Source organism: Silene latifolia, chromosome X (genome assembly GCF_048544455.1).
Source record: "Silene latifolia isolate original U9 population chromosome X, ASM4854445v1, whole genome shotgun sequence".
In the NCBI taxonomy this organism is placed as follows: Eukaryota; Viridiplantae; Streptophyta; class Magnoliopsida; order Caryophyllales; family Caryophyllaceae; genus Silene; species Silene latifolia.
Window position 1 is genome coordinate 273832452 of NC_133537.1, and position 72089 is coordinate 273904540.

The window sequence follows — 72089 nt, forward strand, 5'->3', positions numbered from 1 at the left end:
GACAAGTGTATATAGGCCCTAGTAGATGCTTTTTCTTCTTAAGACTTTGCTTGTTAGGATACTTGTAAAACACCCTAGGATGTGTCATGCTAGTATCCTTTGACCCATGGATTAAGGCCTAGTCAAGATTACCTTGTGGTGTGATAACTCCTTGGCTACCGTTTATTCCAAGGTGACCCTTGAAACCATGCAACCATCATTCATCCATATTCTACCATACATTTTTGTCATCAAAGGGAATGGGCACAAAAATTGTTCAAAATTTGAGTTCAAGAACTGAAAAGAAAAGTGAAAGAAAGTTTGAAAAATGCATCAAATGAAAAGAGGAGCAAAAATAGACTCCTAAAGCTTCAAATATAAGGAACCCTCACTGCATATGGGGTGACTTTGAAAATGTTCCAAAAGAAATGCAAAACGTTGAAAAGTTGTCAAGTATTGAAATGTCAAAAATCAAAAGAAATGGCAAAAGAAAGTGTTCTCAAATGTTATATGCCACAAGAAATTGGGGGGAAAAACAACAACAAAGCAAACTCCCAAATGAAACTCAAATACTATCAATCCCTTTATCCATCGTATCCATTTTTGTGCATGGTAGAGAGGGGACGACTCTTCTTCTTGTCTAGGCAAGAAGGGGAATTCCGCGATCCTCCAGTGTTTCTAACACCATAGGGAGTCTATTCTTGACAAAAGCATTTAACGATTGAGGACAAAGATAACCTAGCTTGACACAATTTGGAGGTGATTTATTGGTATCCTTCTAGGCTTAGTAGTTTGAAGAAATTGCATCTATGAAGGAGTGTGTACCCTTGAATTGCTTCCCTTGTAGATAATTTCCGCCACTTAGATGAGGAAAGTGGCTATTCTTTTGTAGATGCATCAATTACTTGATTTTGTGTGCTTTAATGTTTGGATGTGTCGCCATTTTGGCAAGACCCATCTTGCCTTGCAAGAAGGCATCCTACCTCATGGTTGTCTTGTTGTGAGTTGAAGGGGCGGAGTGAGACCCGCTAATTGTCTCATATCGGTTATATTATTAGGATAGTTTGAATAAAGGTCTAGTTTTTGGCACCTCTTTACTCGGGACGAGTAAAGGTTCGGTTTGGGGATATTTGATGTGAACATTATTTGCGCACATTTAGTCCCCTAATTGAACCTATTTTGCATACTTTTATAACATTTCATGACCATTTTATCCGTCAAATACTTTCTATTTTGCTTTCATAGTGCATTTTATATGTTTTATAGGAAAGGAGATAATAAGGCGGAAATTCCCGTCTTTTGTGCATATTTGGAAGCTTTTTGATGATATTGGATGGACTAGTATGAAGAGGAGACAAGAATGATGACCAAGGATGTAGGAATAAAGTGTATATAGAAGGATCAAAGGGTTAAGAGTAAGGATGAAGAGAAGGAAGACATTGCAAGAAGAAATTGCTCGAAACCCAAACCAAGAGTTGCTCCTTTGGCTCTAAAAGTATGCTAGATGAAACGGCGTCGAAAAATCAAGTGATCTAGGCTTTTGAATCACTCCAATAGGAGTCCGGATGAGAAAATGGCGTCCCTTTTACAATCCGAGCTCAAGTAAGGCATGATACAGCTCAACCCGCTCAGGACAAATTCAACCCGCTCGGGTTGAATCCCAGGACGCTCATATTACGCTCGGGACGAGCGTATTCCTGGACAGGAAGCCTTCCCTTGCTACGTGAACAATGATTCGCGCATATTTTTCAAAGATCGGCGAAAAGGAGACCGGAGTCTCTCTTGAGACCGGCGATTCCCTACCCAACAATTAGCATTGTTAAATTACTATTTTACCCTTGCTTAACCCAATGATGCTCTATTATATATACCCCATTTGTAATAATCAAACCAAAAAGTTTTCATTAGGTTAAATCAATCCTTCCTTAGATTAGATTAGGAGTAGATTAGGATAGATTATCAGTTAATCTTTCCACAAATTACACATTAATCTTTCCTTAATTATTGTTCATGTTTATTATTGAGGAATTCAAGTTTATTATTGGGTAATTAGAAGATTATTGGGTTTATTGGGAGATTGACAACCTTCCATCAATCATCAAGTTCTTCTATTATTCTTTGCATTATTATTTTGGAATCTCCATAGGTATAATTCTCTTAATCCTTGTTTTAATTATTGTTAATCTTTCTTACTTGTTCATCATGTTTGGCTTTGTTAGTATGATTGAAAACCTTATTAACATGTTAAACTTGATCACGAGTGAGTAGTTACTTAGCTAGGATTAATGGGTAATTAGGGGAAATGAACATGGGGAATGATTCATGCTTAATCTAAAATGCTTCCATAATTAATTTGCTTGCTTGTTGTGATTTCAACTTATGCACATGTTATGTTTGATGAAATGCTAAGCCTATGAATCCTTGCATTTACAACCATCACTTGTCTTTTCAATGAGACTTGTAAGACATAAACCAACTCGAGTCTCATTAGACCATGCATATAGTTGGATAGGGAGGATTAAGTCGACTTGTAGGTGTTGTACAATCTAATCGATTCGGCTCCGGGACCCAAACCTTCCTAGGATTGTAAGATATAAACCAACTCGATCCATCACAACAATAATTGCTTGCATCTAGTAGGAAACATGTTTGTATGATCAACTCCCATGAATCCCTTATGAACCCATGATATCCTAGCATTTTTAATCAATTGTTTACATCTTTCCTTTTGTTGCTTGTTTATTGCTTTTATTAGATTAGAATCATCAACCCATTATAATTGTGACAACCCCAAGCACAACCATAATTAGATTGAATGAATTGAGTAACCACCGTCCCATGGATCGACCTCGACTTACCGCTAACTAGTTATTTGTTGAGTATTATAAATATGTTTGATTGGATCTTACCCGACAACATCACCCATCAATGAGTATCAACATCGCTCGTTTCAACCCAAAAGAGGACATGGGTACAGGTGCGCCAATCTATCTTGATAATTGGCACAGAGTGATGGAGAATATTCTGAATGTGGTTTATTACCCTGAGGACTTTAGAGTGGAACAAGCTGCGTTCTACTTGAGAGATACGGCCGGAGAATGGTGGGATAAGGTTAGGGAGAGTGCTTTAGACCTATATGTAAAACAAGGGATGTCGGCTTTACCTTGGAGTGAGTTCAAGAAAGCTATGCGTCGAGAGTTTGTGCCGGAACATGTCCGTAGTAAGTTGAGAGAGGAGTTTGATGATTTCAAAATGACTCCGGATATGACGGTGGCCGAGTACTATCATAAGTTCAATGAGAAGTCTAGGTACGCAGAGGATATGGGACTGAGTCAGGAGAACTTTGAAGGAAATGTAGATTCATATACATACTAACATACTCATATATGTCGAAATTAATTTGTCATAAAATTAAATGTGGATTTTATGCATGCAAACAATATAAAAATAGAGGAGAAATCATATCCTTACATTGGTGATTTCGGTTTAATGGGCACAAGAGAGATCACCTTTCTCTCTTGTTCTTGAGCTTTCCCTTATGGAAGAACAAAGATCCAAGTGTAGGATCTCTCCCTAAGCTTTATACCCAAGGCTTTCTCTTAATTCAAATTAATATTATAAGTACTAGTATAATATTAATCTAGAAGAAAATTGAACCAAAATATTATAAAACACTTGAATATTTCGGTTTTTGGGGAGGAAGAAGATGGGAGCTTTTAATCTCTCTAAAACTCTTATTTCAGATTAGTTGTTGAATGAATGAATAATGACATTACATTATTGTATATGAGGTAAATTAAGAGGAAAAACAATTAGTCTTTCACTCTTAAAAAACCGGACCAAGGGGAGGTGAGAGGAGCCAATGTATGCATTAGTTTGCCTTCACAAGGTTTATAGGGTTGCATGGCTACTCTTACTTTTAATCATTATGTTTACCACTTAAAATGTAAACACAATTTTAGCCTAATACTCCTCCAAATTTCGGCACTTTTAGTTAATATGGATTCCATATTAATTTTGTCAATTGTCAATATGTCACATGTCACATGTCACATAAACTTGTTGTGTATTTTTATCATATTAAAAAATCAACGTATTAATAAAAATACGTCACATACAAAATCGACTTAGTAATTCATAATTACTTGTACCAAAATATTTTTATCGTTTATAAATCGCATTTATAATAATTCATTCAAATTTAATTGTTTCCTCAAACAATAATTTCATCCGAGTAATGATACAATTCAATTACTCAGACCGTATCTCATTTAATCACATTTCAATTTGATACGTAAATTTTACTTCCAAAATCGTCCGTCAATTTTCAAATAATTTAATTAACTCGTAACATTATACGATTAATTAAATAATCAATTAAGAGTGTTGCCCTATAGGTATGACCTAGGGGTCAATCGATCACCACCGTCGCACGACAAAGTAATGTCAAACTCTAGTCGCCCAATCATTACCGATATATGTTGAGCAGTTGACAGTAACAAAATTACTTCCCAATTGTATTCTTTATAATGAGATTTAAACATGTGATCATCATGATCAACAGTCGTGATCGCATTATTGTCGGAGGACACATATTCCAACAATCTCCCACTTGTCCTCGACAAGTGTGCGTCACCAATTCTCTTGTCCTATTACTATCTCCCACTCAATGCAAGGTGTCTTTCAGGTCGTACTTGCAAGTGATCATATCGAGAGTGGTTTCCTCGATCCGGAGAATAACCGATTGACCAGGACTTATCTATCATAGATACTTTCCGAGCGTGGCCACGCATTTCGATTCATTACTCCTCGAGTGGCCCCGAGATATTGTTATAACCCCGACTAGGGGTGGACAATTCCTATCGCACTCATTCCCTTCGACTAGCCACAGCCATCATAACCCAAAATATGCCCATTTGACCCCATTTACGAAGGTCGTAGTAACACAAATCAAAGTTAATCTGAAACTGTGCCATCTTAGGCGAATAGTCTTTAGTCAAAAGAATCGACTCATTTGAATACTATAGTAGCTCTCGCCACGACCAGGCTATATAAATTTGCCAGAACTCTATAAGCGGTCATTAGGCCCGACAAAATGTTCCTAACAGTCTGCCTATGTGATCGACTAGTCATCTCACATGACTCTATGGCACTTGAACTTGCCATCAATCGCCTCACACTCTAGTCACTTCGAGACGTCACCTCATACAAGTGACTATGGGCAAATACAATGTTAATCCATGTTCACTTTAACGGGGTTCAATTGTCTCTACAACCCGTTTGGATATAACAATGTGCAAGGTGAGTTAATAATAACTCAAACGACAAATGTCGACATCACACTCGGGTAGTCAATATCATATTACAACCTTGTGATGTATATCATAAGTGTAAACACTTATTGACTACAATAGAAGTTCAACATCCCATGTGTCCATGTGTTCAAACTTCTTACACTTGCAATCTCCTTCACGTTCATGTTCTCTCTCATAGCATGAATCTTACCAAGTACACATCAAGGTTCCCGACCTTGGTTTTGGTTCTTTAACTTGAAAGAACTTTCTTATCGACTATCACATAACGAACGAATTTGTGATGAATAATATAACTTGTACTGATCAAGTATTTCTTCCACACACAATGCACTAGGCATATGTTTTGTAGAATCTTGTAACAATTGACAAGATTATTTAGCTTAGCACTTCTCACAAGTCCTAACTTTACTAGGAAAGATTATCTTGAATAACCTCTTATTCAACCAAGCATCTTTCCAAAAACTTCTCATTTCTCTTTCTAGGCTTGAAAGAATTGGGATTCTCATAAATCCTTACATGTGCTCGGACTTTCTATAATATGTGCAACCTCTTATCACATAATAGAGTATTCCGTCAAACACCGAAATCGCTCATCGGATTCTACTTGAGAATTCATGACGTTTCTATTATGGCTTACCAATGATCATCATGCTCTGATGCACATGATTCATAATTGGACATGTGCATGATTATTCTAATGGCGGAAACATTAGTAGCTAATAATCATGAGATCAACCGTTCATAGGTTCAATGAACGACCATGACTGCTAATGGCAATTCCATTTTCATCTACATGAATAACCTATGTGAATGTTGATACGATGTGTATCTCTTAATACTAATCCAACATCCCTTGATGTAATTGGATTCATCATTGTCCATTTTCATCCAGAATTGAAAACTCAAAAGCTTCTTTATGAAAGAAGGTATTAGCTCGTCATTCTTTAATGAGTGATGAGTTGTAAACATTCAAAGGATGATAGCTCCCACTAAATTCCATGTCTTCACATGAGAATTTGCTAACTCCCACTCAATTCTACACATTTCGAAATCGACTTCTCAATCGAAATTTATCAAGAATTGAAATATAAATTGCATTGCCAAGTTATTAGGATAAAACCATATATGTTCACATCATATCCTTTCAAAATACCTATTTTGAAGTGGTCTCATCACAACCTTACGTAAAGAGATTTTAAATCTCCAACACACTCATGTCATAATGATGTGTAGTAATGTCATTTTCAAATATAAACAATATTTAGAATACGTCCTTCGCAAATACCCTTTTGGAAGGAGGTTTAACTATTTCATAGTGAGGTTAAACAATGACATTTGCGTGGTTAAAACTTTGGCCATTGAAGATATCGGTATATCAATCTTTGCAACTCGATCATAACTAGTATGTTACTATGATTCATTTAGGCTCTTAAGTAAATCTCAAGGTTGAAATTATTGGTCAAATGTTTCATAATCTTAGTCAAAAACTTGTTAAGACTTTGCATTAGTCATTTTTCTTCCAAAACTTTCTTTTGGTCTCCTCGTGTAGTTATCTTGAGAATATTTTCTTATGTTTACTACACTTGGTCTCTTTAGTCATATAGAACTAACTTGAGACCATAGATCTCATCTATTCGGCATACTATGTAAATAGATATACCTTCATTAAAATCATTTTCTCTTGCGTAGATCTTCATTTACACAAGTACACAATCTTGCCTTGCGTGTTGTGTCCTCATTTTTCTCCCACTCTATCTTTAGAATAAATACACTAAACATTAAAAGATAGCATATGAGACACGAATTAATGATGTTGAAGTATAAGGAGAACTACCTCATAGGTTGACTAATTGTTATTGATTTCATATGTGTACTTGGTGATTGACATACCTTTAAGAGAGTTCATAGACTCAAAATTGCTTTATAAATGATCATACACAAGCCTTAAGCATGTGGACATATAATGAAACCCGTCATTATATTTGTCTATTAGATCACTTTAAGTGACTTATCTTATGTTTCAAAGTGCAAGCATTTAAAGATGAATTTTTAGAACATAAAAGGATAAATGATAAAACGGGTGACTTGGGTTGCAAACCAAGTCACCATCATCCAAAATACAAACCATTATCCAAAATACTTTTCCATGTCAAACATGGAAACTTAAAGTTCTAAAAATCCAAAACATAATCTTAAAATAAGACAATGAAAAGCAAAGCTCCATAAAAGCTATTCCTAGCTTCGTGATGGTTTCTCATGCTTGCTTTTCCTTTCCCTTGTCTTTGCTTGGTGGAGGCCCTATTTACAATAAAAAGGGAGATACATTATCATAACTTTGCATCATAATGCCATAGTTGAATTAGAAACATAAAAGAAGGATAGACATTTACCTACTGGAGTGATCTTTCCAGCTTTGATATCACCAAGGTATTTGGAACAATTTCTTTTCCAATGTCCCATGCCATTACAATAATGGCATTTATCAAGAGGACCCTTCTTGACTTTTGAGGTGCTAGCTTCACAAGACTTAGCTTTGGTGAATGTGGGAGCTTGCTTCTTGCCCTTTCTCCCATTCTTCTTGAACTTCCCCTTACTCTTAGTGCTTATGTTAAACACATCCTTGGGAGGGTTCACATTTAACCCCATGTCCCTCTCGGCTTGCACAAGTAACTTGTGCAACTCCTCAAGAGACACATCCTTGTCTTGCATGTTGAAATTCACCCGGAATTGCACATATGCCTTGACTTTGGACAAGGAGTGTAGAATCCTATCTACGATGAGTTCTTTGGGGATTTCAACCTTTTGAATTTTCAAGGTCTCGACAAGCTCCATGAGTTTGAGCACATGAGGGCTAACCTTTTGGCCCTCTTTGAAGTCGAGATCAAAGAATGCCGCGCCGCCTCATATTGGACGATCCGCGGAGTTTGTGAAAACATGGTCACAAGTTTGGAGTAAATCTCATTAGCATTGCCCATTTTAAAGGCTCTCCTTTGGAGGTCCGCCTCCATCGCAAATATTAAGACATTTTTCATTGCGGCGGACTCCTTTTGGTAAGCCTCATATGCTTCCCTAGTGGCCGCGGTGGACCTAGTGGAGGGTTCGGGTGGAGAGGCCTCGGTAAGGTAACGAAGCTTGTCGTCACCTTCGGCGGCTAATTTGAGTTGGGCATCCCATTCGGAGAAATTTGACCCATTCTTTTCAAGTTTACATCGATCCATAAAGGATCGGAGCCAAGATGAACTAGCGAGAGGTGTAGCATTAGGAGTTGGTGTTGGTGTTGCCATTTGTTATGAAAAAGAAGTGGTCTACAAAACAAAATATAAGGAGTAAAACAATTGTCGTTTTATTAATACTCGTAAAAATGTATGATTTAAACAAGTTTTATGCATTTTCTAGTGACCTCTACCCAACTAGATAAATGATTCCAAGACCCAAATTCATATCGACTTAGCCACGGTGGGGCCAATACATCCTTTATCAATATAACTCGGTGGATTAACGTTTAATCGATTCTACTTTTAGAACTCTTGGTCGATAATATTACATTAACAATTATCTATAGCCCAAAACACATCGACAAGGGCACGGTGGGGCCGATACATCCCTTATCAAATACTTTTGTTGAGTTCAATCCAAATTTCGAATAAATGTGTCCATGATCCAAACCCACATTAACTTGGGCACGGTGTGGCCGATACATCCCTTATCAACATGAATTCGGTGGATTAACATTCATCACCCACTTCCCCTACGTAACAAGGTTTGTACCCCGGTGGGGCCGAGCGCACTCCCTCGCGAAATAGGTTTTCATGGTTTCTACTATTTGGTAAGGCTATGTCTCAATTAATTGTTTTAGCGAGAGGTCATGTCAATTTATCATCTATCACGTTTTAAGTGAACTAAAGCGGTGAACTACGATAATTTTAATTGACACGGTCGATAAACTCGATAAAATAACAATGCATGTTTAGTTATGGCGATTTAGCGATGCATGTGACATAAAATAAAATGCAAGCATAAAGATAAATAAATCCTAGTATGTGTAGACACCTCGTTTCTGCACCCCTCGCAAACCACCCGGTGATGATTGGGCCGCATGTTTGATTCGCGGAACGATTAGTGACAGTTCGTAAGATTATCGTCAAGTGATTGCTCAAATAAAAATGTCAACCTCTTAGTTGTCATCTACGTGCCGATACGGTCGTTTTGGCAGTAATTAGAGTACATTCGGAGTCCGGGTCAAAAACCGTCTCCATTTTCTGATAGCTGTTAAATCCCGAGTCAGAATGTTCTGGAACGTTCCGGATATTTCTATTCCATATTTTATCAAATTTTATCTTTTGGCAAACAATATCCCGTAATATTCAAAAGATAATCGAATTAAATCCGTCCTACCATAACTTAAACACGGAAATCTTTCTTAAACAGGAGGAAACCCCCTGGGAACAGGCGCGGCACCTGCTGCGCCTCTTCCAAGAGACGCAGTGGCTGCTGCGCCTCTTCCCAGGCCCTTCTTTGCATGATTTACGTATCTTTTTTATATCTTTCCGAGATTCACTTCCAAAGAGTCTCCGAAACCCTATTCCTTCACGTGATTAGTATAAATAGGAGCTTTCGTTCCTCATATTTCTCACGCGAGTGTCCGCCCTTCTCTTCTCCCTTTGCATTCTAGACTTTGTTCTTACTAATTGGCGCCTACGTGCTTGGACTTCCGACCACGTAAGCTCGGATCTTTCCGGGTACCAGCCTCTCCGTTGCATGACCGACCAATTTGACCACTACACTCAATCAATCTAATTAATCAATCTTGTTAAATCGTTTTCCTCTTAAGAGGGCACTCTTTCCTTGCATTCGCGTCGAGCATTCACTAATCGATCTTCTTAGTCCTTCTCGTTTCGTCAACATGTAAGTCTGAGGGTGTATTAATCTCCTTTTATTTATTGTATTTTAATTATTGTATATCAATTGTAAGGTTTATGTCGAAAACACCATTTAAACCGATTTCTAAAACCGTCTTTAAAACCTGTTTTGCGGATTTCCAGTAGACAGACGTCGAGAAAAGACGCAGCAACTGCTGCGCCTCTTCAAAGGAGCGCAGCACCTGCTGCGCCTCTTCGTGAGGCTGCCGCAGTTCCTGCTTCTTTTCTTCTTCCTCCGTCCTCTGTAATTCGTACCAAAAATTGTTCCTTTCGTTTTGTTCTTTAATTCTTCATCACGGTAATTTATAATTCATATGTATAACGTATATAATTCATCATTCATGCTTAATTAATCGTCATAAGTCCGGCTTAAATCCCTTATAATTCATATATGCGGGTTTTCGTCATTAATTCAAGTTTCGGGTTTTAGAAGTTCAATCTGTTCATATTGAGTTTCTGGAATTCGTTATTGATAAATTTGCATCTGTTTATTTATTGTTCATCACTAATTCGTCATCGTTCATCGTGTTTAATCTAATTCGTTTTGTTAGTTTAATTATTCATTTATTAACATCGACCCTTCACATAGTTAATCCGTCTTATTTCCGTCTCATTCATGTTTATTGTTTTCATAACCATCAATCATATGTAAATAATCTGTAAATCACTTTCATCCGGGTACATAATATCAACCAATCCCTTAAATTCGCCAATTAACGTTAACAATTGCAGTTTTGGCTTCACAGCCAGAGTTCGTCCTTGGAACAGACGCAGCGTCTGCTGCGCCTCTTCCAAAGGGCGCGATGTCTCTTCTTTGTTCAGGGCGACTTCGTCCCTGAACTCCTTTTCTGCCTTGACCTAGATTAATTAGTTTACGTATCAATTAACTAATATTCGTAATATCGCTAATTCCTGTTCGTTGATTTGTTATTTTATTCTTTTATTCGTTTTATCAAATCATCCGTTTTATTGGTATTTTCGACATAAATCAATTAAATCCATTGTAATTATTGTAATTTTCATTATTGTAATTTATAATTATTGTATTTATTTATTTGTATGTTTTCACATGTAAATGAACATTAAATCCCACTTCGACCCCAATTGTATGCTAATTATGTGTCAACCGACTTAGTCTTAATTCACATGTTAGGATTAATCTAATGGATGTTGCATTGCATGCATATAGCCGACGATATATCAAGTACGAATAAATTCCCTAATCATTAGTAGAGGCCGCTATCGAGGCGGGCGGGATTAGGTGTTCGATCAAAAGAGCTTCCTAATACGTACCCTCACCCCTTACTCCAGATCTCCGTGAGCACCCGTGTTCATTGGCATCCACGAGAGTCATTCTAGACATAGAATGCTAAGGGTGACGATTGCTTAGTGTTCATGTCACTACTTTGTGTCTTGACATGGCACGAGGTATTCGAACGGTTCCAATTTCCCACAAAAATTGGTGGCGACTCCTTACAAAATGCAAACGCTTGTTTTCGAGCCCCTTCACTCCCAAGCGCCCCCGTGGGCGGCCCGCTGTCCACAGTTTGGCGACTCCGCTGGGGAATATACACTTACGTGTAGCTAGGGTGAAACTTGAACGAGGTTAGGGAATAAGTTTGTACAAGACAATTGTCGGTTTTCATAACTCGGTCTTCCTAGACCGTTTATTCGGCCTTCCTAGGCCCAACCCAACCCATTCGACCAATCGTCCCGTCTAAACGGTCCTAATTCTTATTTGGGCCTAAAGATGGATAGCGATTGACGTCATCCATACCATGGTGCTTACTCTTGTTTGTATCAAGGGCCTTCACTACTTGAGGAAATGGACTAGGAATCGGCCTTACTCTTGTTTGGCACGAGCCTCTCCACAGACTTCGGGTTTGATGGTTCGGTATGGCAACCCACCCTTTAAACCAAAACCCTTCTAAACGCACTCAGCATCCCGTTATAATGCTTGTATAAATGTGCAAACCTTATGTGATCACCATTCTAAACAAAACCATGACGAACTTTCAAAAATCAAAACCCGTTTTCAATCAAGAATTTCGAAAATAGGGCCTTTAATTAGTACAAAATCCGGTCAAAACTCTGTCCGTTTGTCGTGTCAAAATTCGGGCCACAAGCCCATTTCAAAACCTCACCTCGAGTCCACTCCTACAACTACACTACAGTTGGCTAGGACACACATTTTCAAAGACCTTGTCTTTCTTCAAAACTCACTCGACACAAGTGGCACACACCCACTTCATGAGTCAAGTCTTTTCCTCTTTTAGCAAGTGTGATAGAATGGTCGATCGTGTTTTGATTCGTCGCCGATCTCTTGTCCAGTTTCCAAGATGCAGGTCAAGTGATGATACGAACCTCAAAGCAACTTCAAGAGAATAGTGATCGAATCCTAGCCGCGCTGGCCCAAATGCAAGTTACCCAAAACCAAACCTATGACCGCCTCGAGCTCATCGAAGGCCGTATCTTTGACGTAGAGGGAAGGTTGCCTCCCATTAAAGGTGAGGTACTACAATTTTCCGATGACGAGTCTAAGGATGAAAGTCCTCCCATGGGGATGACCGCACTGGTGAGAAAAGACTCCAATACCTAGAGGAGCAATTGATGTACCTTAAAGGAGATGACATTTACAGGGAGAACAATCGTAAGTATGAAGCCGTCAATTCCAAATTGCCCACTAACTTTAGCATGACGGATATCCCTAAGTTCAAAGGACACGAGAACCCTTTAAACCACATCCGAGCTTTCAAAGATTACATGTCTATCAAAGGCATCAAACCCGAGATGTTCTTAAGGATCTTTCCTTCATCTCTCGACACCATCCCGAAGCAATGGTTCTATACCCTAGATCACAAGAAGGTCGCTACTTGGGAGGACGCCGCGATCGAATTCTCAAAACAATACGCGGATAATGCCGAGATCCAAGTCAATATGCGCACTCTAGAGGTTCTTACCCAGAATGACAAAGAAGGATTCACCGACTTTCTAAGTAGGTGGAGGAAGACCAGTACTCAACTAGTAGAACGCCCGGATGAGGCCACTCTTGTGGAAAAATTCGTGGACAATCTCAAGCCCATATATGCCAACCATTTGAGATATCAAAACATCAAGACTTTCAAAGACTTAACCGTGTTAGGGACACGAATTGAAGATGACATCCGCAAAGGACTCTTGTCCAAAACGGTAGGTCGAGGATATCAAGGGTCCGCAAGTCGTTCATACGGCTCTACTAGCAAGACCGACGAGGTTAACCTTCTCGAACCATCCAAGAAAACTAGCCCACCAAGGAAGTTCACAAACCTTGGAGATACGTACTCCAATGCTCTAAAAAGGCTAGTGAAGCAAGGCAAACTCCAACCCATTGGACCTACTCCCGAACCCGAAAGGAAGTCCAAGTTCTGGGACGAAAATTCCTACTGTGAATACCATAGGGGTAAGGGGCACGACACCGAAAAATGCTACAAGTTAAAACACGTGCTTCAAGATATGATCGAAGATGGTCGACTTCCAATTCCACCAGGAGGTAAGCCTAATAACACTCAGAATCCTCTTGGAGTTCTAGTGATTACAAGTGACGAGTCTACCTTAGATTGCTCACACCTCATCTCTCCCACCGAAGACGGAATCTATGCAATTGAGAAAGAAAAGCTTTACTCCACTATCTCTCCTACAATCTCCGACTTCATCGCCTGGGCAAGGAGTGTAGATAGACAAGTGTGGGAACTAGAAAATATGGTAATAGTCTCACGTAATCCCAATGCAACACCTAAAGAACGCGTACCATTGATCTTCGCTCCAAATGCCACTATGCAAGAAGTAGTCACCGTGGTCGATAAACTAGTCGATCAAATCATACAACTAGAAAGTGACATCATGAGGATGAGGGAACTAGCCGCGATCAATGGGGTTTGGGCCGATGACGATGAAGATGAATATCTCATTGAAAACTCCTTAGTCAAGGAAATAGTCCAAAATGGCGAAGACCAAGATGTGGATCACCTAACTCGCTCGGGTCGCCCATACCAAAACACTACTCAAAACGGTCCAACCAATGTCATCACACCAAATGACAACGAAGACGACCCCACTGACCATTTGCTCAAGCAATTACAAAGAACCAAAGCTGATCTTTCAGTCTGGCAACTAGTGGCAAGCTCATTTCCACACCGCCAAGCTTTACTACAAGCTTTGGCCAAATTGAATGTGGCACATAACTCTACTCCCGAAGATGTAGTCAACTTGGTCTTCCAAGAATCACCCAAGCTAAGTAATCCTATTACTTTCTCAGACGAAGACTTGCCACCTTTCGGCGCTAGTCACAACCTTGCTCTATACATCACTGTCATCTGTCTAAAGAAAAATGTGCCAATGACCTTGGTAGATGATGGCTCCGCGGTCAACGTCATACCCCTCAAAACGGCATACAAACTAGGCATGAAGGAGTCGGACTGGACTCCTACAAATCAAGGTGTACGTGCATATGACGGTACGCGACGAAAAGTGGTAGGACTTGCTAACCTAACCATAGCAACGGGACCAATCGAACGAAAGGTTAACTTCCAAATAGTGGACATCGAAGCTTCATTCAACATACTTCTGGGAAGGCCTTGGATTCACGCTTCCAAAGCGGTAACATCCACCCTTCATCAAAAGATCAAGATCCCACTAAATGGCAAAGTTGTGACAATCACTTCGTCACCCATCAAGGCCATAATCGAGAAGCAATCAAACAATCAAGTCCTTGCGGATCCCATATACGAACTTGGGGGCTTCCAAAGTGTAAATGTCATAGAAAGTGAGTTGGCACCCTTATACTATAATCCCTACTCCAACTTGGTGGTCAACCACATTCTCAAAAACCAAGGATACTTCCCTGGAATGCCTTTGAACCCAATTCGGGAGAACACATTCGCGCCACATAAGAAGGGCAACTCATCAAGAATACCACTTGGACTAGGGTACAAACCCACAACAGAAGAAGTTCTCGAAATACTCGCCCAAGTCCAAAACCGCAAGTATGTAGGAGTCCAAATGAGGCCATATCTTCCTACCCTCAATGGATACTTCGTCCAAGAAGGAAGTTCGGAACTCTTTCATGGATTTCCCGAACCTTGGCATTACCTCGAGAAGAAGTTGGCCGGAATCGAGATCTTTCACGATTGCTACTTTATCCCTCCAGAAACGGTTCCTACCGTCAAAAACCGTCAAGCACCTTGTTTAGACGAACAAGCGTTAGCCTCTGTTTGGAGAGGACCGATTTGTTAGGGCGCGCGAGATGAGATCATTACTACGATACTTCAAGACGATCGCTTCAACCCCACCGCATTGATCACAGAAATCGACACAAAGCAGCAGAAAGGGTGGAGGAAATCAATCAAATGGACCAACAATCAAGGAAGACTCTTCAAGCTCACCACTGGAGAAGGAGAGATGTTCAAAGAAGAACTAGAAGACGACGAATTCGAATCAGAGTCGGAGTCGGAGTCAGAGTCAGAGTCTAGACGAGTCATTAGAGAGTCTACTCCTGTCGTCATCCCCACTCCCCTCGTTTCTCTAGCTTATTTTCGAGTAGTCACGTAGTTCGGGAAATGCCCCAATTCGTCCCTTTGCCGCCACTATCCATCGATCAGTTGGCTCATTTGTTTCAACTTTACTCAAATCTTAATATGAATAAATCAGGTTCTGCTTACTCTTTGCGTTATCTTGAGTGCAATTCTGTTTATGATGATACTGAGGATGACCAAAACCCAGACTTGACCGAAATACCTCCCTACGTAGCCAAAGAAATACTACAGGAAGGGGAAGGGGGACCTGTAATTGAGGACACCGAACCCATCAATGTTGGAACCGAACTAGAACCCAAAGAACTTAGGATAGGGACTACCTTGAGCTCAACCGAAAGAACCGATTTCATAGACCTCCTAAATGAATTCAAAGACGTTTTCGCTTGGTCCTACAAAGACATGCCAGGGATCGACGGGGATATCGCCGAACATAGAATCCCGATTAAGCCAGGTTTCAAACACTGTGAAACGAAGCTTGACGAATGAGAACAGAGTGGGCTCGAAGATTAAGGAAGAAGTTGACAAGCAATTCAAAGCCGGGTTCATCAAAGTTTCCGAGTATTCGATTTGGGTAGCTAACATAGTACCCGTACCCAAAAAGGATGGGAGAATCCGAGTTTGTGTTGACTTTAGGGATTTAAACAAAGCAAGCCCAAAAGACGACTTCCCTCTACCTCACATCGACATATTGGTAGACAATCTACTGAGACCATGCATTACTATCCTTCATGGATGGATATGCGGGTTATAACCAAATCAAAATGGCCATGGAAGACATGCATAAGACCGCGTTCGTCACCCAATGGGGAACCTATTGCTATACAGTAATGCCGTTCGGATTGATCAACGCCGGGGCTACATACCAACGCACCGCGACTACACTCCTACATGACATGATGCATAAAGAAGTCGAGGTATATGTGGATGACATGATCGTCAAATCCAAGGAAAGAGAGGGACATATTGCGAACCTTCGCAAGTTCTTCGCAAGGCTACGGAAGTACAACATGAGACTCAATCCTCAGAAATGCACATTTGGGGTGACATCTAGCAAACTCCTAGGATACGTCGTTAGCCAACGAGGTATAGAAATAGATCCGTCCAAAATCAAAGCTCTGATCGAAATGCCACAACCTCAAACAGAAAAAGAAGTCAGAGGATTCCTGGGAAAAGTGCAATACATAAGTCGATTCATATCGAAACTTACTATGATTTGCGAGCCTATCTTCAAGAAACTCAAGAAAACAGACCACACCATGTGGGACGATGATTGTCAAAAGGCGTTCGACAGAATCAAGGAGATATTAGCTAAACCACCAGTGCTCATGCCACCACAACAAGATCAACCTCTTGGTTTGTATCTCACGGTAACTGAAACTGCCATGGGTGCTATGCTAGCTCAAACTGTAGGAAGTGAAGAAAGAGCTATTTACTATCTAAGTAAGAAGTTCTTGGAATACGAGTGCAAATATTCACAACTCGAAAAGACATGCCTCGCTCTTGTGTGGGCAACAAAGAAGCTACGTCATTACATGCTTAGCTACTCTGTCAAGATATTCTCCAAAATGGATCCAGTCAAATACCTCTTCGAGAAACCCGTTCTCAACGGACGTCTGGCAAGATGGACCATGATGCTCTCAGAATTTGACCTCAAATATGTGCCACTGAAAGTAATAAAGGGTCGAGCCGTCGCCGAATTCTTCGCAGAAAATCCCATCAACGACGCACAAACCATAGATACTTGGTCATTTCCCGACGAAGATATACTTCAAACTGATGTAGATTCTTGGGATCTATACTTTGATGGAGCATCAAACCTAAGAGGATTTGGGATAGGAGTGTTGCTCATTTCTCCTGAAGGTGAGCATACACCGATTGCTGTCAAACTCGACTTCGAGGTGACAAACAACGCTGCAGAGTATGAAGCTTGTCTCATTGGACTACAAGCGGAAGTAAGCTTAGGCATCAAAAACCTCCGGGTGCACGGGGATTCGTCACTGATCATCAACCAAGTTACAGGATCCTGGAAAATCCGAAGTGAAAGCCTAGCACCCTATCAGGCTAGGATAGACCAAGTGGCTCAATTCTTTGATCATGTAACCTACTTACACCTACCTCGAGAAGAAAATCAATTTGCAGACGCTCTTGCGAAACTTGCATCTTTGATAAACATGCCAGATTACATGATGGAAATGCCTTTGTGTATTGAACGACGGTCGGAGCCAGCATATGTCCATCAAATTACCGATGAAGAAGAAATCGCACAAGAACCCTGGTTCCAAGCAATCCTAAACTTCAAGCTTAACGGTACCTATCCACCAGAAATGGACAAAAGGGGACAACGAGCTATACGCCTACTAGCTTCCCAATACATTCTAATGCAAGGAGAATTGTACAAAAGAACACCTCTTGGTGTAGTCCTACGTTGCCTTGATCATTCACAGGCACGAAAGGTGATGGAAGAAGTCCACGATGGAGAATGCGGCCCTCACATGAGCGGACCTATGATGGCAAAGAAAATCACACGTCTAGGGTACTATTGGACCACAATGGAATCCGATTGCATCAAATATGTGAGGCATTGCCACAACTGTCAAATCTTCGGGAACGTACAACATGTCCCTCCTTCGTTGCTCTATACGATGACATCTCCTTGGCCATTCTCCGCATGGGGAATTGACATAATTGGGAAAATAACCCCAGCCGGAACAGGAGGTCACTGTTTCATCCTAGTAGCAATTGACTACTTCACGAAATGGGTAGAAGCGGCTTCCTACACCGCTCTCACAGCCAAAAATGTAGCCAAGTTCATACAAAACAACATCATCTGTCGATATGGTTGCCCACATGAAATCATTAGCGATAATGGGTCCCACTTCCAAGCCGAAACCGAACAATTGCTAGCCAAGTACAAGATCAAGCATCATCACTCCTCGCCCTATAGACCACAGACTAACGGCGCGGTGGAGGCGGCTAACAAGAATGTCGTCACCATTCTCAAGAAAATGACTGACAATTACAGAGATTGGCCAAGCAAAATACCCTTCGCTTTGTGGGGGTATCGTACATCAGTCAGGACGCCCACTGGGGCTACTCCTTTCTATTTGACCTACGGCATGGAAGCCGTACAACCAGTTGAGCTAGAAATACCATCCTTGCGTATTCTGCTAGAAAGTCAAATCCCGGAAGCCGATTGGAAGAGGGATAGATATGAAGAGCTCATCCTCCTGGATGAACGTAGGCTACGTGCCTTGCATAATGTCCAAACATATCAAGCACGCATCAAACGAGCTTTCAACAAAAGAGTTAGGCCAAGAAACATCAAAGAAGGAGATTTAGTTCTCAAATCGGTTAGAGCTCTTTTACCGGTCGACCCGAGGGGAAAATTCAAACCTAATTGGGCCGGGCCATATCTAGTCAAGTCCATACTCCCAGGGGGTGCGGTTAGAATCACAGACCTAGATGGGAATGAGTTTTCAAACCCCACAAATCTCGACCAACTGAAACGATACTATGCCTAGGATAAGACAGAAACGCGCCTCGCGTAAACCTACGTGTCGCTCTTGTGGCACTAAATAAACGGCCCCTGGCCCATTTGAATGTCACTATGCTCTTGCATCTTGGCAAACTTGTCATCCTCATATCATCAAACAAACTAAATTCGCACCTCCCGAGTAAGCAAAGCTCATGCTTATTTTCTATGTTCATTACAAGCTCTTGCTTCGAACAATTATTCTTTTACATTTACTCGAACTACGCGCCAGGGTTTGATTTCACTTTCTTTAAGTGAATACGTAGGCAATCCTTCACGGGATTCAACCCACCATTATATATAAAATAAATGTAAATAGAAGGACATTTGCATTGCACTTGAAATTCGACAAGAATAATTAAAGAAAATGCCAACGGTTTCATAACCATTTAACCTCTTTTATTTCATTTTCTAAATAGTACGACAAATAATAAAAATAGATAGGCTAGGATTCTAAAAATCCCTCCTTTTTATTACAACAAATAATAAATAATAATCAAATAATAATAACTAAGACTTGGGCTATTCCTCCATCTTTCCCTTGCCCTTGTCGTTCTTGTCATATTTCTTGTCACGACCTCGAGCCGGGCGCTCTTGCGCCACTTCAGACCTAATCACCAACGGTCTTTCTCGAGGCCTGACCCTCCCGTTCTTGTCAACCACCATCTCTGCGACAGAGTAGTCTTTGATTTCTTGAAGGATGAATGACTTGAAAGCCGGCTTCTTCTTCTCCTTCGGTCAGATGCTTCTCTTTCTCTTTCTCTCCCTCGCGCACCTTGTAATCAACGGGCTCGCGCTTCCTCGATCTTCGCGCTCTTCCGAAGTTGCAGCCTTCCTCCACCTCAGATAAGAATCCGACACCCACAAAGCATTGGAGGAGAAGCTCAGGAACCACATATTTCTTTGGGCCCACTTCATAGCCCACTCTCTTCGACTCTCGGTAGTCAACGCCATGGCAGTCTGCGAGACGGTGTCAAGCCTAGGGATCATCTGCTTCAACCCAACTTGCCTCATCAACCTCTCAGGGAAGATGCACACCATAAACTCCAATCCGGGGATGCGCACGGACCTAGTGGGATCTAAAGAAGACACCCCGGTGATGAGACTTGAGGTGCCACCACGGTACAACCCACCCGATCAAAGGGCCATCATCGGTCTTTAGCTTGTTCTTCCAATAGTCACGGACCCGAGTGAAATCCACCATGTACAACCTCGTCCTCATCGAAATCATACGAGCATGATAGGAAAGTGCATGAAGCGGGGGCTCAAGCAATCGGAGCCGTTCCATGAGCCAAACCTACCAAGACAGGTATTAGACACCAAAAAAAAAAAAAAAAAAAAAAAAAAAAAAAAAAAAAAAAAAAAAAAAAAAAAAAAACGAACAAAAAAAAAAAAAAAACGAAAAAAAAAAAAAAAAAAAAAACGAAAAAAAAAAAAAAAAAAAAAAAAAAAAAAAAAAAAAAAAAAACGAAAAGAAAGAAGAAAGGAAGGTGTCTTTTACCTGTAGGATAACGGGACTTCCCAAGAACGGTAGATCGCGGTTGGATTTCCTATTATCCAAACCCAAAATGATCTCCCTAAGCACGGACAAGGCGGGCTCTGCGCGACTCCATTTGCTCAATAAGGCTCAAAAGGCGAGGATCACCTCTCAAATCCTCATCAACATGTCCCTGAAAAACATACACATGCAACAAACAGAAGCCAAATGCTCTCCTCCTGGCAACATAAGAGACAGTAGGGTCGGCCCTGTTGATGAATCGGTCTATAAAATCCAACATCCGCACGCCTTTCGAAGTAACAAGGCGATCCACCTCAAGTCTAGTAAGTCCAAGCAAATCTCTGAACTTACTCTTATACCCTTGAGCAGTAGAAGGGATGGCAGGTAAGTGTTCGGGGTCCCACCCGCCAATAGCAGCAATTTCCTCCGGAAAAGGACAAATATCACCTCCTGGAAAGGCGAATACATGATAATTTGGATCCCAATAATCAAGGCAAGCATCCAAGAACGGTTTCACTACCTTGATGAGTTTCAAACTCAATAAAGACCCAAGATTATAAGCACCCATGTCATGCTTCTCAATGTTCGAAAACTCATTAGTCCATTCCTTCAAGCGAATCTCTAAGGTATTCATGATGATAATTTTCTCTTGAAAATTTATTGGGAGTTTTTATGTGTGACTCGGCGACGAAGAGACGGAAGAATTATATGATTTAAAGCTTCATCGACGCTTCTATTTATACTAATTTGCTGTTTCCAAAATCCGTCAGAACAAACCCCTCTGGGAACAGGCGCGGCACCTGCTGCGCCTCTTCAAAGGGACGCAGCTCATGCTGCGCCTCTTCCCCAGGCTCACTCCTGTAATTTCCGCGTTTGGATTTTTCCTAATTCTATAACACGCGTGATTTCCTATTCCTATGGGATTTTATTTTGGTAAACTACGGAAGTTTACCATGTTTCGGGATTTCCTAATTTCGCGGGCACACACTTCGAGGCGACATTGACATTTTCGCCGTTTTATCACATTTGCGTATTTAATTGTCCATTTAATTCTTTTTGTTATTCAAACATTTATATATTTATTTCATTTTTCTTAATTTCTATTTCCACATTTTCTAACTTATAGATTTCTTTTTTTCTTTTTTTTAGGGGGTAACCCTCCCTACCGTCCGGTCATTGCCGGCAAAATTTTTGCATTTTGGTCCTTTTGAGTCTCATTTTGCACTAGTTAAAGGCCTTATGTGTATATAAAATGTATGAATCGCGTGATTTTCCGTGTAAAACCTGTTCAAGAACTAACCTGCAGGTACAAACAAACAACCCAGCAGCAAAGGCACTCAGGCCATCATATATACAGCAAAAAGCAAATGTACAAGCAAACTGGGGGCTTCGCCCCAAACAAAGTCGAAAAGTCCAAGTAAACTGGGGGCTTGCGCCCCAAACAAGTCCAAAATGTTTCAAAATCAAATGTACAAGTCTACAAAGCTACGCCAGACTACTGCTGGGCACCCTCCAACTCAAAGAACTCTCGCCATCAGAGCGGCGATCTCGGCATCCCGAAACTCGAGCTCCCTCGACAAGCGAGCCGTCTCCTCCCGAGCCTGGGCCAACTCTCGTCCTGACTCGCTGTCACCCTGCAAACAGCAACGAATTGGCTCATGCCAATCAACTCAAGTGGAAAACCAAAAATCAAAAAAAAGAAGATCGAAAAATGGGTATAAAGGTTCATACCTGACGACCCCGACCGCCGACGAGTGCCTCAATGGCCGTAGCTCGTAGCCGGTTGGCCACCCTCCATAGTGCCACGAACCGAGATGGCGCGACCTGCATTTCAAAGAAATTCTCAGCAAATTAAACAAATTCAGTCAAACGTGTTCTTACACGAAAACCATGCAAAATGGGAGCTCACCCTCCGAATCAGATGCTGCCAGTCATCAAGGCCAGCATCCGTCACAGCTACGTCAAAGTCACGCAACTCGGAGATCGTCGTCCTCCCAGTAGCGTCAGTGTACTCGAGGGTCTCGGGGTACTCTGGGGGCTCGATGCCCGCCGCCTCAACCTCCTGAAAAGACAAAACAACTCTCGTTAATCGATGATCCTTCGTCGTAATTTTCAAAATCAAATCAACAAGAAAACAAACGATGCTCACCACTACCGGCCAATAGGCCAACCTCCCGTAAAGGAACGCCGAGTAATCCTCCTCAGGGAGAAGAAGGTCGTCGCCACCGACGCCGGCCAGGTCCGCCTCCCTCTCAGCCTCAGAAGGCTCCCTAAACATCGTCCTAGGAGGATCGACGGGAACCGTCAACGCGCCCCGAAAGCACTGACGAGCTAACCGCTCGCCCAGATACCATACAGGACCCATCGACGTCCACAACAGCAGCCGACTCGAACTCCTAGGACGAAGGGTCTCAACAACAAAGGGAGGCGCTCCAGCGTACTCCGCCCAAGTCCAGGCACCCTTTGTCACAATATGAAGGCAAAGGTCATTCCTATGATCAATTGAAAACAAAATATGAGAAGATGTGAATGAATACAAATGGGATACTCACGCTGCTCAGCTGAAGGGCGTTCACATCCCGCCGGTAGACATTGTGAGAAGAACGCTTGCTCTTTGTCCGGCACATGACCCAATCCCTCACCACGGGATAGGCCCTCTCCAACGGCTCCGTCCTCTTGGGCGCGAGGTCCGGAAAGTAAGAGTACACCCACGCCTGTGAAACAGAATAGTCAATGACGATCTTTCGATCTTTGATAAAAGAAACTGCAATCAAAAAAAGAAGGTTCATACCTCCAACAGTAGTCCAGGTCCGACAGCGCCAGGAGAAGTCCCCTTCTCCATCAGCTCTGGGCGAACCATGGCCCTCATAAAGCGGATGAGGACCGCAAAACCAGTGATGACCCGGTCCCAACGCCCTAAGGAACTCGGGTCGAAAGAAAGGGGAGAAGCTTCGTCGACGACCTCTCACCCTTGTCTCCGAGGTAAATCGAAGACAAGAACCACCAAAGCCACGAGACGAGCCCTCCGCTCATTTGTACAAGGAAGGAGGAGCCGTCTCCCTCCCATCGATCACCACCGATGCTGGGGTCTTCCCCGCAAAGTAATCTCGAACATAGTACGGGTACCAAACCCGGCATCGCAACGGCCTTCGGCGACAAGTTCCGCCGATCAACCTCCTCGCCTCGGCCGAACCGCCCTCATGCCGGCCTCCGGCCACACCATCTCTCCTCGATCCCGCACGGCGGACCAGAAATCATGCCGTAGTCCTCCAGAGTGACTCCCACCTCACCAAAAGGCGGTGAAATGTGGAAGTCGTATCCCAGAATCGATCCAAGAAAGCGCGAACCAAGCTAAGGTTGGCCCGCAACTTCCTCTTCACGATATCCCTCCAAACCTGGACCAGAGGACCAAATGCTCCGCGCTCGATCATGGCCCTCTCCTCCTCCGACAGCCGCTCGTAATGCTCCATCGCCGTCGTATACCCCGAGAACGACCGGATGTTCCCGGCCTCCTATTATGATTTGAAACAAAGCTATCTTTAGTTTTGGATAAATTTAAAAGGAATTTGAACAGAAATGGAAAAGGATAGGTAATGAGTTAGGGAATTCCTATTTACCAAGCTCTTCACCGTCCTGTAGGACAAGTGACCCGCTGCAGCCCACACAAGGTGCCTACTCTCCCAGGTCTCGGCCCACGCAGGAGCACCTCTCAGCTGGCGACCCCCTCGTCCGAGGTGGGCCCGTCTCGAAATCTCCTCCTCGTCAGACCTCCTCCTCGGGGACCTCCTGCAGCAGACCATCACCACCGCGGCGGTGAAGGCCTGCTCTAAAGCCTCCTCAACAGCAGCGGCGTCTATGTCCATGGGATCTCTCCCAGAAGAAGAAGCATCGTCACCTGCAACGATTAAAGCAAATCCAGGCCGCGTCACATGACGACAAGCCCTTGTTAAGTAGTTTTCGAGCCTTCAAGGCTCAGAAATCGCCCCTTTCCGGCCATCCTTGGCCATGTTCCCGCCAAACCCAATCACTCATGTGATGAATAGGGTCAAGTCAAGTCAAAGTCAAAGCCTAGTTCCGAGTTCGAGTCGAAAATTCGGCAGCATTTCGCTATAACGGCGATTATGCCCTAAAAGGTGTCCTGCAAAAGTTGTCACAAACCAAATTTCCGAGATGACAGGAAGTTTACCCATCATCCAAGGGTCCCAAGTATCAAATTTCATTACAAATGGGCAATCCTAAGGCCATTTTCGAAGCAATTTACGATCTAGCTGTGAAACCGTCTCAAAATTCGCTCAAGGGCTCAAACCTTGATGAAAATTCGAAGTAAATACATGGTTATGTTCCTAACATTGCCTACTACTCATTTCTAGTATCAATTTGGCATGGCAAATCCATTTGGGGGAAAAGCCCCAAATTTTCGATCAAAAGGGTCGAAAACCCTAATGTTCGCGGCTCAAAATTCGACAAAAATGAATGATTAATGCAAGATTAAAGCACATACCTCGATTAGTCATATTCCAAGCAAGCTTTTGAATCCAACCTTGATAGAAATGGTGAAGATTTGAGAGAAAAATTGAAGGATTTATGTTTCGAAATAATGAAATGAAAACCTTTCTGATTTCGCGTTTTTACGCGGAATTGCTGAATTGGGGAACAGACGCAGCAGGCGCTGCGCCTCTTCCAAGAGACGCAGCTCTTGCTGCGCCTCTTCCTTTGTTTCCCTCTCCCGATGGATTTTCAAAAATCCGTTATGAGTTCGTTACTCGTGGGCCCATCTTTGGTGCGCCTCTTCCTCGATGACATTTTATCACTTTGGTCCGTTTCGATGATTCCCCTTCGTTCTGGTCCGCATTTTATCCAGTGCAACAATATTTCGCAGTATTGTCCGAGTTCGTTTTATCCCGCGCAGCAGTATTTCGCAGTATTGCTCAACCATTTTGGCGCAGTAGTATTTTGCAGTACTGCTCACCCAAGGCTTCCTTTCATGACGATTCAGATGTTCCTAGTCGTCAAATCATTTTATCCAGCGCAGTAGTATTTTGCAGTACTGCTCGCTCAAGACTTTCCCCCGACGATCAAGATGTTCCTAGTCGTCGACATATTCCCCAACAAGAGTTCGCTTGAGACCGACGCAAGCAGATTCAACTTCCAAATTTCGCCAGAATTCGCTCGAGACCAACGCAAGCGGATTCCCCCAGCAGTTTCTACCAACGTCCTGCTGCTTTCAATGTTTCTTGTTTCCCCGTAGAGTTCGGCAGGGTGTCGTTCTCCAGAAGTTCCTATACCCAAACCTTAGTTACCTTTAGGTCAGAACTCATATTTGGCCTCCTTCCTGTCAATGCTTTCCTTTAGGGTCCCACACCCTAGCACGTTCATATATTACCTTTAGGTCTTAACCTTAGCTCCTATGCACCTCCGAAAGCATCTCGAGGAAGAAGTCTCAGGTATGGTCCTTTCTTATGGCTGGCGAGCTTCCTTACGTAGTCTAATGGACTTTAAACGACCCTCCCCGATAGTCGACAGACTCTAAAATGTTCCCGACGACAGGTCCTTGGCTCAGACCCCTTGAGCCGCCTCGCGTCGCCATAGTCGTCAGGTTGTAATCTTCGATTGACCTGATGGCTATACTTTGACTTTCGCCTTGTCCAAGCCTCAGTCAAAGTGGGGGCTCTGTAGACACCTCGTTTCTGCACCCCTCGCAAACCACCCGGTGATGATTGGGCCGCATGTTTGATTCGCGGAACGATTAGTGACAGTTCGTAAGATTATCGTCAAGTGATTGCTCAAATAAAAATGTCAACCTCTTAGTTGTCATCTACGTGCCGATACGGTCGTTTTGGCAGTAATTAGAGTACATTCGGAGTCCGGGTCAAAAACCGTCTCCATTTTCTCGATAGCATTTGTTAAATCCCGAGTCGAATGTTCTGGAACGTTCCGGATATTTCTATTCCATATTTTATCAAATTTTATCTTTTGGCAAACAATATCCCGTAATATTCAAAAGATAATCGAATTAAATCCGTCCTACCATAACTTAAACACGGAAATCTTTCTTAAACAGGAGGAAACCCCCGGGAACAAGGCGCGGCTTCTTTGCGCCTCTTCCAAGAGACGCGATGGCTGCTGCGCCTCTTCCCAGGCCCTTCTTTGCATGATTTACGTATCTTTTTTATATCTTTCCGAGATTCACTTCCAAAGAGTCTCCGAAACCCTATTCCTTCACGTGATTAGTATAAATAGGAGCTTTCGTTCCTCATATTTCTCACGCGAGTGTCCGCCCTTCTCTTCTCCCTTTGCATTCTAGACTTTGTTCTTACTAATTGGCGCCTACGTGCTTGGACTTCCGACCACGTAAGCTCGGATCTTTCCGGGTACCAGCCTCTCCGTTGCATGACCGACCAATTTGACCACTACACTCAATCAATCTAATTAATCAATCTTGTTAAATCGTTTTCCTCTTAAGAGGGCACTCTTTCCTTGCATTCGCGTCGAGCATTCACTAATCGATCTTCTTAGTCCTTCTCGTTTCGTCAACATGTAAGTCTGAGGGTGTATTAATCTCCTTTTATTTATTGTATTTTAATTATTGTATATCAATTGTAAGGTTTATGTCGAAAACACCATTTAAACCGATTTCTAAAACCGTCTTTAAAACTCGTTTTGCGGATTTCCAGTGAGAGACGGACGTCGAGAAAAGACGCGCAGAATCGCTGCGCCTCTTCAAAGGAGCGCAGCACCTGCTGCGCCTCTTCGTGAGGCCGCAGATTCTGCTTCTTTTCTTCTTCCTCCGTCCTCGTAATTCGTACCAAAAATTGTTCCTTTCGTTTTGTTCTTTAATTCTTCATCACGGTAATTTATAATTCATATGTATAACGTATATAATTCATCATTCATGCTTAATTAATCGTCATAAGTCCGGCTTAAATCCCTTATAATTCATATATGCGGGTTTTCGTCATTAATTCAAGTTTCGGGTTTTAGAAGTTCAATCTGTTCATATTGAGTTTCTGGAATTCGTTATTGATAAATTTGCATCTGTTTATTTATTGTTCATCACTAATTCGTCATCGTTCATCGTGTTTAATCTAATTCGTTTTGTTAGTTTAATTATTCATTTATTAACATCGACCCTTCACATAGTTAATCCGTCTTATTTCCGTCTCATTCATGTTTATTGTTTTCATAACCATCAATCATATGTAAATAATCTGTAAATCACTTTCATCCGGGTACATAATATCAACCAATCCCTTAAATTCGCCAATTAACGTTAACAATTGCAGTTTTGGCTTCACAGCCAGAGTTCGTCCTTGGAACAGACGGCGTGTCTGCGCGCCTCTTCCAAAGGGCGCGATGTCTCTTGCGCTGTTGTTCCGGGACGACTTCGTCCTGAACTCCTTTTCGCCTTGACCTAGATTAATTAGTTTACGTATCAATTAACTAATATTCGTAATATCGCTAATTCCTGTTCGTTGATTTGTTATTTTATTCTTTTATTCGTTTTATCAAATCATCCGTTTTATTGGTATTTTCGACATAAATCAATTAAATCCATTGTAATTATTGTAATTTTCATTATTGTAATTTATAATTATTGTATTTATTTATTTGTATGTTTTCACATGTAAATGAACATTAAATCCCACTTCGACCCCAATTGTATGCTAATTATGTGTCAACCGACTTAGTCTTAATTCACATGTTAGGATTAATCTAATGGATGTTGCATTGCATGCATATAGCCGACGATATATCAAGTACGAATAAATTCCCTAATCATTAGTAGAGGCCGCTATCGAGGCGGGCGGGATTAGGTGTTCGATCAAAAGAGCTTCCTAATACGTACCCTCACCCCTTACTCCAGATCTCCGTGAGCACCCGTGTTCATTGGCATCCACGAGAGTCATTCTAGACATAGAATGCTAAGGGTGACGATTGCTTAGTGTTCATGTCACTACTTTGTGTCTTGACATGGCACGAGGTATTCGAACGGTTCCAATTTCCCACAAAAATTGGTGGCGACTCCTTACAAAATGCAAACGCTTGTTTTCGAGCCCCTTCACTCCCAAGCGCCCCCGTGGGCGGCCCGCTGTCCACAGTATGGCCTTTCCTAAAATAGAAAAACTATTTAACTATTACATATTCGGAAACCAACTCCATTGGTCCCTTGAACTTCGGTTGTGACACGCATCTCGAGGTAACACCGTCTTTATGTATCGCCATTCTTGAAGAAATCCGTCTTTGGGAACTCCGGAATGAATAAAATTACATAATAAATTACATAATTTCCTATTATACATTTGTAACTAAAATAAAATAAATCTATTAAATTACAAAACGGTGATACGAGATCACAATAAAATTACAACCGAATCGATATTCCCATACATTTCGGGAAATACCAATTAAAATCTAAGGCCATACTAAGTAAAATTACATAAATTAAAATTATGACAATCATAAAGAAAATGCAGCATTATAATATGTATGAACATGCTCAATTTTATGCTAAATCGCCTTTAATTAGCCAATATCGTATATTACTCGGTTTTTACGGATTTGCGTGATTTCAACATTTTATAATCACAAAAATACATAAACTCATATTTATGCATAAGTTAATTACCCTAACCTCTTAGGACTCAAAATTTAGTCTTCACTAATAATTTGACCATAATTAACCCATATTTACAAAATTGTTCATAAAAGGACCAAAAATTACAAAAATAAGCCATAAACTTCAAATAAATCACAAAATTTCAAATAAATTCAAAATTTGAAATTTAAATTCATGAACATTCTGGAAAAATACCATGACACTCATAATGTACAAAATTTTAGGTTAAAAATTTCGAAATTTTTCCGGAAAAACAATGTTGCGGTTTATCGATTTTTAATAAAATAATCATAAAAACATGGAAAAATTATTTTCACTAACTTTTAAATTTTAGATCTGAAAAAGATAATAAAATGCAACATTAGACTTTTTCCTAAGTCATAGATTATGTTTTATTAATTTTCCACTAATAATGTCACTATTTATGCTATTTTTCTTCAAAAATCCATAAATCATGCAAAAAGACTTCTTTATAGCCAATTATTTTACACACATCTTGTAAAATTGCATGTGACAACATATTAATTTTCTATGACCATATTCGAAATTTAACTCATATTAACCTATTTTTCACTTAAATCCGAATTTAACAATGAAAAATCCATTTTTCGAGCATAACAAGTCCAAAAATTATGAAAATTTACAGGTTATCTCAAAATAATATATGTGACAACATATCCAAAAATCAACGTAAAATTCGAAGTATAGCTAATTTTAGTCCAAAAATGACATTTTTACTCATAAAATCATATTTAAATGCCATTATTGTAAAATATGAACAATAAAAATCCGAAAAATTAACCAAAATATCCTAAAACATTTTAGGACCAGAAATATTAACATGCGTGGATTAATTTCGTGATATCTCATAATAACACAAATTTTACAAGTTTTATTTGTTATTCTTATAACTCGGAAAAACTTTTAACCGATTTGCATGCAAACAACCGTGGCTCTTGATACCGATTGAAGGAAATGTAGATTCATATACATACTAACATAATCATATATGTCGAAATTAATTTGTCATAAAATTAAATGTGGATTTTATGCATGCAAACAATATAAAAATAGAGGAGAAATGATCATATCCTTACATTGGTGATTTCGGTTTAATGGGCACAAGAGAGATCACCTTTCTCTCTTGTTCTTGAGATTTCCCTTATGGAAGAACAAAGATCCAAGTGTAGGATCTCTCCCTAAGCTTTATACCCAAGGCTTTCTCTTAATTCAAATTAATATTATAAGTACTAGTATAATATTAATCTAGAAGAAAATTGAACCAAAATATTATAAAACACTTGAATATTTCGGTTTTTGGGGAGGAAGAAGATGGGAGCTTTTAATCTCTCTAAAACTCTTATTTTAGATTAGTTGTTGAATGAATGAATAATGACATTACATTATTGTATATGAGGTAAATTAAGAGGAAAAACAATTAGTCTTTCACTCTTAAAAAACCGGACCAAGGGGAGGTGAGAGGAGCCAATGTATGCATTAGTTTGCCTTCACAAGGTTTATAGGGTTGCATGGCTACTCTTACTTTTAATCATTATGTTTACCACTTAAAATGTAAACACAATTTTAGCCTAATACTCCTCCAAATTTCGGCACTTTTAGTTAATATGGATTCCATATTAATTTTGTCAATTGTCAATATGTCACATGTCACATGTCACATAAACTTGTTGTGTATTTTTATCATATTAAAAATCAACGTATTAATAAAAATACGTCACATACAAAATCGACTTAGTAATTCATAATTACTTGTACCAAAATATTTTTATCGTTTATAAATCGCATTTATAATAATTCATTCAAATTTAATTGTTTCCTCAAACAATAATTTCATCCGAGTAATGATACAATTCAATTACTCAGACCGTATCTCATTTAATCACATTTCAATTTGATACGTAAATTTTACTTCCAAAATCGTCCGTCAATTTTCAAATAATTTAATTAACTCGTAACATTATACGATTAATAAAATAATCAATTAAGAGTGTTGCCCTATAGGTATGACCTAGGGGGTCAACTGATCACCACCGTCGCACGACAGTAATGTCAAACTCTAGTCAGCCATTCATTACCGATATATGTTGACCAGTTGATAGTAACAAAATTACTTCCCAATTGTATTCTTTATAATGAGATTTAAACATGTGATCATCATGATCAACAGTCGTGATCGCATTATTGTCGGAGGACACATATTCCAACAAACTTAGCGTTGAGGTTTGAGAAGGGTTTAATTTGACACCTAAGATCATGGAGAAGCTGCCTATAGGGGTCCTTACTGATGTTAAGGAGGTATATGAGCGCGCTGGGAGAGCTGAGAGGTTGGTAGAGATGGCTAAGGAGAATAGGGAGAGGGGTTCTGAGAACAGGAAGGCTGAGAGCGAGGGTGGTGGTCAGTCTAGTTATAAGAGGGGCAACCATAACCAGGCGAGGGATTACTCTTCGGGGTTCAGTGATGGAGCTTCTTTTGGGCGTGGCCGAGGTGGTGGTAGTAGCAGCTGGGGGATATCTTGCTTTAACTGTGGCGGTATGGGCCACAAGAGACATGAGTACACCAGTGCTGTGAGCAGGGGTTTCCAAAGACTATCACAAGGGAGTTTCTCTCAGGGACTATCTCAGAGTTATGCTAGTAACAGGCCGGCTAGGTCATGGAATAATCAGGGTGGTCAGAACAACAAAAATGGTGGGTCTAACCGCAATGGCGGTAATTCATATCAGAGACCATCAACGAACAATGATTAGGGGTCGGCTGCTAAGCCGTCTACTTCTGCTAGTACTGTCCAGGGAGGTGGACAGAAGATCAGTGGCAAGCTTTTTATGATGGAGAAGAAAGCATCTGAGGATGATGCTCACGTAATCACGGGTACTTTTCTTGTTAATGGTGTCTTTATCTTTGTTTAGTTTAATTCGGGGGTGTCACAATCTTTTGTATCGTCGGGTCATGCTAAGCTTTTGGGTTTGAGGGAGTTTGAGTCTGTAAAAGAGGAAGTTTGTATACCGTCGGGTGAGTCTGTTTCTTATGGGAGGTTGCATAAGGGTGTGTCTATGATAGTTGGGCAGGTTGACCTACCGGTGAACTTGTTAGAGTTTCCTATGGACGGTTTTGAGATGAAAGTTGGCATGAATTGGTTGGGTAAGTATAAAGCTAGAATAGACTGTCACCAAAAGAGTCTCTCTTTGAGAGGTCCTATGGGAGTTAGTGTGTCTTATCGTGGGTTTGTTGTCAAGCCCAAAGTCAAAGTGATTGCAGCGGTGACATTGAAGTCTTATCTGAGGAAGGGGTGTCCTTCGATCCTATGCCATGTGAAAGACCATAGTATGGTGAGTTCGACAGTTAATCAGATACTAGTGGTGGGTGAGTTTCCATATATCTTTCCAGAGGAGATACCAGATTTACCACCAAAGAGGGAGATAGATTTCAGTGTGGAGCTGAAACCAGAGACAGGGCCAATCTCTAAGGCCCTGTACCGCATGGGTCCTAAGAAGTTGGAGGAGCTGAAGAAACAGCTGGATGATTTGATTGATAAGGGATACATTAGACCTAGTGTATCACCGTGGGGAGCACCAGTTCTGTTTGTGAAAAAAGAAAGATGGGAGTTTGAGGTTGTGCATCGACTATAGAGAGTTGAATAGGGTTACGGTGAAGAATAAGTATCCTTTGCCAAGGATAGGTGACTTGTTTGATCAGTTGAATGGGGCAGCAGTCTTTTCTATGATTGATTTGAGGTCGGGGTACCATCAGGTGAAGATTCGGGATGAGGACATACCGAAGACAGCTTTTATATTAAGCTATGGTCACTATGAGTATGTTGTGATGCCGTTTAGGTTATCTAATGCACCTGCAGTGTTTATGGATTTGATGAACCAGGTCTTCAGTTAGTTTTTAGATCGGTTTGTGGTGGTCTTCATCGATGATATCTTAGTCTATTCTAAGACTAAGGAGGAGCATGAGGAGCACTTGAGGTTAATGTTGCAGACTTTGCGTGACAATCGGATCGTTTATATGCAAAGTTGTCAAAGTGTGAGTTCTGGCTCGAGGAGGTTGCCTTTCTGGGACATGTGATTTCAAAGAAGGGTGTAGCTGTGGATCCGGCAAAGATAGAGGCAGTCACTCGGTGGGAAGCACTGACGAATATGGCAGAGATCAGGAGTTTCTAGGGTTTGGCAGGGTACTACCGTCGTTTTGTGAAAGACTTTTCTAAGATAGCCAGACCTATGTTAGCGTTGATGAGGAAAGAGAACAGGTTTCGTTGGTATGAAAGTTATGAGACGGCGTTCCAAATATTAAAGGAGCGTTTGACCACAGCTCCAGTCTTAGCATTACCTGAAGGGTGTGAGAACTTTGAGGTGTATACAGATGCTTCAAAGAATGGTGTGGGATGTGTGTTGATGCAGAACAGGAAAGTTATTGCCTACGCTTCTAGGCAGTTGAAGCCTTATGAGGAGAACTACCCGACGCATGATCTGGAGTTGGGTGCAGTTGTGTTTGATCTCAAGATTTGGAGGCACTATATTTATGGAGCTACCTTTAAGGTGTTTTCAGATCACAAGAGTCTCAAGTACATCTTCACTCAAAAGGAGCTGAACATGAGACAGAGGAGGTGGATGGAGCTGATAGGGGATTATGTTAAGATTCATTAAACTCATAAGTTTACATATTCATATATGAATTAATTTATTTAGTCATAAAATAAATACAAGATCTTATGCATACAAACTAAAACAAGATTAGAGAAGAAATCGCCAATCTTACTATTGTGTTTCGGATATTTGGGCAACAACAAGATCTCCTTCTTGTTAGTTCTTGAGCTTTCCAACAATGGATGAACAAAGGTCCAAATTAGAACCTCTCCCAAAAGTATATACCCAAGGAATACCCTTAATAACCAATATTATTATGAACTAGTAATAATATTAGTTTTACATAAAATTTGACACAAAAATAATTTGTATTTTCTCTTGAATATTTCGGTCAAGAGAGGGGCAATTTGTGAGGTTTTTATTTCTCTAAGTTTTCACAATTTTAGAGAGAATAATCATTTCTTACACTAGAAATTATACTATATAAGATAATGAATAATTGAGAGGAAAAACCCTTAATATTTCTCCTCTAGAAAACCGGTGGGGAGGGGGAAAAAGGGGCCAATGCAAGAGCTTGTGTTCTTCTCAAGATAAACTAGGTTTGCATGGCTATATGTAAGGTTTAATCATTGTGTTTTCTTATTTAAATAATTAACAAAATTTCAACCATAATCCCCTCCAAAACCGGTACATATGTATAAAATGGTTAGTCCATTTTATTTTGTCATTTGTCAATTGTGACATATGTGACATGTTACTTAAAATGTGAAATTGTAATGTATTTTTAACATATTAAAAATCGACATACTCATAAAATATGTCATATACAAAATCGACTAGTAATTCGTAATTACTTGTACCAAAACGGTTTATCAAATTATAAATTACAACGTCTTGTATTTATAATAAATTATTCATTCAATTTCAATTTCAATTGTTTCGTAACCAATAATTTTATCCAAGTAATAAAACAATTCGATTACTTAGACCGTATCTAATTTAATCGAATTACAATAAGACACGTTAACTTTACTCACAAAATCATCCGTCAATTTTAAGCAATTTAATTAACTCGTATCGGTATACGATTAATTAAATAATCAATTAAGAGTATTTCCCTATAGGTATGACCTAAGGGGATCAACTGATCACCACCGTCGCACGACAGTAATGTCAAACTCTAGTCAGCCAATCATTACCGATATGTGTGGACCGATTGATCTGTAAAATATTACATCCCACATGTATTCTTAAAATGAGATTTAAACATGTGATCATTATGATCGACAGTTGTGATCGCATTATTGTCGGAGGACACTTATTCCAACAATCTCCTACTTGTCCTCGACAAGTGTGCGTCACCAATTCTCTTGTCCAATTACTATCTCCCACTCAATGCAAGGTGTCTTTCAGGTCGTACTTGCAAGTGATCATATCTAGAGTGGTTTCCTCGATCTGGAGAATAACTGATTGACCGGAGTTATCTACCATAGATACCTTCCGAGCGTGGCCACGCACTTCCAGTTCATTACTCCTCGAGTGGCCCTGAGATATTGTTTTAACCCTGACAAGGGGTGGACAATTCCTATCGCACGATTCCCTTCGATTAGCCACAGCCATCATAACCCAAAATATGTCCATTTGACCCCATTTACGAAGTTCGTAGTAACATAAATCAAAGTTAATCTGAAACTGTGCCACCTTAGGCGAACAGTCTTTAGTCAAAAGAATTGACTCATTAGAATACTATAGTAGCTCTCGCCACGACTAGGCTATATTAATTTGCCAGAACTCTATAAGCGGTCATTGGCCTGACAAAGTGTTCCTAACAGTCTGCCTATGTGATCGACTAGTCATCTCACATGATTCCATGGCACTTGAACTTGCCATCAATCGTATCAGACTCTTGTCACTTCGAGACGTCACCTCATATAAGTGACTATGGGCGAATACAATGCTAATCCATGTTCACTTTAATGGGGTCCAATTGTCTCTACAACCCGTTTGGATGTAACAAAGTATAAAGTGAGTTAATAATAACTCAAACGACAAATGTGGACATCACATTTGGGTAGTCAATACCATATTACCACCTTGTGATGTATATTGTAAGTGTGTAAACACTAGTTACTCGCAACATGTGTTTAACACACCATGTGTCCATGTGTTCAAAATCTTGAATTGCATTTTCCTTTATTTTCATGTTTGTCTTACATAGCATGAATCTCACCAAGTACATATCTAGTTTCCCAAACTAGGTTTAGGTTCTCTACTTTGAGAGAACTTTCTTGTTGTTTATCACATAACAAACGAATTATGGTGGACGACATAACTTACACTAGTCAAGTGTTCTTCCAACTCATAATGTACCAGGTATATGTTTTGTAAAATCTTGTAACAATTGTCAAGATGATTAGCCTAGTGCTTCTCATAAGTCCTAGTAAATTTGAAAATACTAGTTTTGAGTAACTTCTTACTATAACCAAGTATCTTTTCAAACTTCTTATTTCTCCTTTTAGCTTAAATAGCTTAGGATTTTTATAAATCCTTACGCGTTTTCGAACTTCAATATGTGCAACTTCTTGTCACATAACAGAGTGTTCGATCTATCAAACACTAGAATAGCTCATTAGTTCTCCTCGAGAATTCATGACGATTCTTATATGGCTTACCAATGAGTCATCACGCTCTTAAAAATATGATTCATTATAGGACATGTGCATGATTTTTCTAATGGCGGAAACATTAGTAATCTTTAATCATGTGATCAACCATTCTTAGGTTCAATGAATGACCATGACTGCTTATGGTAATTCCAATTTCATCGATATGAATAACCTACGTTTCTTGTTGATTTGATGTGCATCTCTCAATGCCTATCCAACATCTCATGATGTGATTGGATTCATCTTAGTCCATTTTCATCCAGAATTGAAAACTCAAATACTTCTGTGTGAAAGATAGTACTAGCTCGTCATTCTCAATGAGTAATGAGTTATAAATTTTACAAGATCATTGCTCCCACTAAATTTCATGTCTTCACATGATAATTTCAAACTCCCATTCAATTCCACATGTTTCGTATTTGACTACTTAATCGAAAAATTTCGAGAATTGAAATCGATTTTTGCTTTGCCAAGTTATTAAGATAAAACCATATATGTTCCCAACATATCTTTTTAAAATACCTATTTTGAAAAGGTTTCAATCTTAAACTTATGGAAAGAGATATTAATCTCTAACTCATTCATTTTTATAATGATGCGTAGCAATGTCATTATTTAAAGTGAAATCCCATTTAATACACGTCCTTCTCAAAATACCCTTTTCAGAAGGAGGTTTAACCATTTCATTTTCATAATGAGGTTAAGTAATGACACTAGCGTGGTTAACAATTAACTTAGCTCTTGTAGACATCGGCATATCTTTCTTTGCAACTTTTAATCATAAATCTCATTTATATTCAAGGATGCAACTTTGTTTCATTCAGGCTCTTAAGTAAATTTCAATATTGAAACTCTTATTCATATGTAGGTCATAAAGTAACAAAATCTCTTGTTGAGACTTTTCCTTAGTCATTTTCTTTCAAAAACTTTCTTTTGGTCTCCTCATGTAGTTATCTCAAGAACATATTCTTTTGATTACTTCACTTGGTCTCTTTTGTCATGTAGATCTCATCTATTCGAGACCATAGATCTCATCTATTCATGTATACTATCCATTTTGGTATACAAATCATTCTTTCTTTCGTAGATCTCATTTACTTAAGCATATAAATTATTCTTTGTATTCTTTGTGTCTTCATTTTTCTCCCACTCTATCTTTAGAATAAATATACTAGATATTCAAAGATAGCTTATGAGACACAAATAATGATTTTGAAGTAGAAGGAGGATTATCTCATAGATTGACTAATAGACTTTAGATTTGATGAGTGTACTTGGTAATTGACATTCCTTTAGGAGAGTTCATCAACTCAACATCACTTTATAATTGATCATACACAAGCCTTAAGCTTGTGGACATATAATGAATCCTATCATTATGCTGTCTATTGGATCACTTTAAGTAGATGATCATATGTTTCTATGTGCAATCATGTAAAGACGAATTTTAGAACAAACAAATACGATAAAAGGGGTGACTTGGGTTGCAAGCCAAGCCACCATAATCCAAAATACAGCCATTGTTTAAAAGGATCAACCATTTCCATGTCGAACACGGAAATCAAAATAGTTCTAAAATTCATAACATTAAAATAAAGACAATAATAAAAGCCAAGCTTCATTGGTAGCTACTCCTAGCTCCTTCATGATTTCTTAAGCTTGCTTCTCTTTTCCCTTGTCTTTGTTTGGAGGAGGCCCTATTTACAATAAAAAGGGGATACATTATCACAACTTTGTATCAAAATACCAAAGTTGAATTAGAAACATAAAATAAAGGATAGTCATTTACCTACTGGAGTGATCTTTCAAGCTTTGACGTCACCAAGATACTTGGAACAATTCCTCTTCCAATGTCCAACACCATTACAATAATGGCATTTATCAAGAGGACCCTTCTTGGTTTTGGAAGTGCTAGCTTCAAAAGTAAGTGCTAGCTTCAAAAGTATTAGCCTTGGTGGACATGGGAGCTTGCCTCTTACCCTTTTTCTCATTCTTCTTGAACTTCCCCTTGCTCTTAGTGCTTATATTAAGCACATCCTTAGGTGGGTTAACATTTAGCCCCATGTCTCTTTCGGCTTGCACAAGTAACTTGTGTAACTCTTCAAGAGACACGTTCTTGTCTTGCATATTGAAATTCACCCGGAATTGTACATATGCTTTGACTTTGGATAAGGAGTGAAGAATCCTATCAACAATGAGCTCCTTGGGGATTTCAACCTTTTGAATTTTCAATGTCTCGACTAGCTCCAACAATTTGAGCACGCGAGGGCTAACCTTTTGGCCCTCCTTGAAATCGAGATCAAAGAATGCCGAGGCCGCCTCATACTGGATGATCCTCGGTGCTTGTGAGAACATTGTCACAAGTTTGTAATAGATTTCATAAGCGGTGCCCATTTTAAAGGTTCTTCTTTGGAGATCCGCCTCCATAGCAAATATCAACACATTATTCATAGCGGCGGATTCATTGTGGTAAGCCTCATATGCTTCCCTAGTGGCGGCACTCGACCTAGAATTAGGTTCGGGTGGAGAGGCCTCAATGAGGTAACGAAACTTGTCGTCACCTTGAGCGGCTAATTGGAGTTGGGCATCCCAATCGGAGAAATTTGACCCATTCTTTTCAAATTTACAACGATCCATGAAGGATCGGAGCCATGAAACATTAGTGAGAGTGGTGACGTTGGTGTTTGGTGCGGCCATTTCTTATGAGAAATAAAAGTGGTCTACAAAACAAAAATAGAAGGAATAAAACACTTGTCGTTTAAAAATGATAATAATACTCGTAAATTTTAACAAGTTTTATTGCATTTATCTAGTGACCTCTACCCAACTTGATAAATGATTCCAAGACCCAAATTCATATCAACTTGGGCACGCTTTGGCGATACAACCCTCATCAATATAACTCGGTGGATTAACTATTTAATCGATTCTACTTTTAGAACTCTTGGTCGATAAAATTACATTAATATTTATCTTTAGCCCAAAACACATCCGGCTATGGTCGAGAATACTTTTGTTGAGTTCAACCCAAATTTCGAATAAATGTGTCCATGATCCAAATCCACATTAACTTGGGCACGCTTTGGCGATACAACCCTCATCAACATGAATTCGGTGGATAGACATTTATCACCCACTTCCCCTACGTAACAATGTTTGTACCCCGGTTTGGCCGAGCGCACTCCCTCACGAAATAGGTTTTCATGGTTTCTACTTTTTGGTAAGGCTAAGTCTCAATTGTTTATTTTTAGCGAGAGGTCATGTCAATTTATTATCTATCACGTTTTAAGTGAACTAAAGCGGTGAACTACGATAATTGTAATTGACACGGTCGATAAACTCGATTTAAAATGCATGTTTAGTTATGGCGATTTAGCGATGCATGCAACATATAAATAAAAATGCAAAGCATAAATAAAATAAAATCCTAGTATGGCCTTCCTAAAATAGTAAATCTAATAAACTATTACAAATTCGGAAACCAACTCCTTTGGTCCCTTGAACTTTGGTCTTGGCATGCATCTCAAGGCTACACTTTCTTTAATGGACCGCCTTCTCGAATGGCACCGTCTTCAAGGAACTCCGGAATAATTAAATTACAAAACGAATTACACAATTCCCTATTATACATTTGTAATAAAAATATAAAAAAAATCTATTAAATTACAAAACGGTGATACGAGATCACAATAATTACAACCGAATCGATATTCCCATACATTTCGAGTAATACCAATTAAAACTAAGGCCATACTAAGTAAAATTACATAATTAAAAAATTACATAAAATTAAAATATGACAATCATAAATAAAATGCAGCATTATAATATGTATGAACATGCTAAATTTAATGCTAAATCGCCTTTTAAGAGCCAATATCGTATATTTATCGGTTTTCATGGATTTGCGTGATTTAACTTATTAAAATCACAATAATTACATAAATTCATATTTATGTACAAGTTAATTACCCATTTAAATACGATTTTAACTTATAAAATTCATATTTCGAGCAAAACAACTTATTTTAACATGAAAATTGACAGGCCATCAGTAGATAATATATGTGAAAACATATCCAAAAACCACTGAAAAATTCGAAGTTTAGCTATTTTTCGTCCAAAAATGACAGTTTTATCATAAAAATCACATTTTAATGCCAATAATATATAAAATGAACAATAAAATCCATAAATAAACCAAAATATCCTAAAAATCACTTAGGACCAGACACTTTTAACATGCAAAGTTATTTATAGGTTTATCTTCATAAATCCAAATTAATTAGTTTTGTATGTTAATCTTATAACTCGGAAAAACTATAAACCGATTTGCATGCAAACAACCTAAGGCTCATGGTACCGCTTGTTAAGATTCATTAAACTCATAAGTTTACATATTCATATACGAATTAATTTATTTAGTCATAAAAAAAATACAAGATCTTATGCATGCAAACTAAAACAAGATTAGAGAAGAAATCGTCAATCTTACTATTGTGTTTTGGATATTTGGGCACCAACAAGATCTCCTTCTTTTTAGTTCTTGAGCTTTCCAACAATGGATGAACAAAGGTCCAAATTAGAACCTCTCCGAAAAGTATATACCCAAGGAATACCCTTAATAAACAATATTATTATGAACTAGTAATAATATTAGTTTTACTTAAAATTTGACACAAAAATAATTTGTATTTTCTCTTGAATATTTCGGTCAAGAGAGGAGCAATTTGTGAGGTTTTTATTTCTCTAAATTTTCACAATTGTAAGAGAATAATCATTTCTTACACTAGAAATTATACTATATAAGATAATGAATAATTGAGAGGAAAAACCCTTAATATTTCTCCTCTAGAAAACCGGTGGGGATGGGGAAAAAGGGGCCAATGCAAGAGCTTGTGTTCTTCTCAAGATAAACTAGGTTTGCATGGCTATATGTAATGTTTAATCATTGTGTTTTCTTATTTAAAATAATTAACACAATTTCAACCATAATCCGCTCCAAAACCGGTACATATGTATAAAATGGTTAGTCTATTTTATTTTGTCATTTGTCAATTGTGACATATGTGACATGTTACTTGACATATGTGACATATGTATTTTTAACATATTAAAAATCAACATACTCATAAAATATATCATATATAAAATTGACTAGTAATTCGTAATTACTTGTACCAAAACGGTTTATCAAATTATAAATTACAACGTCTTGTATTTATAATAAATTATTCATTCAATTTCAATTTCAATTGTTTCGTAAACAATAATTTTATCCAAGTAATAAAAAAATTCGATTACTTAGACCGTATCTAATTTAATCGAATTACAATAAGACATGTTAACTTTACTCACAAAAGCATCCGTCAATTTTAAGCAATTTAATTAACTCGTATCGGTATACGATTAATTAAATATTCAATTAAGAGTATTTCCCTATAGGTATGACCTAAGGGGATCAACTGATCACCACCATCGCACGATAGTAATGTCAAACTCTAATCCGCCAATCATTACCGATATGTGTGGACCAGTTGACTGTAAAATATTACATCCCACATGTATTCTTAAAATGAGATTTAAACATGTGATCATTACGATCGACAGTTGTGATCGCATTATTGTCGGAGGACACTTATTCCAACAGATTATGATATGGATATTATACACCATGAAGGGAAGGCAAACGTCGTTGCAGATGCGCTGAGCAGGAAGAGTGTGCATTCTCTATGCACAGCTATGTCTTTGATGAGGTTGAGAGATGAGGTGGGGAAGATGGGGATACATATGATACAAAAAGGGGATTCTAGAGGGGACTTGATAGTGGAGCCAGACCTTTATGAGGATATTCGCAGGAAACAAGCTTTTGATCCTAAGATTGAGGAGTGGAGAGCTGGAGTAGAGAAATGGACAGTGTCTCATTTCTCTATTCATACAAATGGTAGCGTGAGATTTGATGGCAGGTGGCGTGTTCCTAATGATGAGGAATTGAGGAAGATGATCATGACAGAGGCTCATTGCACACCATATTTAGTACATCCGGGTGGTGATAAGCTGTATAAAGATTTGAAGAACACTTTCTGGTGGCCTGGGATGAAAAAGGAAACAGCTGAGTTTGTGGCTCGATGTTTGACATGTTAGAGAGTTAAGGGAGAGCAGCGACGACCACAAGGTAAGATTCAGTCTCTCGAGGCGCCTGAGTGGAAATGAGAGTTTATCTCTATGGATTTTATAGTGGGTTTACCGAGGAGTCAATAGGGTAACAACATTATATGGGTAATAGTTGATCGTTTGACCAAGTCAGCTCACTTTGTTCCGATGAAAGATACTTGGACTAAGATACAGTTAGCTTTGGCTTATAGGAAGCATGTGGTTCGTTTGCATGGGGTGCCTAAGGATATAGTGTCAGATAGGGATGCAAGGTTTTTGTCGCGGTTTTGGAGTGAGTTACAGGAGTTGATGGGAACTACTTTAAAGATGAGTACTACTTTTCATCCTGCGATAGACGGGCAAACAGAGAAGACTATCAAGACCTTGGAGTATATGTTGAGGGCGTGTGTGATAGAGTTCGGCGGTAGCTGGGAAGATAGGTTGGATCTGATTGAGTTTTCTTATAACAACAGCTATCACACGAGTATTGGGATGGCACCGTTTGAGGCTTTGTATGGTAGAACAGGTTAAGCTGGTCAGACAAAAGATAAAAGCGGCCCAGGATCGACAAAAGAGTTATGCAGACTTACATCATCGTGACATAGAGTTTCAGGTTGGGGACAAGGTTCTTTTGAAAGCGTCTCCTATGCGTGGGATCATGAGGTTTGGTAATAAAGGGAAGCTGAGCCAGAAGTTTATCGGACCATATGAGATTTTGGATCGTGTGGGTGAGGTTGCTTACCGGTTAGCGTTACCAGCGGCTTTGGATAGGGTCCATAATGTGTTTCATGTATCCCAGTTACGAAAGTATATGAGAGATCCTTCACATGTGTTAGAGGTGTAAAACATAGAGTTGGATGAGTCCTTGTCTTATCTTGAGGTGCCAAAACATATTCATGATCGCAAGGTTCGGAAAACTAGACATGGGGAAACAATGTTGCTTAAGGTTCTTTGGTCTAACCATGAGGTTGAGGAAGCTACCTGGGAGGCGGAAGAGGCTATGAGGGAGCGGTATCCGTCTCATTTTTATCAGGTATGTGTGGTTACGGGGACGTAACCATGTTTCTTTTAGGTGGTAGGAGGTGATCGCATAAGGTTTTGGTATAGTTTATGTTGGTTTTGGTACCAGTTAGTAGTTGTTTTGAGTCGGTTTGAGTTTTAGTTGGGAGTTTTGTTTTGAGTTTTAGTTGCGTTGTTGTGTCGTAGTTGAGTTAGTATGTTTTGTTTTTGTGTATGGGTTGAACTTCGGGGACGAAGTTCTTTTTAAGGAGGGAAGACTGTAATACTACGGTTTTCTATGTCTATGGGTACTCTATTGAGTGGGGCTTACTCTGTCGGGTAAATATGTTTTTATACGAAACAGTAGGCTACCTGATGGGTACTCGATCGAGTATGTTGGGCACTCGATCGAATAAGGGTCACTCGATCGGTAAGTCACTTACTCGGTCGAGTAAGTGAGTCTTACGGGTTATTTTTTGCCGGGTTTTGTTAATAATGCATGATTAGTATAAAAGGATTCCGTCATCTTTCTTAATCACTTTTTCACCTTTCTAAAACCTTTCAACAGAAAAATAAGTTACGTAGTTCTCCTTCATCGCGTTATTAGCAAATCCCAAGGGCTAGGATCGTCAGATTGTCTTGTTCTTTACACCGATGAGTTCGTCGCGTCAAGGGTAAGATTCTTGTATAATTTTTATTATGTTTCGTTGAGTTTGTTTAAAATCCTAATTGGGTAGATTTGGGAGTATTGTGTGTATTATGTTGATTAGGTAATAATTATATGAATATGTGTTATAGGAGGAGGATTCGTAGAGGAACATTACTGATTAGCTACTGTGACAGTCTTGTGGTTGCTATTCTAGGTAGGGTTTCCCTACTCGGTTATTGTTTACATAGTTCTGTTGATGGTTGATCATTGTTGTTGCTTTGTATCATATTGGAATTGGTGATTGGTGATTGTTGTTGAATAATGTAGTTGGTTGTGATTGTTTGTCTGTGGTACTCGAGGTGCGTCCTCGGCTGAGTGGAGTCACTTGCGGGAGTGGCTTCACGCCCTTAATTTGCCTCTCTGTGGAATCCGCCACGGTGGGGATGTGCACATTTAGGAACTTGGGTTATCGCTCAGATGAGATGAGCGGGGCTTAGGTGGGGACGGCTGCGGCCTCCCACTGGCGAAGTTGAATACTTGTTGCGATGGGTATTCTGGCAGGACTACACTCTTTAGTGTGTAGTCAGGTGTGTGGAGTTGTGATGGAGATTGGATGATTGTTGTATTGCTTTTGTTGTATTGTTTTATGTAAACAGTAACTAACCCCGGTTTAAATGTTTTGAAAACTGTGGTGATCCATTCGGGGATGGTGAGCAGTTATTGAGCAGGTATGAGATGATGCGCATGGGATAACTAGGTTAAGTTGCCACGAGATGTCTAGAAGTCATTCGATGTGTCTTAAACATTCATTTTATTGAGTTGGTTTGACCGTTTTGAGGAACAGTTGTATCTTCTTTAACAGTTTTGGTTTTGGACTTGTAACACTTTAAATTCATTTATTAAAGTATGATTCTTTATTGTCTATTTGATATACATTGGCTCGGGTAACCGAGTTGGTAGCATTCCCATGCCTTAAGTGTCCTAGCAAGGCACTTGGAGTATGGGGGTATTACAAAGTGGTATCAGAGCGACGATTTTGGAACCTGTAACTAATGAACCCAATGAACTTAGGGAGTCAAAATAAAATGAACCCGGGTAGGAGTTGTTAGGAGCTAATGCAAAGACTTGGGAGACGTCCTAAAGTCGCGATCTTGCCCTACAACTTTGAACCGGTCACTATGGGGTGTGTCTTGGGATCGTTATCTGTTTATCTAAGTATGTTGCATATCTATATAGAAATGTGTTGTGTGAATTGGTGGATGAATGCATGTGGAGGATGGGGATTGTTGTGGTGAAAGGTGATGAGTAATGTGAGTATATGTGTTGATTAAATAACGGAATTGCATGATAAATGATTTCTAATGTGGTTTATTAGAAACGTGTGAAATAGGATGATTTTTGTTATACATACTCGTGTGTTTATCGATTTACATATATATATTTAGTTGGAAGGTAGTTGAGTTGAGCATGCGGGTAGTATACGAGTCAGCATTGTAACACCCCCATACTCCAAGTGCCTTACCAGGACCACCCAGGTATAAGGATGCTACCATCTCGGTTACCCGAGGCAATGATAATCAAATAAACAATAATGAAACAACGTTTAAATAGAAATACTTTAGTGAAAGGTTACAATCCAAAAACCAAACCAAAATACGAATACATGTTCTCAAACCAACTGTCTACTGAGCTAACTGAAATGCTTATTAAACTACTAGCTACAGCGGAAGACTTCTATCATCAGATCGTGGCACATCCCAGCTATCCCAGTAACTCGACTCATACCTGCTCAATAACTGCTCACCATCCCCGAATGGATCACCACAGTTTTTAAAACATTAAACGGGGTCAGTACTAATCACATAATTTATATAACCAACAGTACAGTAAACAACACAGCTCAAACAGTCGCACACAATCACCCACTCCAATCAATCTCCGTCACCGACTGTCCACTGGACCAGCCCTGCCAGTGGGGGGTCGCAGCCGTACCCACCGAATCCCCGCTCATCATACCGAGCGATAACCCTGTCCTATTAATGTGCACATCCCCTTCCGTGGCGGGTTCCACGAAGGGCAAAACTAGGGCGTGAAGCCACTCCCGCAAGTGACTTCACTCAGTCGAGAACGCATCTCGAGAACCAGAGTCAAACAATCACAACCTTCAACAACAATCAATCAACAACCGTCATAAAACCAATACGATAATAATCAGCAATTACACAACACCAACAATGCATTATGGGACTAATACTGAGTAGGGGAAACCCTACCTGGAAAGCACAACACAATCAGACGATCTCACAGCTGATATCAAAACGCTTCCTCTACGAATCCTCCTCCTAACATACAAACATATAATCACTACCAATCATACAAAACAACAAAACCCCCAAATCCCCAAATTAGGGTTTAACTAACTTTAAGGAAACATTATAAAAACGGTATATAGGTCTTACCCTCGACGCAAGGGTCACAACGGTATAAAGAAAGGTAAAATCCGACCTTCCAAGCTCCGGGATTTGCCAACAATGCGATTAAAGCGAATGACGTAGTTTGATTTCTCTTCTCACAGTGATTAGGTTTTAAAAAGTGTTTAGAGAACAATGACGGAAGTATTATATACTCTAATCGCATTATTAACAAAACCCGAGAAATCATCCCCCGTAAACCGGGTACTCGATCGAGTAGCCAAGGTACTCGATCGAGTGCCCCCTTACTCGATCGAGTAACCACGTTACTCGATCGAGTACCCAACAGGTCAGAAACTATTTTAAACTGCAACTCACCCTTACTCGACAGAGTAAGGCCTACTCGATAGAGTACCCAGAGACTCATAAATACGTAGTATTACAGTCTTCCCTCCTTAAAAAGAACTTCGTCCCCGAAGTTCAAACCACAACAAAACAAAGACTCACACTACAACACTCCCGACTCAACAACTAAAACAAACTCAACACAAACATGTTACTAACCCAAACTCAACCCGACTCAACGACAACAACTATACCGACATAACACAAAAAGGGTATAAAACTCTTAAAAACTCTTTGCGATCATCTCCTACCCCCCTAAAAGAAACAAGGTTATGTCCCCGTAACCATACATACCTGATCAAAAAAGAAAAGGGTAACGCTCTCTCATGGCATCCTCTGCCTCCCATGTAGCTTCCTCAGTCTCGTGGTTAGACCAAAGGATCTTAAGCAAATCTGTCTCACCGCTCCTAGTCTTCCTAACCTTCCGGTCAAGAATCTGCTTAGGTACCTCAAGATATGATAAAGACTCATCTAGCTCTAAGCTCTCTGCCTCTAACACATGTGATGGGTCACTCACATACTTCCGCAGCTGCGATATATGAAACACATTATGCACTCTCTCTAACGCAGCCGATAAAGCCAGACGATATGCAACCTCCCCAACTCGCTCTAAGATCTCATAAGGCCCGATGAACTTCTGACTCAGCTTGCCTTTCTTCCCAAATCTCATAACCCCACGCATAGGAGACACTTTCAGAAGAACCTTATCCCCAACCTGAAACTCTATATCCCGGCGATGTAGATCTGCATAACTCTTTTGCCTATCCCGTTTGCTCTCATCCGTTCCCCGATCATCTTTATCTGTTCAACCATCTCATGTACCATCTCTGGTCCTAGAAACCCTTTGCCTCAAAGACTTTGTCGTCCCAACAAATCGGACTCCTACATCTCCTCCCATATAAAGCCTCAAACGGTGCCATGCCAATACTAGTGTGATAGCTGTTGTTGTAAGAAAACTCTCTCAAATCCAACCTTTGTTCCCAGCTACCACCAAAGTCCATCACACAAGCTCGTAACATATTCTCAAGAGTTTTGATTGTTCTCTCGATCGACCGTCTCACGCCATTTGGATGAAAAGCTGTACTCATCTTCAAAGTTGTTCCCAAAGATTCCTGCAACTCTTTCGAAAACCTTGAGATAAATCTCGCATCTCTGTCAGATAATATGTCCTTAGGGACTCCATGTAACTTAAGCACATTCTTCCGATAAGCCACAGCTAATTGTGCTTTAGTCCATGTATCTTTCATTGGCACAAAGTGAGCTGACTTGGTCAGTCGATCAACTATCACCCATATCATGTTGTTACCCTGTTGACTCTTTGGCAAACCCACGATAAAATCCATATAAATGGATTCCCACTTCCACTCAGGTACCTCTAAAGACTGAATCTTACCTTGTGGTCGTCGCTGTTCCCCTTTAACTCTCTGGCATGTCAAACAACGGGCCACAAACTCAGCTGTTTCTTTCTTCATCCCAGACCACCAAAACGTGTTCTTTAAATCCTTGTATAGCTTGTCACCACCTGGATGTACTGAATACGGTGTACAATGTGCCTCTATCATGATATTCTTTTTCAGCTCCTCATCATTAGGGACACACCACCTACCATCGAACCTCAAACTACCATCTGTATGAATAGAGAATCGAGACACTGTCCCTTTCTCTACTCCAGCTCTCCACTCAACCATCTTAGGATCCAACGCCTGTTTACCTCGGATATCATCATAAAGATCAGGCTGTACTGTCAAATCTCCCACAGCATCCCCTCTCTGCATCATATGTATCCCAAAATTCCCCACCTCATCTCTCAACCTCATCAAAGATAGAGATGTACACAGGGAGTGTACACTCTTCCTACTCAAAGCATCTGCAAAAACATTGGCTTTCCCTTCATGGTAGATAATATCCATGTCATAATCGCCAATCAGCTCCATCCACCTCCTCTGTCTCATGTTCAACTCCTTTTGAGTGAAGATGTACTTTAGACTCTTGTGATCCGAAATTACCTTAAAGGTCGCCCCATAAAGGTAATGTCTCCAAATCTTGAGAGCAAACACCACTGCACCCAACTCTAGATCATATGTAGGGTAGTTCTTCTCATACGGCTTCAATTGCCTAGAAGCATAGGCAATCACCTTACCGTTCTGCATCAACACACATCCCATCCCATTCTTTGAGGCATCTGTATAAACCTCAAAGTTCTCGATCCCTTCAGGCAATGCTAAGATAGGAGCTGTGGTCAAACGCTCCTTTAATGTTTGGAACGCCTTCTCACAACTCTCATCCCAGCGAAACATGTTCTCTTTCCTCATCAACGCTGTCATAGGTCTAGCTATCTTGGAGAAATCTTTCACGAACCGTCTGTAGTATCCAGCTAAACCCAAGAAACTCCTGATCTCAGCAACATTCTTTGGTGCTTCCCACTTTGTCACTGCCTCAATCTTCGCCGGATCCACAGCTACTCCCTCCTTAGAGATCACATGCCCCAGAAAAGCAACTTTCTCTAACCAGAACTCACACTTGGACAACTTAGCATACAACTCATGCTCCCTCAAAGTCTGCAACACAATCCTCATATGCTCCTTATGCTCCTCCTTAGTCTTAGAGTAGACTAAGATGTCATCGATAAACACCACCACAAACTTGTCCAAAAACTGTCTGAAGATTCTGTTCATCAAGTCCATAAACACAGTCGGTGCATTAGATAACCCAAACGGCATCACCACGTACTCATAATGGCCATACCTCGACGTGAAAGCTGTCTTCGGTATGTCCACCTCTCTAATCTTCACCTGATGGTACCTCGACCTCAAATCAATCTTAGAAAAGACTGATGCACCACTCAACTGATAAAACAGGTTATCTATCCTTGGTAAAAGATACTTATTCTTCACTGTCACTCGGTTCAGCTCTCTGTAATCTATGCACAACCTCAAACTCCCATCTTTCTTCTTCACGAAAAGAACTGGTGCTCCCCACGGCGATACACTAGGTCTAATGTATCCCTTCTCTATCAGATCATCTAACTGTTTCCTGAGCTCCTCCATCTCTTTAGGACCCATCCGGTACGGTGCCTTAGAGATTGGCCCCGTCCCCGGTTTCAACTCAACGGTGAAATCTATCTTTCTCTTCGGTGACAACCCCGGAATCTCCTCTGGAAAAACATCTGCGAACTCTCCCACCACTGGTATCTGATCAACTGTCGGACTCTCTATCCGGTAATCTCTCACATGGCACAAGATCAAAGGACATCCCTTCCTCAGATAAGACTTCAAGGTGATAGCTGCAATCAACTTAACTTTGGGTTTGACTAGAAACCCACGATAAGACACACTAACACCCTTAGGCCCTCTCAAAGACACTTTCTTTTGATGACAGTCTATCTTAGCTTTATACTTTCCCAACCAATCCATCCCAACTATCATCTCAAAACCGTCATAAGGAAACTCTAGCAAGTCTACAGGTAGATCAACTTGCCCAACTATCATAGACACATCTCTAAACAACCTCCCACATGATACAGACTCACCCGAAGGTATAAAAACTTTCTCACTTACAGACTCATATACCCTCAAACCCAACCGTTTAACATGACTCGAAGATACAAACGAGTGAGACGCCCCCGAATCAAACAAAACAAAGGTATGAACACCGTTAATAAGAAAAGTACCAGTGATAACATGTGCATCCTCCTCAGCTGCTTTCTTGTCCATCATGAACGACTTTCCATCGGTCTTCCGTCCACCTCCCCGGACGATCTTTGGTGATGTGGTCGGCTTAGCACCCGACTCCTGATTGTTGTTGTTGTTCGTAGCTGGTTTTTGATAAGAAATAACGCCATTGCGGTTACCTCCACCCTGATAGCCCTGACTTCCCCGGTTAGACCATGACCCAGACGGTCAATTGCTCGCATAACTCTGTGCAGGTCCCTGAGAATAGCTCCCCCGAGCCGATCCCTGAAAAGCTCCCGGTGCACTCGTGCACTCATGTCTCTTGTGGCCTACACCGCCACAGCCATAGTAGGTCATCCCCCAACTACCGCTACCACTCACACGGCCACGGCCAAAGGAAGCCCCAAAGATCGAATCGACCCCCAGACGAAAACCCTCTAGCTTGGGTGTGGTTGCCTTTCTTATGACTAGATTGGCCACCACCCTCACTCTCAGCCTTTCTTTTCTCACTCACTCTCTCCTGAGCCATCTCCACCAACCTCTCAGCTCTCCCAACCCTCTCATAAGCTTTCTTAACATCGGTAAGGACTCCCACGGGTAACTTATCCATAATCTTGGGTGTCAACCCTCTCTCAAACCTCAGCGCCAGGTTCTCCTCACTCAAACCCATATCCTCAGCATACCTAGACTTCTCATTAAACTGCTTGTAGTACTCAAAGAATCGACATATCGGATGTCATCTTAAACCCATCAAACTCCTCCCTCAGCTTACTCCTCACATGCTCCGGTACAAACTCTTTCCTCATAGCCCTCCGAAACTCTTCCCAAGATATAACAGGTAAGCCCTGGTTCGCATACATCTCCCTAGCACCCACCTTCACCGTATCCCACCACTTGCCAGCTGCTTCCCTCAGGTAGAACGCAGCTTGTTCTACTCTCATCTCATCAGGACAGTGAACCAGGTCTAGTATGTTTTGCATCTCACGATGCCAGTTGTCAAGAAGGTTTGGTTCCCCGGTTCCCGTGTACTCTTTTGGGTTGAACCTCGCTATGTAGAGACTGATCTTAGAGTGATGAACCTCCTTTTCCTTTCCCACTTTCTTTAAGGCCTTAGTAAGAGCATCTTGATGCTCCAACATCTTAACGACATCATCTATGTTCATGGTCTCAGCTCTCGCATAATAAGCGTTTCTCTTGGGCGGCATCTTGAAACTATATAAGAAAGGGTAGACATAAACATACATACGAAAACCTCAAAACACGAAGGCGGACTGCCCAGAACACACTCGATCGAGTGTCTAACCCTACTCGATCGAGTAAGAGGCTACTCGATCGAGTGCCCACCATACTCGATCGAGTGCCTCGACATCAGACCCCAAACAGACCTTCTGATCTCTAACATACTCGACCGAGTGACCCCCTACTCGATCGAGTGCCCGAGGTACTCGATCGAGTGCCCAAAAACACGATTCTGGTTGCAAAAACGTCAAATACCCACTCGATCGAGTCAGACCCACTCGATCGAGTCATGCTAACTCGAATATGCTACCCACATGTTATATCATATCCCAACATATTCTATGCAACTTTATAAACTCAACATTATACTATAGTTAAGCATGCGATTCTACCAAGCTTTTCATACTATCAACAAAGCAGTTATATCATGTTATCAAACGCCACATAGTAAACATCCAACATGCTTCATGTTTAATCAACAGTTCTATATACTTCATCAACCTTTCATTCAAAAACTCAACCTCCTACTCCAAACATCCAACAATTACAACATACTTCATCACATCCACACACAAGCTAACAAACAACACATATGACCTTGACATACACCCCCCATGTGACCGGTTCAAAATTGAAGGGCGATTTCGCGACTTTAGGACGTCTCCCAAGCCTTTGAATTAGCTCCTACAACCTTTACCCCGGGTTCATTTTAATTGACTCCCTATATTCATTGGATTCATTGGTTACAGGTTTCAGGATCGTCGCTCTGATACCATTTTGTAACACCCCCATACTCCAAGTGCCTTACCAGGACCACCCAGGTATAAGGATGCTACCATCTCGGTTACCCGAGGCAATGATAATAAAATAAACAATAATGAAACAACGTTTAAATAGAAATACTTTAGTGAAAGGTTACAATCCAAAAACCAAACCAAAATACGAATACATGTTCTCAAACCAATTGTCTACTTAGCTAACTGAAATGTTTATTAAACTACTAGCTACAGCGGAAGACTTCTATCATCAGATCGTGGCACATCCCAGCTATCCCAGTAACTCGACTCATACCTGCTCAATAACTGCTCACCATCCCCGAATGGATCACCACAGTTTTTATAACATTAAACGGGGTCAGTACTAATCACACAATTTATATAACCAATAGTACAGTAAACAACACAGCTCAAACAGTCACACACAATCACCCACTCCAATCAATCTCCGTCACCGACTGTCCAATGGACCAGCCTTGCCAGTGGGGGACCGCAGCCGTACCCACCAAATCCCCGCTCATCATACCGAGCGATAACCCTGTCCCATTAATGTGCACATCCCCTTCCGTGGCGGGTTCCACGAAGGGCGAAACTAGGGCGTGAATCCACTCCCGCAAGTGACTCCACACAGTCGAGAACGCATCTCGAGAACCAAAGAGAAACAATCACAACCATCAACAACAATCAATCAACAACCGTCATAAAACCAATACGATAATAATCAGCAATTACACAACACCAACAATGCATTATGGGACTAATACTGAGTAGGGGAAACCCTACCTGGAAAGCACAACACAATCAAACGATCTCACAGCTGATATAAAAACGCTTCCTCTACGAATCCTCCTCCTAACATACAAACATATAATCACTACCAATCATACAAAACAACAAAACTCCCAAATCCCCAAATTAGGGTTTAACTAACTTTAAGGAAACATTATAAAAACGGTATATAGGTCTTACCCTCGACGCAAGGGTCACAACGGTATAAAGAAAGGTAAAATCCGACCTTCCAAGCTCCGGGATTTGCCAACAATGCGATTAAAGCGAATGACGTAGTTTGATTTATGTTCTCACAGTGATTAGGTTTTAAAAAAGTGTTTAGAGAACAATGACGGAAGTATTATATACTCTAATCGCATTATTAACAAAACCCGAGAAATCATCCCCCGTAAACTGGCTACTCGATCGAGTAGCCAAGGTACTCGATCGAGTGCCCCCTTACTCGATCGAGTACCCACGTTACTCGATCGAGTACCCAACAGGTCAGAAACTATTTTAAACTGCAACTCACCCTTACTCGACAGAGTAAGGCCTACTCGATAGAGTACCCAGAGACTCATAAAACGTAGTATTACAAGCATGACTCGATCGAGTGGGGGGCACTTGATCGAGTAGGTGAGGGACTCGATCGAGTGGGTGTGACTCGATCGAGTGGGAAAGTATATCGTTTATGAGCAGTGTACTGTTTTTGGAGACTCGATCGAGTAAGTAAAGGGACTCGATCGAGCGAGGTAAACTCGATCGAGTAAGTAGTGGGCTCGATCGAGTGAGGTTTTTGATGCTTTCTGGTCAGGTTCTGGAGTCGAGGCACTCGATCGAGTAAGTGGGCAACTCGATCGAGTGGCCTCAACTCGATCGAGTAGGTTGTGTTGCTCGATCGAGTAGGTTCTGCATAGGTCATATACATGTTTGAGTTGTGGGATGTGTGTTTATGTTTACCTTTTCTCTTATATAGTTCAAAGATGCCGCCAAAGAGAAATTCGTTGTATGTTAGGGCTGAGATGATGAGTATTGATGAGATAGTTAAGATGCTAGAGCATCAAGACGCGCTTATAGATGCTTTAAAGAAGTTTGGGAAGGATAAAGAGGCTAGGGTGGATTTTGCTAAGATGAGTAATGTGAACTATATAAGAGAAAAGGTAAACATAAACATCCCACAACTCAAACACGTATATGACCTATGCAGAACCTACTCGATCGAGCAACACAACCTACTCGGTCGAGTTGAGGCCACTCGAACGAGTTGCGCACTTACTCGATCGAGTGCCTCGACTCGACCGAGTAGGTTGTGTTGCTCGATCGAGTAGGTTCTGCACAGGTCATATACGTGTTTGAGTTGTGGGATGTTTATGTTTACCTATTCTCTTATATAGTTCAAAGATGCCTCCAAAGAGAACTGCGTTGTATGCTAGGGCTGAGATGATGAGTATTGATGAGATAGGTAAGATGCTAGAGCATCAAGACGCGTTTACAGATGTTTTAAAGAAGTTTGGGAAGGATAAAGAGGCTGGGGTGGATTTTGCTAAGATGAGTATCAACATCGCTCATTTCAACCCAAAAGAGTACATGGGTACAAGTGAGCCAATCTTGCTTGATAATTGGCATAGAGATATGAAGAATATTCTGAATGTGGTTCATTGCCCTGAGGACTTTAGAGTAGAACAAGCTGCGTTCTACTTGAGAGATGCGGCCGGAGAATGGTGGGATAAGTTTAGGGAGAGTGCTTTAGACCTATATGTGAAACAGGGGATGTCGGCTATACCTTGGAGTGAGTTCAAGAAAGCTATGCGTCGAGAGTTTGTGCTGTAACATGTCCGTAGTAAGTTGAGAGAGAAGTTTGATGATTTCAAAATGACGGAGGAGACGACAGAGGCAATGGGGATGGCGACGGTGACGGAGAATACTAGTGGTTCTAGGGAAACTCAGTGTTCGAGGGTTTTAAGTGAGCGAGGAGAAGGCTTGCATGTGTGTTGGTTGAAGAATGATTTAATTGAAAGTAATAAACACGGGTTAAGCCAAACCGGCTTCTTTATTTTAAAATATACAACAATTGAATAAAACCTGTAATTGCTTTCATTATAATACAACAGTTGGTTTGTAACCGTTGTCTTTTATCTTTCATTGTGTCCAGTTTTTCCCGCCAAAAAATAAATGCATATAATTAATGCATATATTAGAATCTGACATCACCTTTTATCTTTCATTAAGTTAGCAATTCAAGAATAATGCATATATCTTTTATCTTTCATTAAGTTAGCAATTCAAGAATAAATTATACACAACCCAATATAATTAATGCATATATTAAAAACTTCTTTCCATAATTAGTTCCTAAATACAACCCAATGAGCAATTAATAAACATACATTAATCAAATGACCCAAAATACACTGCGTACGTTATGGACAATATCTCTTCCCATTAATGATGGTGTAGGAGTCTATTTCAACTCTGGTCTTTTCTTCCAAATCCGACATCACCTTCGATGACCTAAACCACCATTGACGCCAAGCTTTTGTTGCTTCACTTACGGTAGATACATACCAATCACATCTGGGTAATATATACCCCACCAACAAATCTTCAGAAGAACCAACTTCGAAAGCCGATGAATTCTCATCTGTACTTTCAAGAATTATATGTTTAGGGGGGAACTTAATGAAATGGAAAGGACATTATTTCTTTAACATTTCTCGTAACGCATCCATTTTTTTCTCGCTTTCAATGTAGCTCGGTTGACGACACAATTCCCTTAATCTTTTATTTTCTGCTTCTTCTGACAACTTATGATCCCTCTGCACCCATGGACTCGCAATATTTGTATCTTGGTTAACGGCCATAACTTTGGAACAAAATTAAAATCATAGAATCACCCACCAATAATGTAACGTTGATTCAAACCCACCAATAATGCAACGTTGATTCAATAAAAAATAACTGAACAGTCCGTGCATTGGTCAAATCAATAATAATGAGAAATATTCACCACGGCTTAAAAAATTCCATTGTCATATCATGTACTTTTTTTTTTAATATATTGAGTCGTATAGTCATATCATACGTGTATTTATTTTTTTAATATATTGAGTCGTATGGTCAAACAATTAATAAACGGTCTACATTGAAGTTAGAACGTCATGATTGACAACGGTTGTAGGTGAACCATTGTTAATGAACAAATTTACAACGGTTGTAGGTGAACCGTTGTTAATGAGTATTATGTAGCAGCAATCTTGATTACTGACTGATCTATGGAGTTCAAAAAATGGAAGCAAATCAAACAAGCATAACTCAACACTTTCAAAATGATCATTTCATTTTATTTTAAACCAAATACATTACAACATTTATCAGAATCAAAAGATGTATAATAAGCCGGAACAACCCCGGTTAGGAGTAAAAAGCGCTTCTCAACCTGCCACCAACTACGCCACTCTGGTATACCGCTAACTTCCGGGTCATTGGCTTCATATTTTGCAATAACAGATTGAATATATGCAAGGACACGACTTGAATGTAGAGATAAGGTTGGAAGAGTGAATTCAACATATCTCTCGCTGCAGCCAAGTTGCGAGTAATAGGCCGACGAGGGTATGAAGATGATGATAATGAGGCTTGGTTGACAAGTCGGACTATTTCACGCCTCTTAATCCAATAATTCCGTTGATGTTCAAGGGATGCTTTGATTAATGGGGGGTGATCGGCGGGAAGCCCGGCGAGAACCTTCCCATCATCTGCAATCGTTTGTGTAAGTCATTCTTCGTTGTTGATAAAATTAGGGTTTCATTGCCATGTTGTTTCAAATTTGTGTGATGGGGATGAAATATTGTGATTTGATTAATGGATGTTAGTAAAGGATTTAACATTTATAGTTTTTTCAAAACCGTTGGTAATTAATTCTTAAACATTAATTACCTAATTAATGTAAAAGTTGACTTATTAACAAATATTTTAAACCTACATAACTTGCAATAAATAATTAGAAAACAAAATACTCTACCACGCATATATTCAAGAAAAACACAATCATAACAAGAAATTAAAAAACCCGCGGTTTCAACAACATTAATTAGATTAATAATAATTAATCAACATAATCATCTTGTAATTCTCCTGCGATTGTGATAAATATTGGGAATTCAATATGTGGATTATTGGGAGGCACTTGCTCCGCCTCCTACGAACGAGGCACAGTGTCAATATAGTGTCAATATGTTCTTAATAGATTAATGTCACAATCGGTTGCAATCCATAAATATTGCGATTGTAACACATCATCTGTATAATAATTTTTCTTCAGCATCATGATCCTCGTATCTGGTCTGGAGTTTTCTCGCTTGAGGAAAAGAGTCCAGCTTCTTCCCAATACCTTCAAACTCAATCATTGCATAACCAAGAAAACCACGAACTTTAGTCGAAGCTGGGTGGACCATTTTAACGTTCGTATAACCACCTTGACGAAGCATATATCTCATCCAAGTAAAACTTCTCAAAAAAGCCTTACCATTATCATCATAGTTGATTGGAAGGTTGTGTATAATACAGCTAATAGGATGGACATAGCGGGTATTTGATTGTGATTCGGCGGGTGTAGAAGACAACGACGACATGGTGATCGAAGTGTAATATTTTTAATTAAATTATAGGCTATGATTAATTGAACTTTGAATTGGTGGATATGGTTACTTGATCACATTATAAGTGATATTTATAAGAAAATATGTATGCATGTGTAAATTTAATAATAGACGGATAGTAATAATGGTAAACAAAACAATGCATGCAACAGTTCATTATTTATCATACATGGATTGGTTGAATATTAAACATTGAAAAAAAAATTACAACGGTTATTTTTAACCCGTAAATGATAAATAACAACGGGTACAGAGGAACTGTTCTTTCATAATAGAAAATGATAACGATTACAAGAAACCCGTAGCTATAACATAGCAACGGGTACCAAAAACCGTTGCTGGTGTTAATTTAGTAACGGTTTTCCAAACGCCGGTTTCTTAAACTGGTAACGATTGTCTAACAACAGTTGATAACGGTGATTCTATAACGATTTTTTGAAAAACGTTAAAACATTTTTTATAACGGTTTGTTAAACAACCGTTGCCACATTATAATAACAACGGTTTTCGAGGGAAACCGTTATTCTTATTAGCGCGGACTAGGTTTCCGCCAATATTTGGAAAACGGTAATCTAAGTGTCGTTATTATATGCATTAAACCATTGTGATACGCTCGTTATTGATGGTTAGATTTGGCGTAGTGTACCAACAAAAGCGGAACGGAAAAAGAGATGTAGAATCAAGATCGATCAAACTAGACTTGGAAGTGATGAAGATGATTAGAGGAGTGATAAACGATACCACGAGCCACCACCAACACCACTCAACCTAGCCACCACTAGCCTGCACCACGACGCACCCCGACAACCTCCAACCACCTGCTAAACTGTCCCCTACATCCCGCATACACACGCCCTAACCAACCTCCCAAAAACCCGACACAGACCAACACAAACACACACTCACCACCCTTACCACTACCATGACAGCCAGTGGCCACCACCGTGGTCTCCCCTAACCCATGGTGGTCCCACCAACCGTCACAACCTCCTATGACAGTCCATGGCTAAGGCATAAGTAGCCCACGACCTAAACACGACACAAACACCGTACAACCAATACCCAACATCCACTGTACCAACCACCACCGGCAACCACCCCGACACCACCACTAGAAGCGCTTACCGCCGACAAAGCCAACCACCCAGGTCCCACGTCAATTCGAGAAACACACAAGGTATAAATTTCGTCTTAAATCCCACGACAACCCACGTTTAGACGCCAATTCCGCCACCCACGGTGGTAAACGACGGTCAACAAAGGTCCTACTAGAGTCACGGCATCTAAGGCAGCTACTAAGGTCAACAACATTATACATGGTGGTCTATACGATAAATTAATTGAATAGGGCGATATAAACATAAATTACGACGATCTTACCTTGAGGCGATAATTCTTTGATAAATTCTCCTATTTTCTCCCTTAGATATTTCTCCCTTGCTTTAGGTCAATTATTTATGTTTTTATGTTGTATATGATTATGGATAGGTAGATGAGCTATATATATAGGTGTAGGAAGGAAGAGGGAGAAAGTTTCCCAATTCCAATTCCCTTATTATTATTATTTTTCCTTTTCTTTTTATTACTTATTATTATTATTATTATTAGTAGTAGTAGTAGTAGTAGTAGTAGTAGTAGTATAAAATTATAATTCCGTCAACAATCTCATAACACACGCCCCATACGTGTGACCTACACGGTTCCAACAATTCCCGACTCAATCATTATTTAATTATTTTATTTCCGTCTTACAACTTAATTATTCAATTAATTAAATTATCAAACATCATTTAAAACTCATTTTAATATAATTCTACCATCTTAAATACGGGGTATTACATCGGGCCACCGAAACTTCTTCTTCTTCAAGTGCTTATAAAGCTTGTCACCTCTCGGATGTACCGAATAAGGAGTGCAATGAGCCGCCATCATGATCAACTTCTTCAAATCAGCATCATAAGGTACACACCACTTCCCATCGAAGAGAACACTTCCATCTGTATGGATAGAAAATCTAGAAACTGTAGGCCATCTCCTACCCTTGTCTTCCACTCCTGAATCTTGGGGTCAAGTTCTTATTTCCTTTTTATGTCATCATAAAGTTCAGGATTGATAGTCAAATCACCGATAGCATATCCCTTGCGAATCATATGAATCCCCATATTAGTGTAGATACCTCATTTCTACACCTCCCGCCAACCACCCAGTGATGATTGGGCCTCACGTTTGATACGCGGAACGATTTATGACAATTTGTTAGTTCATCGACAAGTGATAGCTCAAACACTCGAGTCAACCCCTTGGTCATCATCTACGCACCGATACGGTCGTTTTGACAGTAATTAGCGTTCATTTGGAGTCCGGGTCAAAAACCGCTTCATTTTCTAAAAACCGTTTAAATGCTGAGTCGGAATATTCCGGAATGTTCTAGAATTCTCTGGATACTTACTCCTAATTTAAATTAATAGTTTTAAGTAAATATCTTCCATATATTGTGTTTTATGGAATAAGGAAGTGTAGATCTTCCGAAATTCCATAATAAAACGCAGAAATCTTTCTTGCTCAGGAGGAAACCTATGGGGAAAAGACACAGCAGGTGCTGCGCCTCTTCCAAGGGTCACAATGGCTGTTGCGCCTCTTCTTCAGCCCTCTTTTCACGATTTTCAGAATATTTCCGTGATTTGTTTCCAAATCCGTGTCATTCCTAAACTCCTCCATATGTTTAGTATAAATAGAGACCTTCGGTCTCCATATTTGGCACGCGAGTGTTCCGCTCCTTCTTTCTCTCTCTTTGTATTCTAGACTACGTTATTGCTTTCGACGCCTACGTGCTTGATCAATCGACCACGTAAGCTCAGATCATTCTGAGTCCTAGTCACGTTGCATAGACCGACCAATTTGACCAACTCCACTTTTAATCAACCTAATCAATTTACTAAATCCTCTAACGAGGACATTTTCCACGCATATTCGAGTCGAGCAATTACTAAACGATAACTTTAGTCAATCTCGTTTCGTCAAACATGTAAGTCTGAGGGTGTAAAATCCCATTTTATTTATTGTACTTTTTTTTGTATCATTAATGTAAATTTATATCAAGAGCACGTTCCAAAACCGATTTAAAATCCATCTTTTAAAACCGTATTTATAAAACAGCAGAGGTAAGACGTCGAGAAGAAATGCAGCAGCAGCTGCGCCTCTTCGAAGGGTCGCGGCATCTGCTGCGCCTCTTCCAGAGGCTGCTCGCTGCTCCTGCTTTTCTTCTTCTTCCTCGACTTCCTGCAAGTTTTTTTTTCTTATTCTTTCATTTCCTTTCGTTCCTTTTTGTAATTTTCAATGTATAAATCATGTTTTTTTTGGGTTCATATACCCATATTAGACTCATCTAATTCATTTTATAAATTACCCATAATTTATATTTATGTGGATCTAGTGCATGCATAACAAAATAATGAAATAAGGAAGAAAATCGAGTTTCCTTACATTGTAAATGTACCGAATTTTGGGCACAAGTAAGGTCTCCTACCTTCACTTGTTCTTGAGCTTAATTAATTTGGGATGATCCTCCAAGATCTTCAAGTCTCAAGCATAGAAACACTCCTCTTAGTTGCACACAAGACTTCACCCAAATACTCAATTTTTTATTAACTAGATAACAAGAAGAGATCTTGACCTTACTAATATTAATAATATTAAAACTCTATGGTAAATACTAGTTTTGCATGTGAGTTTTAGAGAGAATATGGAGGAAAAATAAGAAGCAGAAGCAAGTAGTAAAATAAGGCAACTAATGTCTTATTTTGTAGTGCCAAAACTGGACCCACCCACCCGCAATGGGTATCTTTTGCATTTTATTTTAATCTTATGTATATTAGGTAGAGTGTAGTTGAAAACAATATGATTAAAGGTTGTAGGACATGTCATTGTCACATAGTAGAGTGTGTATATAGAGAAGAACAATCATCATTGTCCCTAGTCCATATAAAACCGGCTTCTACATGCAAAATAGGTCCGTTTTGAATTTTCGTATTTGCCCCACAAATGCCTTTAAATCGTATGCTTAATTATCTTCTATAATTAAGTATTAATATGATCATACAACAATTATATGATACAAATTAATAAGCAATGTACACTTATTTATTAAGTGATATTTTACCATTATATCAACATATAATGGGCTCTACAATGCCTAATTAAATTAATTTACAATTTCTTTGTAAATATAATAACCAATTACCTCTACCTCGGAAAAAATACAATACCTCGACTAATTTAATAAATTAACGCTTAATTATTAAATTAAATCTTATTTAATCACATTACAATAAGATATAAAATTTTATTAGTCAATCATCGCATAATTAAATAATAAACTTGCGTTGACTCGGGTTCTAAACTCGACCTCAATGAAACTCACACAACTATATATATATATGTATATATATATATATATATATGTATACATATATATATATACATATATATATATATATATATATGTATATATATACATATATATATATATATCATATTAAATAACAGGGATGGATCAACCCGTATCAAATACTTTGATCAGAATTATTTGGGTTCCGTCCTATATGTGTGTCCTCAAGGGATCAACTGATCACCACCGTCAAATGACAGTAATGTCAAACTCTAGTTAGCCAATCATTGTCGATTAATGTTGATCAGTTGACTATATAATTGAATCATTCCTTTTGTATTCTTATTACGAGATTTAATATGTGATCGCACTATTGTTGAGGACACATACTCCAACAATCTCCCACTTGTCCGAGACAAGTGTGCGTCACTAATTCTCTTGTACTATTACATCATCTCCCACTCAATGCAAGGTGTCTTGTAGGTCATACTTGCATTTGATCATATCTTAAGTGGTTTCCTCGATCTGGAGAGGAACTGTCTGACCGAAATTATCTACCGTAGATACCTTCCGAGCGTGGCCACACATTTCAGTTCACTACTCCTCGAGTGGCCCTGAGATTTTAGATAACCTTGACAAGGGGATGGACAATTCCTATCGCACTTTTCCCTTTGAATAGCCACAGCTCATCATGACCCAAAAGATGGCCATTTGACCTCTGTTACGAAAATCGTAGAGCATAAATCATAGTCATTGAGAAACTGTGCCACCTTGGGTGAACAGTCTCTAGTCAAAGAATTGACTCAAAAGAATACTATAGTAGCTCTCGCCACGACCAGGCTTTATAAAAATTACCAGAACTCTATAAGCGGTCACTGCCCGACAGAGTGTCCCATACAGTCTGCCTATGTGATCGACAAATCATCCCATATGACTCTATGGCACTTAAACTTGCCATCAATCGCATCACACTTTAGTCACTTCGAGACGTCACCTCATATAAGCAACTAGGGGCTAATGCAAGTTAATCCAGTTCACTTTAATAGGGTTCAACGTTGTCCATACAACCTATTTGGATATAACAATGCAATAAAAGAGTTTTTAATAAAACTCAAACGATGAATGCAGTATCACATATGTAAAATTGATACAATATCAATTACTACATAATTTATAATCCATATTCCATTTTGTATATATTGCACATTTCAACTCAATTGCAATGACATGACTTATCATGTTGAGCCTGTGAAAAGGCCTTTGGTTAGTAAGTCTCAGCAACACCTTGCACTCTTCCTAACTCTACAATATACTATTTCCCATTGTAATGTATAATCTTTATTATAAAAAACTTTTGAGTATGTGTTTAGATACAATCTAGATATGGGCTCTCTTGCCTTAAATAACTCCCACTATCCTCACAGTGTGTAGGGATAGGACTTTCAGTTATTGGAACGAACTACCATAGTTCCTCCAATTCATAAAACCGAATCCTTATATGATCCCTTCCTTCTTGCATATGTCATTATTGCAAGTGTACTCAATTTCCGTTGTGTATATCTCATTGTTCAACTGCCTAGGATGTTTCTAGCAGATATCCTCCTTAAATAATATAGACAAGATGGTTCTCTAACCATCCTTATGTGTTTAGAATATGGTTTTTGTGTAACTCCTTGCACATAAATCCATCTCAATTCTAAATGCTTAGCTTCATATCTTTAGTACTTCCTGAGTACTAACTAATGAACTATGTGGCTATATAGAGACTTCTCTCAAAGATTCGATTTGTAACTTTTCGTCATACTCCAAGTATACGAAATTTAAGAATGGTGATACATCTTAGCGTAATGAATTAATCCCGCAGCGGAAGCATGTGGATTCAATTTCTACATGTTCAATACTTTTGAACTAGTTAAGATTCTTATTAACATAAGAATATTCATTCAACGCTAATATCCTCTTAGAAATATCTTTATAGGTCTAGATACATTAGAGATGTATTATTCTTCTCCTAAGTCTTTCATCATTCACAATGATCAATATGTCATTCACATATAAGACTAATAATACCACCCTACTCCCACTAAACTCCATGTAGAAACAGAACTACTCGACAATTCGAAAAGAGTTTATCACATGATCAAAATATACAATTCAACTTCTTAACTTTCACTTAAGATTTCTTCTTAAGTTTGTATCCTACCTTAGGATAGTTGCGATTTACAAAACTCATGCAAGATGATTTTAAAATCCAACTATATCAAATCATATCCGAATACAATGAAGCGTTGTTGTTGCGTGCAAAACCCTTTGCCACCAACCAACCAAGCTAAATAAACATTTTCATGTTTATGCTTATTTCGGACTCTTGTGGAGTTGAGACTAGATAAAGCTTCTTAATAAGTTACAGGTTTGTTACTTTTAAAATAACATGACTCCTGTCCACTTAGGTTTTGAATCAATAAATTAGGCTTCGAATCAATAATTACTGATTTTGACCAAGAAGGAACATCTTCCTACGTCTTATTCTAAGTTTGTGACTCTTGAACATTCTCTCACTCTGTCTTTAAGAAATAAACTTCTTTTCTCAAAAGACAGCATCACCAGCCACAAACTTGTTGCTCTCGTGATAGTTGGGTTACAAAGCCACATGCTTTCTTCCGAAACAAGCTACAACTTAGGTACCATGTCTAACCATATCATATATGAATTGTACTTGATTGCTTTAACTATACTTTGTTAAAATAGGAAACAATAAAGTGAAGACTTTGATTTACATCAAATAGAGTGTGATATGGTATCACAAGATCACTATCATAATCACACCCTATAAAGATAAGGTGTGTTATAAGGATACGAAGAATCTTATACGATATGATTGAATCTTTATTATAATTGTTGGGTTCATATACCCCTATTGGACTCATCTAATTCATTTTATATATTACCCATAATTTATATTTATGTGGATCTAGTGCATGCATAACAAAATAATGAAATAAGGAAAAAAATCGAGTTTCCTTACATTGTAAATGTACCGAATTTTGGGCACAAGTAAGGTCTGCTACCTTCCCTTGTTCTTGAGCTTAATTAATTTGGGATGATCCTCCAAGATCTTCAAGTCTCAAGCATAGAGACACTACTCTTAGCTGCTCCCAAGACTTCACCCAAATACTCAACTTATTATTAACTAGATAACAAGAAGAGATCTTGACCTTACTAATATTAATAATATTACTACTCTAGTAATATATGATAAATACTAGTTTTGCATGTGAATTTTAGTGAGAAGATGGAGGAAAAATAAGAAGCAAAATCAAGTAGTAAAATAAGACAACTAATGTCTTATTTTGTAGTGCCAAAACCGGCTCCACCCACCCACAATGGGTATCTTTTGCTTTTTATTTTAATCTTATGTATATTAGGTAGAGTGTAGTGGAAAACAATATGATTAAAGGTTGTAGGACATGTCATTGTCACATAGTAGAGTGTGTATATAGAGAAGAACAATCATCATTGTCCCTAGTCCATATAAAACCGGCTACTACATGCAAAATATGACCGTTTCGATTTTTCGTATTTGTCCCAAAAATGCCTTTAAATCGTATGCTTAATTATCTTGTATAATTAAGTATTAATATGATCATACAACAATTATATGATACAAATTAATAAGCAATGTACACTTATTTATTAAGTGATATTTTACCATTATATCAACATATAATGGGTTCTACAATGCTGAATTAAATTAATTTACAATTTCTTTGTAAATATAATAACCAATTACCTCTACCTCGGAAAAATACAATACCTCGACTAATTTAATAAATTAACACTTAGTTATTAAATTAAATCTTCTTTAATCAGATTACAATAAGATATAAAATTTTATTAGTCAATCATCGCATAATTAAATAATAAACTTGCATTCACTCGGGTTCTAAACTCGACCTCAATAAAACTCGCACAACTATATATATGTGTGTGTATATATATATATATATATATATATATATATATATATATATATATATATATATATATATATTAAATAACAGGGATTGATCAACCCGTGTCAAATACTTTGATCAGAATTATTTGGGTTTCGTCCTATAGATGTGACCTCAAGAGATCAACTGATCACCACCGTCAAACGACAGTAATGTCAGACTCTAGTTAGCCAAGCATTACCGATTAATGTTGATCACTTGACCATATAATTGAATAATCCCTTTTGTATTCTTATTACGAGATTTAATATGTGATCGCACTATTTTTGAGGACACATACTCCAACATTTTTTAACAATTCCTTTTTATTACAATGTTTAATTCGTTCTTAATCCCGAGTAATTCAATACTTGTGGGTTTTCGCCGTTTTAATTCAAATCGATTCTTCTGGGTTTCGACTTGTTCATGTCGAGGTTCTGGAATCCTAACTTGATACATAAATTATATTTCGAGCCTTATTTGTCTAATTTCGTCCTAATCTAATCACAAGTTTGTTGCTTTTTTATTTCCGACATGAGTTAATCATAATCCTGTAAACTGCTATAATTTCTCGTTTTTAATCCGTTTTATGATTTGCCCGGATGCATGTAATCAATTAAAACACTTCAATTCGAGTCTAATATTGATAATATATCCTAAATATACCAACGAACGATAACGATATTGCGATTCTGACTTCACAGCCAGAGTCCAACTCAAGAACAGACGCAGGAGGTGCTGCGCCTCTTCAAGAGGACGCAGCAGATGTTGCGCCTGTTCTGGGTTGGCTTCTGTCCTTGAACTCTTTCTCGTTTTGATGTAGTTCCTAATTACGGTTTAAATCAATTATTATTTGTATTATCACCTCTAATCTGACATATTTTTGTATTTTAATTTCATATTCCATTTTTTCTTTTATTTTATTGTTTGAAATCCCGTTTTTGAGCGTGCTTTTGACGTAGACGAAACAAACTTTGTAATTCTTGTAATATTAATTGTTAATATTCATTTATCATTTATTATTATTATGTATGATTTAATTATATGGTTCACATGTAATTAATCTAACTTTCTACTTCGACCCCAATTTGTTTGCTAAATACGTGTTAACCAACGTAGTCTAATTTCACATGCTAGGTTTAATCTATGTTTGTTGCATTGCATGCATTACATCGACAACATATCAAATATAAACAATTTCCCTAATCATTAGTAGAGGCCGCTATCGAGGCGGGCGGGATTAGGTGTTCGAATTAAAGAGCTTCCTAATACGTACCCTCACACCTTAGTCCAGTTATCTCTGGACATCCGTGTCCATTGGCATCTTCGAGAGTCATTCTAGACATAGAATGCTAAGGGTAACGAATTTCTTAGTGTTCATGTCACTACTTTGTGTCTTGACATGACATGAGGTATTCGAACGGTTTCCAATTTTTCCACAATAAATTGGTGGCGACTCCACAAACGCAGGCTTATTCAACCTTTCACCGGTTTCAATGCCTCACCAATCGGTAACGGCCCATAACGTGCTTTGGCAAACCAAGGTTCCGTGGGAGAAGTGTCGCCGCCTCGAATCCAACGCGCCTGTGCACGCGGCGCGGGTGGCCCATGTCCACAGTTTGGCGACTCTGCTGGGGAAAATACACTTATGTGTTACCCAGGGTGAAACTTGAACAAGGTTAGGGAATAGTTTATACGAGACCGTTGTCGATTTTCATTACTCGACCTTCTTAGGTCGTTTTAGCCAGCCTTCCTAGGCTTTACCCAGCCCATTCGACCAATCGTCCCGTCCAGACGGTCCAAATTCCTATCTGGGCCTAATGATGGATAGCGATTGATGTCAACCATACCGCGGTACATACTCATGTTTGTATCAAGAGCTTTAACTACTCGAGAAAATGGACTAGGAACCGACCTTACTCATGTTTGGCACAGACCTATCCAAAGACCAGGGTTTGATTGCTTGGTATGGCAACCCACCTTTATTAAGGCAAAACCTTTTAAATGCGCTCAGCATACCGTTATAATGCCCATATGTATGTTTGTATCAAATACGTGATCACCATTTGTAAACAAAAACCATGACGAAATTATGTAAAATAAAATCCATTTCAAAATGTAAACCTTTTCAAAAATGGCCTAAAACAGCGCAAAATAAACCAAAACTCTGTCCAAATGTCGATTCAAAATTCGGGCCTAAGACCCATTTCAGAACTCACTTCGAGTCAGCACTCCTACAACTACACTACAGTTGTCGAGGACAAACATTTCAAACTTTGTCATTTCCAAATCCCACTTGACATAGTGGCACACTCCCACTTCACGAGTCAAGTCCTTTTTTGAGTAAGTTTGCGAAAATGGTCGATCGTGTTTTGATTCATCGTCGATCTCATATCCTCAGTCCAAAATGGTGGGAACTAGTCAAGGAAGCGTTAATGGTCAATCTGAACAACCCGCAAATGGTAATGATCAAATCCTAGCTGCACTCCTTCGTCTCCAGACACGCCAAAACCAAGCTTATGCTCGCCTTAACGCTATCGAAGGCCGTATTGTCGCTGTAGACGCTAGACATCCTCCTGCAGAGGATCCCATTCCCGACATGCTCGTACACGATAATCTTCCATCCTTTGTTGGATAAACAGAAGTTAATCTTCCACCAGGTCCTACTGAAGCTGAAAAGCGACTCCAGTATTTGGAAGAGCAACTAATGTATCTCAAGGGAGATGATATCTATAGAGAAAACAGTCGCAAATATGAGGCAGTAAATACTCAACTGCCAGCTAATTTCAACATGACTGACATCCCGAAGTTTAAGGAGCATGAAAACCCTTTGAACCATATTCGTGCATTCAAAGATTATATGTCTATCAAAGGCATCAAGCCAGAGATGTTCTTAAGGATCTTTCCTTCATCTCTCAATACTATTCCTATGCAATGGTTCTACTTCTTGGATCACAAGAAAATTACTACTTGGGAGGATGCTGCAATTGAGTTAACCAAATAGTACGCAGATAATGCCGAAATTCAAGTCAATATGCGCACTCTAGAGGTTCTTACCCAAAATGAGAAAGAAGGTTTCACCGACTTCCTAAGTAGGTAAAGAAAGACTAGCACGCAACTCGTCGAACGCCCAGACGAAGCTACTCTTGTTGAAAAGTTCGTGGACAATTTAAGGCCAATTTATGCGAACCATCTAAGGTACCAAAACATAAAGCCTTTCAAATACTTAACTGTGCTAGGAACAAGAATTGAATACGACATTCGTAAAGGACTCTTGTCCAAAATGATCGGTCGAGGATATCAAGGCACAACGAGTCGCTCTTATGGCTCCACTAGCAAGCCCGACGAGGCCAACCTTGTCGAATCATCTACTAAGAAGAATAACCCGCATAGGAAGTTCACCAACGCGGACGACTTGTACTCCAATGCTATAAAAAGATTGATGAAACAAGGCAAACTTCAACCCATAGGACCTACACCTCACCAGAGAAGAAGTCTAGGTTCAGGGATGAGAATGCGTACTGCGAGTACCATAGAGGCAAAGGGCATGATACAGAAAAATTGCTTCAAATTGAAGCATGCCATTCAAGATATGATTGAAGATGGGCGCTTGCCTATTCCTCCTGCAAGCAAGCCTAACAATACTCAGAATCCTCTTGGAATTCTGATGATCACAGATGAGGAATCCACCTTGGATTGTTCGCACCTCATTTCTCCAGATGAAAATGAGATCAATGCGCTAGAAAATGAGGAGAGTTATTCCACCATATCCCCTACTATCGCTGATTTTATCGCATGGTCAAAGGGTGTAAGTAGACAAGTTTCAGAGCTTGAAGCTATAGTGGCATCCCTACGCAATCCAAGCACAATACCTAGGGAAAACAGGCCAGTGGTTCCAATCTTATCTTAAGGATCCACAATGCAAGAAGTGATCGCAGTGACCGATAATCTAGTCGAGCAAATAATTAACCTAGAAGCTGAAATCATAAGCTTGAGAGAGCTCAGTAACGTCAATGGAATATGGGCAGATGACGATGAGGATGTTTACCTCAAGGAACATCCTTTAGTCAAGGCTAGTGAAGATCAAGATGTAGACCAACTTACTCGCTCGGGACGTCCATACCAAAATGTCACTCAAGGACAAACGAGTGGTCCAGTTGCTACTAACACCAATGTCATCACACCAAATAATGGCGAAGATACATCTCCTGACCATTTTTTGAAACAACTTCAAAAGACAAAGGCTGATCTTTCAGTCTGGCAACTAGTTGCAAGTTCATTTCCTCATCGCCAGGCTCTACTGCAAGGATTGGCTAAATTGAACGTAGCACACGACTCTACACCCGATGACGTCGTCAACCTAGTCTTCCAAGATTTGGTCAGGCTAAGTAACCCAGTTACTTTATCAGATGAGGACTTACCTCCCTTTGGCGCCACTCATAACCTTGCTCTATACATCACAGTCACATGCCTAAAGAAAAATGTACCAATGACTTTGGTAGATGATGGCTCCGCAGTCAATGTCATTCCACTAAAGACGGCATTCAAGTTAGGCATGAAAGAATCAGACTGGACTCCTACTAACCAAGGTGTTCGGGCATACGATGGAACGCGACGTAAATTAGTAGGGCTAATTAATCTGACTGTTGCCACTAGGCCAATCGAGCGAAAGGTTAATTTTCAGATAGTGGGCATCGAGGCATCTTTCAAAATACTTCTAGGTAGGCCCTGGATTCACGCTTCCAAAGCAGTAACATCCACCTTACACCAAAAGATCAAGATCCCTCTAGATGGCAAAGTAGTGACGATCACTTCGTCACCTATCAAGGCCGTGATAGAGAAAATGTCAAGCAACCAAGTAGTTACAAATCCAGTGTACGAGCTTGGAGGATTTCAAATTATAAACCTTATAGAGAGCGAGTGGGCTCCTTCATATTTCGACCCAAACTCCAACTTAGTGGTCAACCACATATTCAAATCCTAGGGATACTTCCCAGGAATGCCACTAAACCCTATTAGAGAGAGTACCTTTATACCTTTTAAGGAAGCTAACTCCTAAAAGATACCACTAGGCTTGGGGTACAAGCCCACAAAGGCCGAAACCCTCGAAACGCTTATGCAAGTTCAGAATCGCAAAAGTAAAGGAGTCCAAATGTAACCCTATCTCCCTACACTAAATGGGTACTTCGTCAGGGAAGGGGACTGTGAATATTTTTATGGATTTCCTGAACCTTGGTTGTACAGAGGCATTCAACTAGGTGGAATCGAGGTCTTCCACGA